The sequence below is a fragment of the Coptis chinensis genome, chromosome 2 (genome assembly GCF_015680905.1).
Source record: "Coptis chinensis isolate HL-2020 chromosome 2, ASM1568090v1, whole genome shotgun sequence".
NCBI lineage: Eukaryota > Viridiplantae > Streptophyta > Magnoliopsida > Ranunculales > Ranunculaceae > Coptis > Coptis chinensis.
Genome location: NC_141457.1, coordinates 14,044,062 through 14,116,150, shown reverse-complemented (window position 1 = coordinate 14,116,150; position 72,089 = coordinate 14,044,062). Strand labels below are relative to the sequence as shown.

The 72,089-nt window shown below is 37.4% G+C and overlaps 2 protein-coding genes, 1 long non-coding RNA gene and 1 pseudogene across 6 annotated transcripts; 1 reads left to right on the top strand and 3 right to left on the bottom strand.

Moving 5' to 3' along the window:
- Window positions 1-1,469: 1,469 nt before the first annotated feature.
- LOC147515007 (CASP-like protein 1E2 pseudogene) lies at window positions 1,470-2,163 on the bottom strand (annotated as a pseudogene).
- A 26,993-nt stretch (window positions 2,164-29,156) lies between these two features.
- LOC147515006 (uncharacterized) lies at window positions 29,157-46,795 on the top strand. 2 transcript variants are annotated; one of them, XR_015213341.1, is made up of 4 exons: window positions 29,157-29,308; window positions 32,504-32,619; window positions 41,129-41,388; window positions 44,273-46,795. It is a non-coding gene; the product is annotated as an uncharacterized LOC147515006 (long non-coding RNA). The 2 variants fall into 2 exon arrangements; XR_015213340.1 differs by having other exon boundaries at window positions 41,129-46,795.
- A 371-nt stretch (window positions 46,796-47,166) lies between these two features.
- LOC147515005 (uncharacterized) lies at window positions 47,167-55,735 on the bottom strand. 2 transcript variants are annotated; one of them, XM_086585791.1, is made up of 6 exons: window positions 55,500-55,735; window positions 54,832-54,924; window positions 54,442-54,740; window positions 48,712-48,743; window positions 47,616-48,589; window positions 47,167-47,525 (listed from the first exon to the last, which is right to left on the bottom strand). In XM_086585791.1, exons 2-5 carry the CDS (start codon window positions 54,888-54,890, stop codon window positions 47,633-47,635), a joined length of 1,347 nt encoding a protein of 448 aa, XP_086441917.1. In that variant the 5' UTR covers window positions 54,891-54,924; window positions 55,500-55,735; the 3' UTR covers window positions 47,167-47,525; window positions 47,616-47,632. The 2 variants fall into 2 exon arrangements, with proteins under 2 accessions (XP_086441917.1, XP_086441922.1); XM_086585796.1 differs by having other exon boundaries at window positions 47,167-47,521; window positions 55,500-55,732.
- A 3,629-nt stretch (window positions 55,736-59,364) lies between these two features.
- Window positions 59,365-61,076, bottom strand: LOC147515004 (uncharacterized). Of its 2 annotated transcripts, XM_086585787.1 has the most exons (4): window positions 60,792-61,076; window positions 60,179-60,239; window positions 59,977-60,035; window positions 59,365-59,753 (listed from the first exon to the last, which is right to left on the bottom strand). In XM_086585787.1, the coding sequence occupies exons 1-4, from the start codon at window positions 60,795-60,797 to the stop codon at window positions 59,610-59,612; spliced, it is 270 nt and encodes an 89-aa protein (XP_086441913.1). In that variant the 5' UTR covers window positions 60,798-61,076; the 3' UTR covers window positions 59,365-59,609. The 2 variants fall into 2 exon arrangements, with proteins under 2 accessions (XP_086441913.1, XP_086441907.1); XM_086585781.1 differs by lacking the exon at window positions 60,179-60,239 and having other exon boundaries at window positions 60,792-61,026.
- Window positions 61,077-72,089: the final 11,013 nt, after the last annotated feature.

Genomic DNA, 72,089 nt, shown 5'->3' with positions numbered 1-72,089 from the left:
GTGGACCATTTATGAAGGTCCATACAAATAGTGCATAGAGTTAGCAGGTTGGCGTTTGGAGGCCCAATGGTTTTTATTGCACCCACCAGTGCTATAGGCGTATAGAAAAGGGGGAAAAAAAAATCACAACTCTTAGCCACCATTGACATAGGTGTGTGGGAAAAAGTCAAAAAATAGAAATCAAAATTCTAGCCACCACTCCCAAAGGCGTATGCCAAATTAGTTTTTCTTTCTCTCCCCATTTTGGTCTTTCTCACATCTTTCTCTTTATTCCTCACCCAAAATAGTATGATATAATGGTAATTATACAAACTAATTCCTTCAAAATAGCTTAAAATAACTTTGGTGGGGGAACATTGTTCTAGCCGCTATTGTGAATGGCGGGCAGAAATGTTGAACTAAAATTCTAGCCACCACTATGTGAGGCGTACATGGGGTGTAGGTATATTTTTTCTACCCGCCATTTGTACTGGCGTACACACCATACGCTATATCGCTAAAACTAGATGTATAGATAGATAAATTAGTATTTTGACGCACCATTGGATCACAATATCCGTTATATTTGGTGGGACGGCACTATTGGACTTAGCCTTAGGAGAATGCCAAACATGCTTTTTTGCTTTTGTCATAAAGCCAGCTTTTGGAGGTGTTGCAAAGCTGTCTAATATATTTATCAGCTCTTATTAAAATGGCTACTACATACAAAGACTCAATCCCGCGGTGCAAGAATCCTCTTGTAAATTGAACGATTTCAAGCTTCACTTAAATAGGGATGGAGATGTAAATTGGCCAACGAAGACCTAGAGGGCTAGACCTCGATCTGGTAAAGAGGTGATCGTCCAACTGTCCAAGTCCAACAAGAAAAAAGTTGTAGTACGGAGACCCATTATCTAGCCAAATGAGCTGTTTAAACAGCAGGCTTATTCCTGGTTTTATTCTCAAATTTCTGAGCCGTTTAGTTTCTCTTGTGAAACTTTAATATGAGCCGAAAAGGCTAATCACAGATGTTTTTATTTAGGTTGAAGGTGCTCAGAACACTTTTTTCTTCAACATTGTTTTCAAAAGATATTGTCTCGGGCTATTGGTTGGAGATTTATTCTTTTTTGGAGGAGACCATAATTTTCCCATCTAGTAGGGAAAATTCTAATTGACTCATCTAGTGGGGGTAATACTAATTAACTCCTTTTTTTTTCTTAAGAAAATTCATACCATTTCACTCAGTAAAGGAAAATAAAGAAATCATATGATATATAACAGAAATAAAGAAAATTCAAATATAGAATGTCACATTCCAATGGAAGAACCAATACACAACATACGCAATCGACCAGTACATAATATATACAGGGACTTCATCAGTACAAAACAAAAACATAAATGTGTGAAAGAATGTTTAAAAAAAAAAAAAAAAAAAAAAAAAGAGAGAGAGAAAAGAGAGAAAAGGTAAAGCAAAAAGAATTAATCTCTTAAAGGCATCTCCTGTAGAGATTAACCAAAGTGAGAACAATCACCAAGAAGAAGATTACAGAGCCAACCATAGATACAACTATAGAATCTTTCATGAGGCGACAAGTGTAACCAAACATATCACAGAACTTATACCACTGCAGCCTCGAAATGCCATTGTTACCTGTGATATAAAAGTCAGTGGCTGCACCATTTGCAGAGCACAGCAATGCCACTATCACCAGCTCAAGGACGAAAAGAAGCAATGTTAAACCCTTCGATCCTGCACTGTTTGCAAGTGTTACAACCAGAGAAATTGTTGCATAGACGCATGCAATGATGTTGGACACCATGAAAAACCTGAAAATATTGGGGAAAAAATGTGTTTATCATGGTATACTCGTATAGATATTGCAAATTGACGCAATAAAAGTAAAAGTGAAGGAAAATGGTATGTGCTACTTACACTAGTGGGGAAAAGTATTGCCATTTCGCAATTCCTTGGATGAATATGTCTGGCATATAGGGGAGGTCTGTTTCGTGGTCTGGGATCTCGGCCCTCTTGCTATTTGCCATTAAAATTATGGCCACCAAAGTGGTAATAATCGCTGAAAGACGCAAGAATAACAGAGCCGCCGATGGGGATCTTTTTACCGCCTTAATAATCATTTCTATTGCATCTGTATTGTCAGGCTTAGACGATGGGGCTTCCATTGAATTTGAAAAGCAACTTCTCGTAGTAATACTAAAGAAAAATGGTGAGAGAATGAGAGATGCTGGTTAAGATTGAGAAGTTAAAAAAGATCCCATCATATAGAGATTGAGAAGTCAAAGTTTGTTATGTAAGTATATTCAAATTCAAGTGGGAAGACAGGAAGTTGCTGGATGCTTTTCGTAGAGATTGATTAAAATGGAGACCACCTCTGAGTATGTACCTCAAATTTTTTGTTATTAAATATACAGAACTAAATTTCGCTTAAAACGTACTGACACACACTTCCTCTGTTCCTCTTACTTGCAGCTTCACCCAGACACCAACTACATACATATTGCATCAACACCAAACAGAGACTACTATCCCAACAATATACTAATTAGTCCTATATTAATACTCTTACATACGCCTATGTGATGTGCCACTCCATATGTCGATCTGTTTCAACTTTTCTTTTTGTATTTCGCTGAATTTGTATTGAACTCAAAACCGAGTGGTCCAAGAAAATTAATAATTAATTAGCTAAGGATGCTTTGTATGGGACTATTAATCTCAACAATTCTAGTTCCAATATCAATCCTTGAACCATCTAAACAAATAAGAATGTGAGCCTATTATATTCTTGGATTTATTTTATGTTTCCTAAATCAAATACATCTCATTAAAAAGCCAATATATTCGTGTCTGATTGTTTGGAGGCTGGAATTTTACCAAGATAACTTTTCCCAATCTACAAGAGTTTTTTCCAAAAAAATTATTTATCTCAAGGGTGGTAAAGATTTATTTTTTTGCTCCAATCTCAGGAATATTATACCGAGTAGAAATGTGTTTTCCATGAAAAAGTTTTCGTGTATCAGAATCAGATATATGGTAGGGATGATGAAGTTCTTAGGAGGAGCTTCTTAGGTTGAGTCCAATGGCTCCCTATCCCTTTAAAAGTAGTGTTAAAGTCAATAAAGTAGAGTTAAAGTCGATAAAGTAGAATAAAAAAGAAATTTAAAAGTCGATAAAGTAGTGAAAATTTAAAAGTCAACATATTTTACTCTTCTATCTCTATTTTACTCTCTATATATATATAGAGAAAGTAAAATATGTTGACTTTAAATTTCTACTTCATCGACTTTTAAATTTATTTTAAATTTTACTACTTTATTGACTTTAACTCTACTTTATTGACTTTAACACTACTTTTAAAGGGATAGGGAGCCATTGGACTTTAACACTTCTTTTAAAGGGATAGGGAGCCATTGGACTCAGCCTAAGAGCTAGAACAAGGATTTGAAATGGATAAAAGTTGCAAAGCTGAAAAAGTTACCGTGAAGACGTAAAGGCTAGGATGGCCGAGAATATGCGACCAAAAGGAAAATGAGAATGTCAGTATTCAGTGCGAAAATGTTGCGAAAGTAAGATTACAACTGAGCGCAATGATATGTATTTTAGTGTATATACTAATATCTTAAGGCATCATTCATTATTAAAAATTTCAAATACAATATTGTTGGCATCAAAATTCTAAATTAAGTACTAAACTCTTCACTCTTGGCAAAAATCCTCTCCTAATTTTTTATTATGGTCTAATCCCTCCAAAAATGATTATCATCGATTCACCGATTCACTGATGAGGACAATGGTCTCAACTAATACTGGTTTAGTTAAAAGTCTTTAAACAAAAAATTGCTTATAAACAAGCACAATGGCTTGATCTCGGTGGATTGGACCCAATGGCCTAATCTTGGAGTTGGACAGAAGTGGCCCAAACCAAGTTGTCATGTTCACCACACATACCCTTGGCCATTAAAATTAGATGGAGTGATGCTGGAGTGCTCTGCTGCTCGGAGACCACCCCATCAATTTTCAGGTACCTGCGCGTTCAAAACATGCCTCCAATACAGATGCAGGACGGCTACTCCGGCATCAAACGTTACGACTCAAAACCAAGCAATTAGGTATTATAGCAATGTTGTGGGGCGTTTCTTTCAATATAACAACTTGACAACAATGATCAGTGCGAGCATGCTATTGCCTATTGAAATGTTTTGAGGAAGGGTTGATCCAACCTCAACTCCCCAAGTTTCATATCCTAAATTCCCGATCTTTCTTCTAGTTAGTCCACTTATTATGTCCAATTTATTGTTTCTGGGCCTGTTGTTGAGGCTGGAAAAATGTTATTGTTTTGGGTACTAAATTTGAGTGCTTTTTACATATACGTTACCGTAGAAAATTTATTGTAAAATAGAGTACCGTATGTCACTGTATATGTAAAAAATGCTAAAGTTATCCAAAACGATAATTTTTTCGTTGATGTTGTATGAAACTTCATCCTATGATGAACTTCACAAAATAGAGCGCATCCCTATCAAAACTTAAAAGTTAAAACCATACCGACTCAAAAGTACAAGTAAAAATTGTATTCAAGGAAAAACGAAGAGCATATTGGTGTTTGACATATTGAGTGTCTCTATGCCTCATCTAATATATTAATAAAATTAACCATTCACATAAGTTCGAACTTATGGAGAAATTGACAATTTAACATGGTATCGGAGCCATTGGGTTCTGAGTGGTCTCGGGTTCTACTCTTTCAAGGTGAAGATATCCAGTCCTTCTACATGTATATTTCCACTCCTGCTGGACAAGGTAAAGATGTCCAGTATTTCTACCTGTGTATTTCCAACATGTCCTGCTGAAAGAGCCTCATCTAATATATTAATAAAATTGACCCTTCAAATAAATTCGAATTTATAGAGATTGACATATTGCACAAGTACAGTAAGCAAAAACATACAAATATGTACTTTTCTACGCTATTATACTACATAGTAACATACACTCTACTTGGTGAGTGGCTGAGTGCCAGCCGACAGCTTATTCATAATCGTATCTGTAGAGAAAAAGGAGTTTTTTTTTTTTCTCTCTCTCTTTGGTGTTTTTCTTACTTAGCCAAAAATTGGGTTGAGAGAAAGAAAAACAGTATAAGAATAGTATGTCAAGCGTGCGTGCTTGACTTTGCTTGGCCAAGGGCGCGCCCGCACTCCACCGTATTTTATTTGGACTTCCACTGTTTTCGGAAACAGTATAAACGTAAGTTTTTTCTCTAAAAACTTAACCTAACCAATAATATAACAGAGAGAAAGATTGAGAGTGAGTGTTTATTCTTTGTGAGTGAATTGAGAGCTCTTGTAGCCTGATACTTTGTGCATCTAGTAAAGCTTGGAATTCGTCAGGAGACGTAGGCACATTGTCTAACCATGTTATATCCGTGTCTTATGGTTTGTTTTCTTTTGCATTAGTCTCTTTACTTTATATGCTAGTTAATTGATATTGAGAAGTGTTGGGATAGTACTTAGAGGGTGTTGATGAAGTTTTGTCTAGTGAGAAAGTTCAATCCTTGATATTTGTAGTGAATAACATTGTTTCTGATGTTAGTTATTTACAACAATTGGTATCAGAGCTTAGGTATACGACCTAGTATTTTAAGTTTTGGTGAAAAACCACAGTGCTCGAAATTTGTGTAGATAAGGTGTTTGATAAAATTTTCAAGTGAAATTTTTTTTGTGTTATTGAGTGTGACTTGAAAAATGGCTCCCAAGATGTCAAATGCTAGATTTGAAGTAGAGAAATTTAATGGGAAAAATAACTTTGGGATTTGGCAAGTTCAAGTAAAGGACATCCTCATCCAACAAGGTTTGCACAAGGCTTTAAAGGGGATTAAATCAAAGGCAGCGAATATGAGTGATGATGATTTGGAAGAGTTCAATCTACAGGCTTGTTCATCAATCCGGTTGTGTCTTGCTAATGAGGTCATGTATAATGTGATGGGAGAAATACCACTGTCGGTATTGGCTCAAGCTAGAATCTATGTATATAACCAACGAGCATGACGAACAAGATGTATCTTGAGAAGCGTCTTTATCGATACATGATGGTGGATGGTTTAACGATGCAAGAGCACGTTAGTGAGTTCCGTTAACGCCTAGTGGATTATTTGAATGTTGGTATGAAGATGGATGATGAGGATCAAGCGGCATGTTTAATATTCTCTTTGCCCGAAAGCTATGAGCATCTAATGACTACTTTTATAAATAGAGAAGATGTTAATCTTGACGAAGTTCAAAGTGTGCTTCTTTCTTATGAGTTGATGAAGAAGACACGAGTTGAAAATAACATTGATGCAGGACAAGGGCTAGTGGCAAAAGGAAGGTTGTATGAACATGCCTCTACAAGTAATGAGAGGTCTAGGTCCAAGTTAAAGAAGCCGCTGAAACATGTGAAGTGCTACAATTGCGAAGAAAAGGGATATTACGCAAGTAACTGTCCTCACCCAAAGGAAGATAACAAGAACAATGGTAAGAAGAAAGGTAAGCTAAAGTTGAGGCAAATTTTGCTTCAGGCTCTGAAGGGGACGGTGTGAGTCTCTGTGTGTCCATACAAGACTATATGGCCGAAAGGTGGATTCTTGATACTGGGTGTTCCTACCATATGTGCCCGAATAGAAAGTGGTTTACTTCTTATGAGAGCATTGATGGTGGTTCCGTTTTGATAGGTAATGACGTTGCTTGTAAGACGGTAGGAATTGGAACTATACGGGTCAAGATGCATGATGGTGTAGTGAGGACTTTAACCGATGTGAGGCATGTTCCTGAGCTAAAGAAGAATCTTATTTCTCTTGGTACCTTGGATTCCAAAGGCCACAAGTTTGTGGGAGAAGGTAGAGTCCTAAAGATTGTTAGTGGCTCTTTAGTTGTTATGAAGGGTTAAAGACATGGAACCTTGTATACTTTGATGGGTAGTACGGTGACTGGTAATGTAGCAGTGGGTGCATGTAGTGATGATTCTGAGTGCACTAAGATGTGGCATATACGTCTAGGGCATATGAGTGAAAAGGGTTTGTCTGAGTTGTGCAAGCGAGGGTTCTTGAAGGACTTGAAGAAGCCAAGTATGGGGTTCTATGAGCATTGTGTCTATGGAAAGCAGTGCAGAGTCAAGTTCAGTTCAAGCAAGCACACGACAACAGGCATCCTTGATTATGTGCATACAGATGTTTGGGGACCCTCCAGAATGGCTTCAAAAGGAGGTAACTGATATTATGTCTCATTCATTGATGATCATACTCGCTATGTGTGGGTGTATATGATGAAAATGAAAGATGAAGTGTTTGAGATATTTAAGAAGTGGAAGGCAAAGGTTGAGAATCACATAGATAGGAAGGTAAAGACACTAAGGTCTAACAATGGTACTAAGTATACCTATGGGCCTTTCCAAGAGTTTTGTGCGTAACAAGGAATTTTCAGACCCTAGACAGTTAGGGGCACGCCTTAGCAGAATGGAATGGCAGAGAGGATGAATAGAACCTTGTTTGAAAGAGCGAGATGTTTGTTGTCTAATGCCAGTCTAGGCAAAGAGTATTGGGCAAATTTAATGTCCATGGCATGTTACATGTACAATAGGTCATCAGTTCCAGCTATATATTGCAAGACGCCTTATAAGGTGTGGTCAGGTAACCCAACTGATTATAGTATTTTGCGAATGTTTGGATCGACTGCTTACTACCATGTGAGGGAAAGCAAGCTAGATCCTAGAGCTAAGAAGACAATATTCTTGGGCTTCGCAAATAGGGTAAAGGGATACAGATTGTGGTGTCTAGAAGACCACAAGTTCTTGGTCAGCAGAGATGTTACCTTTGATGAGACTTCCGTGTTATCTTTCAGTAAACCAAAAAAAGCTGGGCAGAATGGTGAGTCTATAAAAGTTCAAGCTATTGAACTTGAGTTGTCTGATGTATCAGATGACTGGTTGGTTCATGATGACGTACCAGATCATGGAACCTCACAACAACAGGAAGAATAGCATGAGCATCCGCAACTTGTAATGGCTGACCCAAGGCCAAAGAGACAAGTTAAGGAAGTGCATAAGTATGGGCATGATAAGCTAGTGAAACATTATGGTCAAGTGGATTTAGTGGCATATACACTGAATATTGAAGATGATGAGCCATATAGCTTCAAGGAAGCTATTAGAGATGCTCATTATAGAGATTGGTTGGTTGCTATGCAGGAAGAGATGGAATCTCTTGATAAAAATCACATTTGGGACCTTGTTTTATTACCAAAGGGCAAAAGGACTATCGGTAGTAAATGGGTGTTCAGAAAGAAAGAGGTCCTTCCTGAGTCTGATAGTATTGGGTACAAGGCAAGAGTGGTAGAAAAGGGTTTCTCACAGAAGGAAGGAGTCGACTACAATGAGGTATTTTCCCTGGTGGTCAAACATACTTCCATTCGTGTGTTATTGAGTTTAGTTCCTCACTTCGACTTGGAGTTAGAGCAACTTGATGTGAAAAATACTTTCTTACTTGAAGACTTGGAGGAAGAGATCTATATGAGACAACCTGAAGGTTTTGTTGTTGCTAAGAAAGAAGATCATGTGTGCAAGTTGAATCGGTCATTATATGGTTTAAAGTAATCGCTAAGGCAATGGTACAAGCGCTTTGACACGTTCATGATGCAACATGAATATACCCAAAATAAGTATGACTGTTGTGTTTACTTTCGTAGGCTTCATGGTAATGACTTCATCTATCTCCTGCTTTATATGGATGACATGCTTATTGCTTCCAAAAGCATAGTGGAGATAGACAAGTTGAAATCTTAACTTAGCTTTGAGTTTGAGATGAAAGACTTAGGTGGAACCAAGAAAATATTGGGCATGGAGATTGACAGAGATAGGAAGAAGCGACGGATAGTTGTATCTCAGAAGAAATACCTTCAGAAACTAATTTCTCGATTTGGTATGGAGAATGCAAAGTCGGTTTCTACTCCTTTGGCTGGGCATTTTAGGCTTTCAGCTAAGTTCTCTCCTAGTTCGGTGGAGCAACAAAAGCATATGGCTCATGTTCCCTATGCTAGTGTAGTGGGCAGTTTGATGTATGCTATGGTGTGCACACGCCCAGACATTTCACAGGCAATTAGTGTTATAAGCAGGTATATGGCAAATCCTGGGAAGCAGCATTAGAAGGCAATGAAATGGGTATTGAGGTTCTTGAAGGGTACCTTGGATATGGGATTAGTTTATGGTGGCGGTACTTGTTATGCCAGTGGCTATGTGGATTCAGATTATGCAGGTGATCTAGATAGACGACGATCGACTACTGGTTATATATTTATGATGCATGGTGCACCGGTTAGTTGTAGGTCTATGCTACAGGCTACAGTTGCTCTATCTACTACAGAGGTAGAGTATATGGCAGTGGCAGAGGCAGTGAAAGAGGCACTATGGCTTCGAGGTTTTCTAGATGATATGGGTATTGAGTAGAACAGTGTTGCTTTGTATTGTGATAATCAGAGTGCTATTCATTTGGTGAAGAACCAGGTGTAAGGGGGATTTTCCGTCATTGAACAGATGACACATGTATGGGAAATAACCTAAGACTATAGATGTCCAGAATGAGACGGGACCATCGAATTAGTTCTGTGAATAAGTGATCTCGTGCTTAGCATGAGTGTTTAGTGGACATATGTTAAGCACGTGGCTGACCGCCTCTAAATATGACAGTTCTCCAAGTCGTTAGGAACTGATATAGACTGTTCCTGAACAAAAGGAAACTGAAGAGGGCAATCTCTAATGATAAGGAAGGAATCGTGACGACATATCTTAAGAGTTACCTTTTAGATATAATCTTCCCATATACGATGGGACATTATGATCAATAAGGAAACTTACCTCTCATAAGATATGGTCTAGATTCATACTTCCATAAGAGGAGAGGAATCCTAATAGGAAGGTACAGTCCGAGGATGGAAGAGAACTCACAAGTGGTGAGGACAGCCCTAAACCTAGGACTCTCGTAACTCTTCCTATAAGAACCAAAGGGATTTGCTCTTAGGAACTACGCAGAATAGGGTTTGATTCTCCTAAATCAAGAAGGAAATACGTAGGCAGCCGCCAGGCGGTTCAACCCTGAACTCACAATCATCTCATCCCTTCGCTACTCAGTCAAAGCTTTTGGATCACAAGGCACAGAGGAAGATCAGGGGATACTCAAAAACTCTCCTACATCTTGTGGGGACGAAAGCAGGTAAACATTCATTCAAACGACTAATTTAGTTTAAAAACTCTTACCATTATGATGGAAGGAGCAAAGAAACAAAGGGTGGCGCTACCACACGCAGCGTCGCTGTGAGAGAAGAAGAGCACAAGATACCTGAAGGGGGGGAGAACGTTGGTCACCATGACGCGAAAAACCCTCCAAAGACCTATGACCAGCACTGACGGACTAGTTGCTCCCAGTGCAGGCCCTAGGAATAACGCTCAAGAGGAGCGTCAAGATGGTGAGAATGTTGTCCTCACCAACCCTGAGTCTGTTCAGGCAAGCCAAGCAGTACAAGACTGTACAGGCTCTGGAACAGCAAAGAAGCAATCTTGAACGAGAAGTACAGCTGCTGAGGCATTTAATCTGACACAGGGAATTGAAAGAGCCACTCATCGATCTTGATGATGACGACCTTCCAAAAGGTGGTCATGCAAAGAACTCAAGGCGTGGGGGCCCAACTCGATGCGAGACATCTGAGTCGGAATACAGCAACTCAGATGAGAAATCGGATACGGCATCCGAACAAGTGTCCACTGACCAGGATCGTGATGTCGACCCTAGACACACGAAAATAGCTCAGACCAAGAAGCATTCTACTAAAGAAGCTGCATGGGAAGCTGAGAAGAATAACCTGATACATCAGATGCATCGAATGACAGGCAAGGGGAGAAAAATGCAAGACTCCCTTGTTCAATCTGCCATAATGGGGGCAGGCAGATCTCCTTTCGCATCTCGAATAATGAGAAAGCCTTACCCCCACGACTACCAACAACTGAAGTTTAGTGTCTTCAATGGCAAGTCAGATTCAGTGGATCACGTATTTAGATATCGAGCAACTATGGGACAATACGAAAGGTATGACCACGTCATGTGTTAAGAGTTCAAAGCTTCCCTGTCTGGATCTACACTCCAGTGGTACCATAGGTTACCTGAGCGACTGATCGGGTCCTCAGAAGAAATGTTTAAGACCTTCATAAATAGGTACTCATGTAACAAGCACCAACCAAAGCGGATTGACGCATTGTTCAACATCAAGAAAAAGGACGGAGAAGCATTGAGGTCCTACATGCAACAATTCATGGAAATTTCAATCCATAATAGCTTTCAAACAAAGATTGGATGAAAACAACGCCTTATTCGGATCCCTCTCCAGGAAACCACCCCTTGATTTAGAGGAACTCCTAGATAGGGTTGAGACTCATGCGGGGTGGGAGGAGGATGTCCTGAACAGACGTTAGGAAGCAAAAAAGGCTAGTCAAACAGCTCCTGTGGCCCATCAAGAAGGGAACTCTTCCCCTCAAAAGTCAAAAAGAGACCATAATCGTGGCTGCCAAAGGGCTGAATCCCCATCAAAGGGATGGATGCCCAGAGGTCAGTACCAGAATGTAACCAGTGGCGCAGATGGAAAACCACAGAAGAAGCCACAAGTAGAAGGAGCTGAAGAAGCTCTTCCCTCAATGGACAGAAACTTCGCCCCTTAAACAAAATGCCAGATGAGGTTCTAGACTCCATCAAAAATCAGAGTTACCTCACATGGCCAGCTCCGCTTAAGCCAGGCTCCTTGGGTACCAGAGACCAAAGGACCTACTGCAAGTTCCATAAGAGTAAGGGTCACAACACCAGAGCCTGCAGGACCTTGAAAAATGAACTGCAGGATCTGATTAAAAGGGGTATTTAAAGCAGCTTGTAGCACACGAACAGGCTAACGCAATACAGCCTGAGGAGATCAGTACGTCTGTTCAAGATCCCTCAGGAACTGGACCACTCAATGGCCGCCTCCAGCTAAATATGATTTTCAGAAAGGCAAGCAAACGAAGTGAGTAGGTCACTAAAAACGGGGCGCGTCATCAAATGCACATCGCCAAGCAAATGAGGATCGTGTACAGCAAACTGACTACAGTTGCATAGGTCAATGCGGTACCCCACAAAGATCATCTTATCCTCTTCACTGAGGCCGACTGTTGTAGCATCCAAAGCCCACATGAAGATGCACTTGTTCTGACACTCCCTTTTGGAGATTATGATTTGCATCGCATATTGGTTGATCTAGGCTCAACAGATGTGATATACTACGACGTATTCAAGAAGTTGCAGATTCCTGATTCTAAGATGGTCTCCACCAACTCCAACCTATATGGATTTAGTGGGGATAAAGCTCTGACGGTTGGGGAAATCCAACTACCCGTAGCTACTGGTCCGGTAACTCTGATCATAAACTTTGTTGTGGTAAAAGCTAATACACCATATCACATGATCTTGGGAAGGACCTGGCTACATAGACTCTGAGCTGTCTATCACCAATGTCTGAAGTTCCCACACAATGGGAAAATTGAGACAAACAGAGGGGATCAAGTGGCTATCAAGGTATGCTACGCTATGGCAACAAAGCAGTCCTCACTCCTTTTTGAACCAATGAAGGTGGGGCAACTTGCCAAATAGCAATTACAATTGGATCCCCCTCTCCTAGATCTGGTCCCAAGAGAGAGGGGGGTCCCCCCTCACTGGAACCGTTAGAGGAAATGGAAATTGTGGGAGGCAGCTCGCCAAAAACCACTTTCATCGGCACCTTGTTGAGTTCTAAAGAGCGTCAGGCTCTAATACAGTTCCTCTGAGAACACACAAATGTGTTTGCTTGGTCACTAGAAGAAATGCTAAGAATTGACCCCCACGTGGCATGCCACCAGCTCAATGTCCGCAATGATACAGTAGTAGTCAAGCAGAAACCGAGAAGGATAGGTGCTGATAGGTCCAAAGCGGTAAAAGCCGAGGTTGAAAAACTAAAGGCAGCTAATATTGTCAGGGAGATCAATTTCCCCACCTGGATCTCTAATATTGTCCTAGTACGTAAGAAAAATGGGTCATGGAGAATATGTATTGGCTTCACGGATCTAAACCGCGCATGTCCAAAAGACAGTTACCCTCTACCACGGATTGACAAATTGGTAGATGGGACAGCTGGACATGAACTGTTATCTTTCACAGATGGGTTATCTAGCTACAAACATATCCCATTGCATGAGGAAGACCACAAGCATGCAAGTTTCACAATCGAGGATGGACTGTACTGTTAGCAGGTCATGCCATTCGGACTGAAAAATGCGGGTGCCACGTACCAATGCTTGATGAACAAAATGTTTGAAAAATTAATGGGAGACATTGTGGAAGTGTATGTAGACGATCTCCTAATCAAGAGTCTGAAATGGGGAGATCATCTCTCCCACTTGAAGCGTGCATTTGACGTTCTCCGAGAGTATCGCATGAAACTCAACCCTGCGAAATATGCTTTCTCTATACCATCAGGGAAGTTTTTAGGATATCTGGTTATGAAGCGAGGAATAGAGGCAAACCCAGATCAGATCTGGGCGCTCATAGAAATGCCTTCACCCAAGAATATGAAAGAGGTTCAAAAGTTTACAAGCAAGTTAGCAGCTCTGAATAGGTTCATCTCCAAAAGTTCAGATAAGTGTAAACCTCTATTTCAGTTACTCAGAAAAAATACCTCCTTTGCATGGACAGAAGAATGCCAAAAAACATTCAATCAACACAAAACATATCTGGGGGCACCACCAATCCTCTCCAAGCCAATTGAGGGAAAAGTTTTGGGTCTTTATCTTTGTTCATTTCACTATGGTATCAGTTCTGTACTGATACGCGTAGATGAAAAGAATGTTGAAAAATCTATCTATTTCTTGAGCCGAACAATCCTACCAACAGAAACAAGATATCCTAAACTCGAAAGAGTTGCTTTAGCCCTTGTTTTTGCAGTAGAGAAGTTATGACCCTACTTCCAGTCCCACACTGTCAGGGTAATCACCGAATACCAGTTACGATCAGTTCGATCTGGAAAGGTCGAACAGATCAGGGAGGTTAGCTAAGTGGTCCGTGCAACTATCAGAATATGATATTATATATGTTCCACGAATCTCAGAGAAAGGTCAGGCACTAGCAGAATTCTTGGGAGATTTCCCAATGACCTACATTGGGTACGACTCAACAACCAGTTCAGATGAAGGCATCCTACCTGAACCTCCAAATGCCCATCCAGACCCATGGGAGTTGAGCTCCGGATGGTGACTGTTTGTGGATGGGTCATCAAATGACTGAGGTGTAGGAGTGGGAGCTGTATTAGTTACTCCTGACAACATGTGACTGGAGAAATCCATCCGGTTGGGTTGGAACGCCTCTAACAACGAGGTAGAATATGAGGCGACACTTGCTGGCCTCATAATGGCTCTCGACCTGGGCCTAATACACCTCACAGTGTTTAGTGACTCACAATTGGTTGTGTTCCAAGTTGATGGAGGATATGAGGCTAGAGACGAGCGAATGTCCAAATACCTGGAACTGGTAAGGGGTCTACAAGGCAAGTTTGAGAACATTCAATTCTATCAGCTGCCTCAATCAGAAAATCAACATGCAGATGCTTTGGCATATGTTGCCTTAATATTGGGCAACAACGAGTCTCGTTCTATCCCGATAGAGTTCCAAGAGAAATCCAACATCCAAGCACTCACAGTTACAATAGTTTGTGTTATTCCAGCCATCACTCCAAATTGGATGGATCCATACAAATCCTACCTCAAAGATGGGACACTCCCTGAGGATAAGAATGTAACAAGGCATCTGCTTGCAAAGATACAAAGATTCACCCTCATTAAAGATGATTTGTACAAGAAGTCATTTCTGGGACCTCATCTCATATGTCTCTCCCCAGACCTCACTAAACAGGTTATGCGAGAGGTTCATGAAGGAATTTGTTGCAACCTCGCTGGGGGCAGAATACTAGCTCTCAAGATCCTAAGGCAAGGATACTTTTGGCCTTACATGCAAAAGGATGCATAGGTTTTTTCCCGCAAATGTGAAAAGTGTCAACGATATGCTCCGCTTATCCATGCTCCAGCAACGGAACTGCACCCATTGGCCAGACCATGGCCATTTGCACAGTGGGGAACTGACATTGTAGGACCTCTACCACCAGCTCCCGACAATGTCAGATTTTTACTGGTTATAACAGATTACTTCACAAAGTGGATAGAAGCAGTTTCCCTGGTCTTCATTCGAGAACAGGATGTCAGAAAGTTCAATTGGAACAATATTGTCTGCAGATTTGGCATACCCAAAGTTATCATCTCAAATAATGGGCAACAATTTGTTGGGGGATTGGTGGCTGAACTCTATGAGGAGTTTCACATTACCCATCTGTTTTTAACTCCAAGGTATCCGTAAGGCAATGGCTAGGCTGAAGCCTCTAATAGGGTTATTTTGGATAACATGAAACGTAAACTAGATGACGCTAAAGGTTTAGGAACTTCCTAAGGTCTTATGGGCATACCGAACTACACCCAGACGGTCAACTAGTGAGTCCCCATTTTCACTAACCTACGGAACTGAGGCTGTCATACCTCCTGAACTGGTAGCTACCACTCAGAAATCTAGCATTGTGCACACCCTAGACAATGAGGAATTATTATACAGAGAAATGGATCTCTTAGATGAAAAGAAGGAAAGTATCACACTGCACTTATCTGCCAATCAGCAGATTCTGAAAAGATCATACAATAAGAGAGTCTAGATTCGGTCTTTCAAATCTAGAGATCTGGTTTTACGCAAGATCCCAGAGCCCAACGACAAACTTGGGCCTAACTGGGAAGGATCATACATCATTGACAAGGTTGGTCGAACTGGTTTTTACTTCATACACATTATTGAAGGAGACGTTCTTGTCAAACTATGGAACACACAGGACCTTCGCAAGTACTATCAGTAAATTGTTTTTAATGCTTCTTTATGCATTGTTTACTCCTCTCCATGTCATCAATAAAGTTCTCCAAAGTGCCATCAAATTTCTTCCTTGCATCAGTTCTTTATTTATGATCCACACTGGACTAAGCCTTTAGGGAATTATCTTATCACTATCTGTTCAAGAATATTGTATGCCAATTTGCTTTCAAACCAGTGATACTGAGTATGGGAAAGTTGAATTGTACACCAGTTCCTTTCATATCCCCCCGCAGTTGGAACTATACGCCAGGTCTTTCAAACTGCGATTATCCTTGATGGGTTAAGCCTTTAGGGAATCGGACCACACTAATTGTTCAGTAAACTGTATGCTAGTTTGACTTGGAACAAGAGATAGTGTTCTTGAGAGCCTGAACTGTATACCAATTCCTGGAGCTCTCAATATATCAAACATAGGGGTTTCTGGGAAGATCTGGGTTGGATCCAGATCCTAGCACGTAATCATTGGCCTGGAACTATATCGGCATGATGGCACTGAGAAGGACTCCCCCACTGCTATTCGGGCGATAACCTATTCATTTTTTAAATAAATAAGACATGCCGTTATGAAACACAGTGTCGTACTCATGGCAACAAGTTACTTTCGCAAAGACATATGTCTCTATTGTGATCGAACTCTTACTTACAATTAACTTGAATGGCTTCCATGACATCCTGATCAGATTCTGGTTATAAATGTATGCATAAACTAGAAGAGCTACAGAGTTCAGTAAGTAAATAGTATGCATGCATAAACTAGAAGAGCTGCAGAGCTCAGTAAGTAAAATAGTATGTGAGTTATACAGCTCAATATTACAGACCCATAAAATAATTGTTTATGTGAATCATCAATCATCAATTGAGAGGCTTATAAAGCAGGGATAGAATCAAATTTTGGTTCACCATCAGTGCTTGTTTCTGCACCATCGTTACGAACTTTTGTTTCACTTTCAAGAACAAACTGTGTGGTTGGATAAGCTGGAATGGACAAAGGCTTAATAGAACACTGACCTGAAGCTGGAATGGACAAAAGCTGAATAGAACACTGACCTGAAACTAGAACTAGCAAAAAAGGAAGCTGAACGGGAGGCATGTCATCATCGGTGTCTTCTTCAGAAGATGAGGAGGCATCAGGCATAAGTTCTTCCTTGATAGCTGAGATACTGGTGTCTAGATCAGAAAACAAGATGAAAGGGTTGGTCACTCGCCCCTAATCATCCAACTGAAAGACATATCCAGTAGCCTCAATCGCTTCCCCAAACTTAACTTGTTTGGCTACGTCGAATGACTCTTCAGAAACATCAAGCACTTTTAGAGCAAAGCGAATGGCATTTTCAGCTGACCTCTTCTTCACCTCCTTCACCACTTGAGAATATAACTCAGAGGTCTCCACCAAGAGGTCACCAGCCTTCTTATTATAGCGAAGACGTTTCTCTTTTAGAACCCTTTCATAGCCTGACATGACCTCATTTGCATAGGTAATGGCTTGGCCAAGGGTCCTCATCTTAGTGTTCCTACTGTGAAGTTCCCCTTGGACCTGGTCATGTTTTGCTTGCAGGGTGGTGAAGTGGGAGCGTAGTTCCAAGAACTTCACTTTCCAAGTGGCAGCGTCAGAAGCTCATTTATGGGCTTTCCCTAAAGAGCTCCGAAGGTTGGAGATAGTGTCCTCATATTCTTGAAGCCAGTATCAGATTTCTTCTCTTTCGTCAAGAGCTGGTTAACCTAGATCTGCAGCTCCTCAGTTCTCTTCTCAGCAGCCTTTTTTGCCCAGATCAGCTCACCAGTAGCCATGGCATCAGTGGATGTATCGACAGAGGCCGCAAAGATGGGTTCTTTCATGGCCTAAAAATTATTCACTAACTGGAAAAGAATATCAGATGTGTAAGTAACACAATGATAGAAACCGAACATTGAACAGAGAAGAAAGTCTTACCTTGGCAAGGTGAACAGCAGATTGGTGATAGGACAGATCCAGGCTCCCAGCCATGTTGGCTTCAGCCTTGTCAATAGGAAGTCGCGCAGCTTCCAGAACTCCAAGCGTAATATCAACATCATTAACAGAGTGTTTGTTAGTAACAGGTAGTTCATCAGTTCATCCCTAATGCCTCATCTCCACAATCATCTCCCTTTCAGGGGAATCTGGAGATCTTGGCGAGAACGGAATGTCGTCACTCACCCCCCTCCTATCAATGAATTGAGGGGGAGGGAGAGCGACAATTACAGCAGTTGTTTCAGCAATGCCCTTCCCCTTGCGATTGTCAGGGAGGGAAAAGTCAACCGTTAGAGGGACATTGTCACCAGTTTGTTCAGAACCTGTGGGAGGATCTGGAACTGGTAGGGGTACATCTACTTTCTCAAAACCAGAATGGGGAATAGTCACAGGAACCTTAAAAATTGTTTCTTCACTAACAGAGAGAGGGAGAAACTTCATTTTCTTACCAGATGGGGGCAACATCAAAAGCAGAAGCAGGATTAGTTCTCTTCAGTTTATGACGGTTGGACGCACACACTTCCCTTTTAAAATTACTAGCCGCCAGCAGTTCATGAGACAGTTCAGGGCCTCTCCCGCCAGTGATCACACAATCATCACTGACAGCAGGCTCCTGAACTGGGCCCGATGTCGCAGCATCGCTAGAGGTGGCCACAAAACTCTTCTCCTTATGATTTCCTCTCCTTCTAGTAATCAAGGAGGATTCATCCTGAACTGGAGGAGGAAGAAGTCCCGCATCCTGATCCACAGGAGGGGGAAGTACGGTGCTCCCAAAATTCACAGTATTTATCCTGAAAGGGGAAAAGCCAGGGGACAGAGCCAGTAGTTCTTCAGCAGACATGTTGAAATATTCAAAAAGACGGGTGGGATCAAGAACTATCACCCAAGGCATCCTCTGTTCCTTGGGGATCTTCTTGATGAAGTCCACCATTGCAGCATCAGTAGCAGATAGTTGATTCCAGGGGAAAGAGTCATCTAAGGAATAATAGCAAAAAAAAATCAGGCGAAAAACTCTTGTATTAAATTACAAAGTTCCTGAGTAAGTAGACTTACTAGTTGGAACATGGGTGTACGTGTTTTCTAGGAATAGGAATTCCCATTGGCTCACCATCAGCATCAGAAGGACGAACGTCCCACGTATCACCCAGCACACGAAGGTGGTGATCAGCCCAGCCTTCGTCACTATGCTTCCCCTAAAAAAGATGATCGGATAGTTCTTGTCTCTTGTCATGAGATAATAGTATGATTGGTCTCGAATACATCGGACCTCATAAAAGTAACCAAACATCCAACTGTTCAGAGCGAATCCATGTCTCTTAGCAAGAAGGGCAGAATTCATGACAATTCTGTAGAACAGGGGTGCTGCCTGACCAAGAGCAAGATTGAAGTGAATCAGACACTCTCTTAGCAATGGGTGGAGGGGAAGAGTGAGTCCGGCCCTAAGCTGACCAACGGTGATGAGCGCCACTTCCTTATAGGCTAACTCATCAGATAACCTCCCCCATTCTAGGCCGATATCATCAGGAATGTGAAATTTCTCTCAGATCAGCTCTAGGGAGGAAAGATCTTTGAAGTTTACAAGTGACCAGTTGGGATTCATGATCGGAAAAGAATGAAAGTTTCAAGTTTTTGTTAAACCTTAACAGGAGATCAAAAGGTTCAGTATGCAGAGAAAAAAAAAGTATAAGAGGTAATGAGAGTTCTCTCACCAGATCTTTTATATACGGGAAAGATGGACGGTTACGATTAGCCCAAGCATTGCGTCATTTTGGGATGGAACTGTCATCATTACCTTTTTCGGGAAATGGCGTGCCTATTCGAGCTGTCTTTTCAGAGTCTTAATTAGTTTGATACATTAGCAGTTCCAGTAACAGTTTAGGAAAAAGATTCTCGCACCAAAAGCAGTATCGCTTCAAGCGCCCACGTGCTAGATGGCACGAGATGGGGCATCTGTAAGGGGGATTTCTCGTCATTGAAAAGACACTACTACAGAATGACACTTGTACCACTGTTTTTAAGTGTGGTATAAATATATTTACCACTGTTATACAACCGTGACAATAGGTGGTGTGGTATATAATAATAGCAAAACTGTGGTATATATGTTTAACGGATACCACGGTTTTTCAAAGAACCGTGGCTTGTATGCCCATTATATACCACGACTGTCAACAGAACCGTGGCATATAAGCTATTGAAACCGTGGTTTATATTAGTGTATGTGTTATAATACCGTGGTATATAGTTATACTAAACACTACGGTTTATGCCAAACTGTGGTATATATATATATATATATATATATATATATATATATTAATAATAATGCTAGTAACAGTCTTCCACTTAAAAACCGAACCTGCATAACAAAATTTACACATCCTGCCTACATACAACATTTCCATCTTCCCAACAAATTCTAAAATGTACAATAAACTATCAAACATTGCAAAAAAAGATAATAAAAATAAAATAAAAAACTTCCATTAATTTTTTGAGTGCACTAAGAAAACAAACTTCAAATTCCTTTTCATAAATTAAAAAGGTAAGACTCATAAATTAAACTGGAGGGGTCCGACCATAGCTAAAACTCATCCTCATTCACTTTCGACTGAAACACCCCATTTTCTTGGATGAACTGAATAATATCGAGTCGAACACCGTCAAGTTCATCTTGCGTGTATGTCTCCTTCAGTTCTAGTTAAGTTACATGGCTGACATATCCCTTATCTTGAATCACCTGCAAGAGAGAAACCGATAAGAACTTCCGCATTCTTGAGTGATGAATATCAACTATCAACCTTAATAGAACATAAAATAAAGAACATGTACTCGCACAACATAGACCAAAAAGCTAGTTTAGGAATATAAGTGATTGAATGCCGCCTTCTTTTAAAATCTTCAGTAGATTACCAACAACATTTAAGATTATTGGCTTGAGACCTAATGTGATGTATACATGTTTAAAGATAACACATGTCAAATGGTAGTGTAAAGTGCTACAAGCTTACAATGAGGTAGAGCAATCGAACTTGAGTAATTCTCAATGAATGACAGCAAAACTTAACTACAACTACACCACCTATTGGAAAAAAATTTTAAAAAAATAAAAATAAAAAATAACTACACCAGCCATGAGTCAATACTTGACGAAGTGAAAGAAAAAAAATATGAAAACACTTACTTTGGCCATGACTTAATGCCGAAATTCAGCAAACCTACAATACTATTGGCCGGTTTCATTCAGATAGATCCCTTACCACCACAAAGATATTAGGAGCATGCATGCATGCACCATTTAGTTTATTGCACCCACTTCAACCGTTTATCAGAAGTAAAGAGAAAGACATTCATTCAAGTACTAACCTGCAATTGTGCTCATTGCACCCACTTCAACTTGACCTCCTAAAGCTGCACAAAGAGCACTTCTTTGCACTAAAGCAGCTTTCTCATTACCACTACCTCGACGACTGCCAGGGTTGTGAAGAGCATTGAGCTCTAGCTCATCTTCAAGCCACTTCACAAAACTAACAACCTGCAAGGGACATTTCAAATTGCAAACTCAGATCAGGAACCAATCGAACATGACGAACTGCAAGATCATATAAAGTGGGGGAAAAGGGCTAGATTCTAGAGCTAAATGATCATATAAGAAGATAAAGTCTAAATTAGTTTAAGTAAAACCATAGGTTGTTTCAAGACCAACGCAAAGGTTAGTTTGATTATAAGGGAGTTTGATCACCTAAGTTTCTTTTATTCGTTTTTCTACTTCTTTGGCATGTCATCATTCTTGGATTGTGTTACATATTTAGTTGTATAATGCCTCCCCACCCTTGGTCATGAGTATGCAAACTCCAACGTGGAGCATGGAAATTTTCTGGATATAAAAAGCCAAGAAAAGGTAATCAAATTACATAAGGCTTCAATTCCCACTCACACACATACAATCTCAGTTCAAGAGTGTGTATCGAAAAAACATCTAAACATTTGAACACCGAAACCCAAGAAGAATTTATGTTGGTTAAAACATTTGAGGTAGACCACATGCACAACCAAAATATTTCAATGTCGGTCTAGCCATAAATAATAAGCACTCCAGGAAACTTTTCTAAACGCTATGCTACTCCAAGAAATCTTTTTCATATTCAATATATAAGTTTCATGACTCTTTTTGCTCTACTCATCCCTTATTTGTAGTAGAACTTATCTAGCTAAGATATTATATATCTTACCTAGCTAAGTTAAACACAAAGTAACACTTGATTGCCTTACTATTTAGACCTTATACATTCATTAATAATCACCCTATTAATAATCAACACATGCTTGTAAAAATAATCTACAAAAGTACCTTTGGTTTATCCTAATAATGGTACATTGCTAACCCTAACACTAACATCCACGGATCAATGATAGAAAGTTAAGTTGTCCATCATGCATATTAGCGGATTTGATGTTTAAACTCCCTTCCATGGTAAAAAAGTTAAAGTTATTCAACGAAAAACCACTGGAGGGGACTATAGCTATTGGTGGATAATATGGTGTCTTTGCTTCATTCATGAAATTTACATGTCCATGTAATGAAATGGAAATATCATGTAGGTTATGCATAAACTCACACCTGTTGTTATATAACTACCAATATTACCTTATTGACACAAACAATTAGTAGTGGAGGTTCTAAAGTCAAATTGAGAAAATGAGTTTGGAAAAACCTGTTGTCTACTTGTACCTTGGAGTCTATATGCAGTTCTACCCATCAATCATCTAGTTAAACCCCAATGAGTTGTCAAGAATAATAAGACCAAGGAGATATTAGCACCTAACAACTTTTGATAAGCAAAAAATGATACCTAGGTTTATGTAGTCATAACCAAGGACTGAGAAGCTAGTAGACACCATTGCATCAGCTGTGAATCAAGTATATAAGAACAAACCTAGAGAAAAAATGACATTGCTATCAAACTGTTAAGCGTCTGATGCTCAGCAATTATAGGCTGTAGCAAATAATACCTAGCCGAAGCAGCAATCAAAGAGCTAATAGTCCAAACCAGTCGCAATTTCAAACCCCCATTTGTATAAAACGATTCAGGAACACTCCCATTATCATCTGAACTATTACCAATAGCCCCAGTAACATTATTCTCCTTAGGAATAACTGACGATGTGCCTAAAATGAAACAGTTATCAAGCGATGAACCAAAATCCGCTCGCCATTTCAATAAAACAACATCCCCTATCCCCAATTCCCCACTGGGCAGCTCAATTCGAAGACTATGAATCTCGTTAAAATTCTTCAACACCTGTGTGAGTGAATGATGAATCACACCACTTGATGATGATCCAATCTCATCATCCGACGTGGAAGCAATAGTCGAATTTATAGACCCACCACTCGATCTTTTCGACGAACTAAGAAACTGTCCAATAGATTGTAGTGGCTTAACAATCCCACCGTAAAAGAATCTAACAAAACTCGAGAACACCACCCCTCGAACTGAAATTGAGGTTGAAGAAAGAGAAGCTATGAAAGTTTTTGAGTTTCTCTCCTGATTTCTCGTGAGTATTTTTTTTTCGGCAGCTTCTTTTTTCTCTCCTTAGCAAAGTCACCTAAAAGAAGACCCAAAAAACTTCAAGTGTGTTTGAAATGTATAATAGTTGTGCAGAACCATGCTCATCAACACCAATTACATTTCATGACGTCACCTCAATCTATCTTTTCATGCTTCTCATGAAGAACAGGATATGGCTGCAAAAGGTCATGGTTGACACATTCCACCAATTCCAAGCGAGCTCAGTTCTCTTCCAAAGCCCTTATTGGAAATTGCAAACCCTTGGTCAAGGCAAAGAATACAAAACTCAAAACACATCAAGAATGACTCAACCACAGAATTAATAAGAAGTTTGCTAACCTTGCAGTAAATGGCATGATGGGGAATTTTTGACTTATTTCACTGAAGATAAATCTTGAAGCTTTCATCTTTAAGTGATAGTTCTTGTCAACCGCTCTCTTATATATAGTAGTTTGTTTCTCATCTAAAAGTTTAGGATGAAATATTTTACATCTTAGTATAAAAAGGACACACAACAAAAGGAGTTGTCCTATAAAATTGTGAGCTAATAACATATGACACTTACCTTGCCGTCCCCTGTGCTTGTTACTATATCAACCGCATAGGCTTCATTCTCCTCAAATTCTGCATCGTCAACTTTGGTCTCAGGGTTGGATGCAATTAGAATGACTTTGTTCCCACCAATTACGAACTGCTTAAGCTAATGACTGAGAAAGCCTTCAACAATTTTGCAGTCATAAGCAGCTGCAACCTTCTGAATAGCTTTTGTTACGTCTTTGTTCTGCCATATTAACAAAGTTTCAGTAAACATATAATCAACCAAAATCTTCTTCCTTAAACATAGATTATGCCTATGAACACTATAAAAGAAAAGAGTACTGATACGTGATAAGCAAACCGACATACTATCAAATTAATTAGGGATTTTTTTTCTCGGTTTTCTTTTCTCTCTCCTTATTTCCCGTGAGTAATTTTTTCTCTCCTTATTTCCCGTGAGTACAAATTGGTTACTATCAAGCCAAATTGCAAAAAGAGATAAGAAGAAAGAAGGTTTTGGGGGACTCGTGGGGTTTAGAATCTTATTTGCGGGGGGACTCAATGTATAATTCCTTTTTTCTCTCCTTATTTCCCGTGTGTCTCCCGATATCCTGTGAGTAAAGTGTAGGCTGTTGACGCCTTGATGGTAACCTTTCGAAAATGATTGGCTTGGACACCCGATCTCAATGCTACCTATTAGTCCATCATGTAGACTTAGGCACTGGACATTCTAACATCTTGTTATTGGGCATTGCCAAACATTCAACTGAATTTGTATACTAAAGGCGGAACCCAACATATTAATCTGATTCACTTATGGATAAAAACCCATGTCACTTGATTACATCAATTTGCATAAAGGTAATCTCCCATCTTTGGCTTAACTCCCGTGAGTAAAAACTGGTTACTATCAAGCCAAATTGCAAAAAGAGATAAGGAGAAAGAAGGTTTTGGGGGACTCGTGGGGTTTTGAATCTTATTTGTGGGGGGACTCAATGTATAATTCCTTTTTTCTCTCCTTATTACCCATGTGTCTCCCGATTTCCTGTGAGTAAAGTGTAGGTTGTTGACGCCTTGATGGTAACCTGTCGGAAATTATTTGCTTGGACACCCGATCTCAATGCTACCTATTAGTCCATCATGTAGACTTAGGCACTAGACATTCTAACATCTTGTTATTGGGCATTGCCAAACATTCAACTGAATTCGTATACTAAAGGCGGAACCCAACATATTAATCTGATTCACTTATGGATAAAAATCCATATCTCTTGATTACATCAATTTGCATAAAGGTAATCTCCCATCTTTGGCTTAACAGAAAGGCTTTTCTTCCCACATTCAAACAATTTGTTCCACCAAGGAACAAAACTGAATTCCCTTTGGTAGAAGGAAACACCTCTCTCCTCCTCCAACATCTGAGCTGATTCAATAGGACTTACTAAGGATGCATTTCTGTACATCACAAAATTTGAAACTCTAAAAACAACACGCACCAAATTAAACACATGCAATTTGCATAGTAATGCTGAATAATTCTAATTACATGCTATTTTAGAGACATTAGTTTTGTGAATGTGAATTTATAGTCTTTAATTTATCGTTGAATAAATTGGTCCTCTATTGGAATTATTGGAATGTCGAACGAACCCAGCTTTATATTAAAGCATATAAAACCTTTTAAACTCCTTTTGGCCAGTAATATTTTAGACAAAACATAGTATATATATCACTAACATGTTATAGAATTTTAAGATCTAAATTATTAAAATTTGTATTCAAAGCAGGTAAAAAATCGATAAAATACCGAAAAAAATAGCTTGATTATATTAATTAAAAGAATATCAATTTATACAATTAAGAAAAACATTATCAAATCATGAGATGGGTATCTAAAATTTTAAATTGACTGGAGAAATTTATACAACACATTCAACAAATAGAAAGAGAGAGAATAGTAACCTGAACAAATCCACGCTGACACTATCATATTCCATGTAGGTTGTTGACGCCTTGATGGTAACCTGTCGAATGTATCCAATGTTCTTCTAACATAATTATCCTAGACAAAACCACTTTAAACAAATATCAACTCTTTTATACCTGTAACATCACATGTCGATCCAAGCAAAACAATCCCAACATTAGGACGAACATAGTCGTTTTAACCTTGAAATTTAACAACAAATAACTCAAAATTCACACAAACACAACAAAAACCAAACATAAAAGCATCCAAGTCTCAATTGCCAATTACCTTATACGCAACTCTGTTTCTTCAATTCAACTACAACACCCAAAAACCATAAATCAAACAACCACAACAGAATAATTAAAATATTTAGAACAAAAATTGGTGGAAAAATCTTACATGGGAATTTAAGTTCTGAAGGGAAAATAAACACTTTGGTGATGAGATCGAAGAAAGAATTAAAAGTTTGGTTTTTGGTTGGTCACCATTGAGAATAGAGAAACCCATGATTTGTGAAGATAGATGATTTCAGAGTTTTGATAGCAGTGAAGTTCGAGAGTTTGATATTATCTTCGTAGAAAACAGATTCGCGTTATTTACACCCAAATCGATTTATTGAGAATACAGATCAACGACCTTCTTCGTCTATTGCCACAATCGTTTTTTTTTTAATTGTGAGAGAGTGACCAAACTGACAAAGAGATTGAGAGGTACCTAAAGAGTTTTTTTTGGCAGAGTTGGGGTGTTTTGAAAAGAGAGTACGGAAAGAGAAAGTTTGTTTTTTAACTATTTTGGGTTACGAAAACAATTGAAATTGGCAAAAACGGGCGTATATTTACTTATTTTATGTCAAATTATTGTAAAATCTGATGTGTCAGTCTCAGAGAATAAAGAGGGGCTGACGTGGGCCACTGGAAGCATTCTCAACTACTCAGTATTAATGGTCTTTGATATAAAGTACATGCTAACGCTTTATAAACGTTAATAATTGTGTCACGGTTAAAAAAACATTACAAGTGAAAAATGAGAGCGTTACAAAATTACCCTTTTGGTGTAGTGGGGAATCCAATTTGAATGAGTTTCGTACTGTGTATTTTTTTTTCGCGTATTTAACTATTTGAAATAAAGTCATAAACCACGGTAGAAAGTGGAAAATTTATATACCACTGTTTAATTATGTTTAAGGTAGTGGGGATGTGAAGTACTCTCATGCTAAAAAAAAAACTAACCATGGTATATGGCCCAACTTATCCCACGGTTTTCATGTAACTGTGGTATATACTAGTAAACCAATGACCAAAGAAATTTCCGCCGTAGTATATAAGTATTTTCCACAGTTTTTGGAAGAACCGTGGTATAAACGTTCTTATTGACCGTGGTATATGTGTCATTCTGTAGTAGTGAGATGACACGCGTATGAGAAATAACCTAAAATTATAGATGTCCAAAATGAGACGAGGACCATCAAATAAGTTATGTGAATAAGTGATCTCGTGCTTAGCACAAGTGTTTAGTGGACATGTGCTAGGCACGTGGCTGACCGCCTCTAAGTATGACAGTTCTCCAAGTCGTTAGGAACTAATATAGACAGTTCCTGAATAGAAGGAAACTGAAGAGGGTGATCTCTTATGATAAGGAAGGAATCGTGATGACATATCTTAGGAGTTACCTTTTAGATATAATCTTCCCATATACGATGGGACATTATGATCAACAAGGAAACTTACCTCTCATAAGATATGGTCTAGATTCAAATTTCCAGAAGAGAATAGGAATCCTAATAGGAAGGTAGAGTCTGAGGATTGAAAGGAACTCACAAGCGGTAAGGACATCCTTAAACCTAGGACTCTCATAACTCTTCCTATAAGAACCAGAGGGATTCGCTCTTAGGAATTACGCAAAATAGGGTTTGATTCTCCTAAATCAAGAAAGAGATACGTAGCCAGCTGCCAGGTGGTTCAACTCTGAACTCACAATCATCTCATCCCTTCGCTACTCAATTAAAGCTTCTGGATCACAAGGCACAGAGGAAGATCAGGGGATACTCGAAAACTCCCCTACACTAGTTTCATCATGCTCAGACTAAGCATATTGATGTCCGTTATCACTTTGTACGGGATGTCGTTGGGATGGTGATGTAGCACTTGAGAAAGTGAACACCCATGACAACTCTGCTGATATGCTGATGAAAGTTGTCACCGAAATTAAGTTCCAACACTGTTTGAACTTGCTCCAAATTCTACATGTTTGAAAGAGCCCTTTGTAGGCATGGCCCTTCGGGGCAGTTGATGGCGAGTTCGGGGACTAGTGTTTTCTACTGAATGTGTTAAAACCTCACCGAAGTGCAGAATGTAGAGAAAAAGAAATTTTTTTTTAAATTTTTTATCAGCCCCTCTCTTCTCATGTCCTTGTCCAGCTGCATATCCATACACGGTATCAACCCTGCTGCTACCACCAGTCGGACCAGTTGCAGGCGCCTTCTCTAGCTTCCCCCATTTCCCATCTCCTTCTTCATGGTGTACGTGCTCATGTATACCAGCTGTAATTCAGATCAACTGGGCGGCCTTGTCCGTCAAGAGGCCAACCAAGTTCGTCACACCTGAGCTTGGGTATGCATATTCATCTCGTCGACCTGCCATTTTTCTCCTTAGAACAGCTATTGCGATAGATCAATAAAAATACAGAAAGTGAGAATGGTATAGAAAATTTTGAAATGCAGAAGAATCATGCAGAAATGTACAAGCGATGCATTTGCATGTGAACAGCGGAGAAGCCATGTCGAGCATTGAGTCTGGTTGTTAATTAGGCACCAATGTTACACGTGTTCCCGATGCTGACAAGTGGAATTATATTTGGGGTCAGGTATACGTTATGGATTTTACGGCTAGCATCTCTGCTTTGGGCCTTATTGGACCATGGACTGGATCCGAGGGTCACATTATAAAAATGCAAAAAGTACGGCCCTCGAACTTGAGTCTGGCGCCTTGGTCCACTCGGCCATCCTGACCTTGTTACACGAGTATCGGATTTATTAATTTATAAAAAAAAACCAGAGCATCAGCAATGGAAGCAATTTTCAACTTGAACAACCTCCCCAACTTGTTATAAAAAAACCGCTGGCTCTGTCATTATGAATATTGCCGAATTAGCTACATTCATGCAGCCTCGAGTTAGACTTTGATGCGACATTTATGCAAGAGTGACATTGGTAATTCTATTGTTGATTTTTATAGTTCTTTATTTACTACTACTACTAGTTCCCCTACTATACCTGCTGCTATTCTTTACATATCCCCTGTTGTTAGTGATATTGATAATGACACCCTTACTAGATCTGTCACCCTTGATGAGATTCATGATGCTTTTTTTGCTATGGAACCTTGTAAGACTCCTGGCCCTAATGGGTTTACCCCCTTATTCTACCAAAATAACTGACCTTTTTCTCAAAGGTGATTTATTTAAGGTTATATCTGATTTTTTTGAAAACAACCCTCTTTTCCAACCTCATACTAATATTACTTTAATCCCTAAATCAGGTTAAGAACTTTCGACCTATTAGTTTATGTAATATTATTTATAAGCTTATATCTAAAATCTTAGCTAATAGACTTAAACCTTTAATGCCCATTCTTTCTCCCCTTTTCAATCAGCTTTTGTTAAGAATTGACAAATTTCTGATAACACTATTATTCTTCAAGATATTCTTCACAAACTCAAGAAGAAATTTGGTGTGCAAGGTTGCATGGCTATTAAATTAGACATACATAAAGCATTTGATCAAATCGAATGGCCTTTCCTTTCCAAGATGTTACAGCAGTTTAGCTTTTGTCAAAAATAGATTGATTGGATTACTACTTGTATTACTACTACTTCCTTCTCTATTAATCTAAGTGACTCTCCTTATGGTAAAGTTTAATGCATATCTCCTTTTCTTTTTATATTATGTTCTGAATTCTTTTCTCCGCACATTACTGAGCTACAGTCTAATAATCTAGTTCATGGTATACGCATTGCTAGGAATTCTACTCCTATTACTCATCTTATGTTTGCAGATGATTGTTTTATTTTTACTAGAGCTAATATCTCTGAAGCTCATAATATTCTTACTTGCATGAGTAAGTATTGTATGCTATCTGATTAACAAATTAATTTTAACAAATTTCTCTTCTATTCAGTCAAAATGTTCATCACAGACACAAAAAACTCCTTTCTCGAATTCTTAAAATCCCTTTGTCTAACTCCAATAATATATACCTTGGTATTGAGTTCAACCCTAATAAACCTAACTATGTTAGCACTAACAAGATTCTTAAGAGTGCCTAGTCTAAGATTATCTCTCGGAAAAATAAGATCATCTCTTTTATGGGAAGAGGTACTTTAATTAAAAGTGTTACAACTTTTATTCCTTGTTGGTCTATCTCTAGTAGCCTGATAAGCACCCAAACGTGTATTTTAAACCCCTTAATAGTATTCTACTTAGGCCAATTATGTTTATAATAAATGAGAGTTAGTACTGTTTACGTGTTTTTGTACATTTTAGGACTTGAAGTTGATTAGGTGACTAAAAACACCACTTTTGCATAGAAAATGAGTCAAGATAATTGCTAAAGAAGTTCTACGTTTAAAGCCTAAGAATCACGAAGAAAAGACTTTTTCAAGTCCAGTCAAAGTCAATCTAAGTAGGAAAAGAGCTAAAAAGTCAATAGAACTTCAATAGGCTGTATCTTTAGACTCGGGCCTCGGAATTGGACCTACTTTATGTCAAAACGGCCGTCTTGGAATCAGGTTTCCAATGGACCTAGTCTTGCCCCAATCAGAGCTGTAAAGGTAGACAAAAAGGGCATCGAAGAAATTTCCAACAACTGTGACCACTTCAGACTTAACCTAATGGACTTTGGGCTCACTTTAGAGGCCCAAAGTCCGCCTTTTTGGCCCATGCACGAAAATGTAAACCTAACCCTCTTCTATATAAAGAGGGCTAAGGCAAAACTTAAGCTCTGCTCCTTACCTTTAGTTATAATACTCTCCATTATTAGTTTAGTTTTAATTAGGTTTACTTTCTTTAGTTTATAATAATTTAGTTTGTAGCCACCATTATTTCCCATCAATAAAAAGCTTTAGTTAAATTCAATTCAATTGTCTTTTCAATATGTCTTCTTATTATTGCTTTAGTGTAATGATTCCAATGATACAAGACTAAACCTCCATTAAAGGTATGAAGCCATGTGATGTGAGGATGATAGTTAGTAGTTTGGTTGTTGTTTAGAATAGAATTTAAAGTTCATTGTTGTGAGTGTTTAGAGATAAACATCATAATTATGAACTAGAGATTAGAAATCCCATCAAAGAGATTTGTGGGGGTGCTAATCTCTCATACTAGTTTAACAATGACTATAGAGATGTAGGTTGTTAACTAGGGATCAAAACAATCGCTTCGATGACTACACTAATAGCCAATCAAATCATATGGTGGATTAACCTTCTCTATATCTTTTATCATCTTATAAATCACTGTTTTAGTATATTTATTTACTGTTTTCATATCAAGAATTACTCTCTCATATTTGTTAATAGTTGTTTAGTCTAGATCGTTTTAAGTACGTGCAAGCAAGAGTAGATAACACGACTGCTCTTTTATATCAACATGTTTAGAGAGTATTATAATAACTTGATGAGAATGATTTTAGCATTATAAAACTACTGTTTTCACATCTACTTTTCTTCTCTTATCAAATGGCACCACTTGCCATCTAGTTCGTTTACATTACGCGTATTTAGATTAGAAACACTGTCTTTTACTATTCACAAAACACACACTGAAAACACTGTTCGTAATTTCTTTGAATTTTTCTGCTACTGTTCGAGAGCATACGAGCTGTTCAACCAACTCCCTGCCCTCTCGTGACCTAACCCTAAAAATTTAAAACCCTAGTTTTATATCACGAGCACGCGCACCTCAGTTTTGCGTTTACAGACCGCGACCCGCACCTTACTTAAACTCGCGCACCGCTCAATTTCCACTATTTCTAAGCGTGCACGCGCCCCAGGTTAATTACCGCATATTAATTTTTAATATTAATTGCAATATTATCTCACGAGTACAGTATAGTACTCGTATGCTATCAACTCCAAAATTTTAAAAATTATTTTTCTCATTCTGAACAGTGTCTAGAAAACTTAAAGAACTGGGGTTCTCTAATTAACGAGCATGCACGCATGGACAACCTTCCTCAATTCTTAGGTGGCCTGGCCGTTGGTTTTTTTCAAAAATACAAAAAAAATAATTAATATTAGTTAGTAAGCCCACCCACTACCCATTTCATAGGCCCAACACGAACCCATGGTAAAAAGCCTTAACCTAATTCTTAAAACTCTTGAACTAATAAGGTTAATCTTTTTACAGGACTTCACTATCCACACCGTGTATCCGGACCAGTACTCGTATAATTGTTCAAGTAACATAGACGTGCTTCAAGGCTGTTAAAGATGTTATTTATACGCATAGCAAGGATGATCCAGGTAACACCTCTAAACATCTTCGAATTTACTGTCAGAGGATTCTATTTCTAGTAATAATCAGACTATTTTTGCATGCTCGTTAGGACTTGTCTATTAGACTTAAAATTTGCATAAGATTAAGATCTGATACGCATAAACCTGCTATATTGGTTTATCGTAGACACAAAAATAATCGCCTATCTAGAAATTCATCAATCACCACACACACACATCACCTACACCCACCACAACTATATTTGTAACAATGGATGAAGAAATAGCAGAGAGGCCCCTCTCTGATTTCTATAAAGCTTTAAACAATGGACTTGAGTCCTGCATAATTCTTGCAAATACTATAGGAGATTTTTGAATCCCCCCCAATATATTTAATCTGCTATCTGTTTTCCATGGGTTAGACCATGAGAAGCCTTATCAACACTTATGTAGGATACAATAATTTCTTACTACATTTCATCATCCTAACGTAAGACCTGAACAAATAAAGCTCAGGGTGTTTCCTTTCACCTTAGATGACAAAGTGGCTGCTTGGCTAACAGCACAAAAGCCGAACTCTGTTGACACATGGGAAAAACTAGTAGAATTATTTATGGAACAATTTTACCCACCACAGAAGACTGATGAAATGCTATCACATATTCATTTCTTTCGCCAAAAGCCTCAAGAATCCTTTTCTGAGGCTTGGAATCAGTTTACTAATCTTCTAGTAAAATGTCCACATTATAATCTTGGTAAAGACACACTAGTTTGTGCCTTCTTCAAAAGCCTATCCCAACATCATAAAGAGACTTTAGATATCATGAACGGAGGTAATTTTCTAGGTAAAGGAACCACAGATGCTTATAACTTTCTAGATAATCAATCCAAGAAAAGTAACAACTGGGGAGTTAACAATTACTCCCGCTCCATCCCTTCTTCTTCTACAGCTAAGGCAGCCAGTATGTTTGAGGTTAAACCTGATCCTAAACTTAGAACTTTAATAGAATCCCTCACTCATAAAGTAGATGCCCTTTCTGTAATAAACAAGAAGTGAAACCCATTTTTGTCATGAATATAAACTCTCTTCACTATAATTTTTGTTTTAGTCTTGAGAATTCCGATCATTATTATCCTCTTGCCTATGAACTACCACCACCACAGCCAGAAGATGTCTGCGCTTTAATATACCTAACGCACCCTGGAGACAAAATCCTAATTTTAGTTGGCGTAATAATCACCATCAAGGAGCACCTCCAGGTTTTAATAATCAAAATGTTAGGCCCACCAATAACTATAATCAATATCAACCAAGGCAAGGACAAGGGCAAGGTAATTATAATAATAATAGAAGTTTAGTCCCGGTAAATAACAACTATCAAAATCCACCCATTAATAATCAACGTGAGATAGTTCCTGTTACACAACCCGCGGCAACTCAACCTTCCCAGCCTGATAGATTCGATGCATACATGCAAACTCATCAACAACAGATATTACTGGCAATCTAACACCCATCCAACATCTATCCCAAGATAAACCCAACAAAAAGGCGTGTTTCCAGGTCAACCTGTACCTAATCCAAAATCAACAAACACAGTTTTTGAATTAACCGGTAATCCTAGTAATAAAAATTTAATACAAGGAGAATTAAAGGTCGTAACTACTCTTCGTTCAGGGAAAGTGGTTGACAACAAAGTTATAATGCCTGAGGATTCCAAACAAACTAATAAAGATAAAGGAACCTTACTAGGTACCGTAGTTGAAACTGAAGATCCTACCACTGTAGAAGTACTAGTTAAACCTCAACCTAAAGGGAAACCGACAACAGTTAAAGAAAAGGGCAATACTCCTATTGACCCTTATGCTAACTATAGAGAAAAATCACAGTTTCCCCAGAGACTAGCTATGCTAAAGAAGGACGATAATTTTGACAAGATTAGGGAAGTTTTCAAAAATTTAACTATACTATCTTTCCTCGAAGCTATAAAACGTCTTCCAAAACACGCTAAGTGATTTGTGCACCACTAAGAGGAAAACGAACATACCTAAAGAAGCCTTCTTAACAAAATAGTTTCCCTCTTTAACTGAGCACAACAGAATCGTTAAGTACAAGTACTCTAGTCGTCCCACTGTATAATGCACCTTAGGCGATACTTTCACCACAACTGCTCTTCTAGATCTAGGGGCAAGTGTTAATTTACTCCCGTTTTACCTTTATAAACAACTAGGTATACATTATCTAAAACCAACTAAAATGACTTTGCAGTTAGTTGATCGTTCGATTAAGTATCCTAAGGGTGTATTTGAAAATATTCTTGTTAAAGTACAAGACTTATATTACCCAGCCGATTTTGTCATTCTAGACACAGAAGTCGCCCATGACTCTGTTCCTATCATCTTAGGGCATCCTTTCTTGGCAACTGTCAATGCCCTCATTAATTGCCGCGATAGTTCGATGTTCATTTCCTTTGAAAACCTTCCTATTGAGGTAAATGTTTTTAAGATGATGCAATAAACACCAGACACGACTTAGCATGATAGAGAGCCTCGCTCAAGATTACTTTAACAAAACTTTTCCAGATAATCAGATGCACCCATTTCTTTCCTTTGGCAGTACTGAGGATTCTTACATCCAAGAAGTACATGCCCCCTTAGAATCTACTCCTATCCATGATCAAGCTCCAGAGTTTGAAGAACTCATTCCTAAACAAATCTGCATTATAGAGGAAGAAGACCCTCTTAAATTCCTCATTCCCATTCCTCCTACCCCTGAGCTTAAACCTCTTCCCACTGAGTTAAAGTACATTAATCTTGATCCGGATGGCACTCATCTGATTATTATATCATTTTAGTTATCTGCTACCGAAGAGGCAAATTTTATTAGGGTTATTCGTGAACATCGTTCTGCGATTGGTTGGTCTTTATACGACATTAAGGGTATTGACCATAGCATATGCAAACATCCCATACATTTGGAGAATAATGTGAAAATCTCTCGTGAGCCATAACCTCGTTTGAACCCTGCCATGAATGAGGTAGTTAGAGAGAAAGTTTTGAGATTACTCGATGCTGGCATTATATACCCCATCTCAGATAGTGAATAGGTGAGCCCAGTGCATGCAGTCCCTAAGAAATTAGGTATTACAGTAATTCATAATGCCGATGGAGAGTTAGTTTACACCAAAATTCCTATAATGTGGCAGATTTGTATTGATTATAGGAAGCTTAATGCTATGACACGTAAGGATCACTTTCTTTTACCTTTTGTTGACCAAATGCTTGAACGTCTAGCTGGCCATGTTTACTATTGTTTTTTAGATGGCTACTCTGGCTATTTCCAGATAATTATTGACCCTGATGACCAAGAGAAGACTACATTCATATGTCCCTTTGGTATGTATGCTTATGAAAGAATACCTTTTGGCCTTTGTAATGCACCTAGTACTTTCCAGCGTTGTATGCTATATATTTTTAGTGACATGGTGGAGAAATTCATGGAAGTGTTTATGGATGATTTTTCCATTCATGGTCATTCTTTTGAAGATTGTCTTTCAAATCTTTCTAAAATTTTGAAATGGTGTCAAGAAAAGAACTTAGTCTTAAACTGGCCTGGGAAATTAAAATGTCATTTTATGGTCACTAAAGGCATAGTTTTAGGTCATATTGTTTCTAAAAATGGAATAGAAGTAGATAAAGCTAAAATAGATAAAATAGCATCTCTGCCTATACCACGAACTGTCCATGTGATATTTGGGCCTTCCTAGGCCATACAGGTTTCTACAGACGTTTCATAAAAGATTTTTCAAAAATAGCTAAGCTTTAACACAATTGCTTTTAAAGGATGTCATATTTTATTTTAATCATGACTGCAAACAGGCTTTTGAGACTTTAAAAGCCGCTTTAACCTCTACACCTATCATACAACCACCAGACTGGTCTAAACCTTTTGAACTTATGTGTGATGCTAGTGATTATGTCATTGGTGCTGTGCTAGGACAGAAGTTAGATAATAAATCCACAGTTATATTTTATGCTAGTAAAACCTTAAATGATGCTCAACGTAATTACACTACTACTGAAAAGGAATTTCTAGTCGTTGTTTATGCCTTAGAAAAGTTTCGTCCCTACTTGGTTGGGTCTACGACCATCATCTATACAGACCATGCTGCGCTTAGGTACCTTCTCGCGAAGAAGGATGCTAAGCAGAGATGGATCCATTGGATTTTTCTCCTAACTGAATTTACCTTAGAAATTAAGGATAAAAAAGGAGCTAAAAATATAGTTGCAGATGACTTATCTAGGTTAACTAATGAGGATGACAGGGATTCCGAATAGATATCTGACTCTTTTCTGGATGAGCATCTTTATTCAATTTTTTCTGCACCTTGGTATGTAGACATTGTTAATTTCTTAGTGTCTGAGATCATTCCTGAGATATGGACTAGGAATTAACACAAGAGATTTTTTGCCAAAGTTAATTTTTACTATTGGGATGAACCCTACCTTTTTAAGTATTGTGCAAATCAGATAATTTGTCGTTGCATTCCCCAGTGGGAGCACAATAAAGTCTTATCCTTCTACCATGAACAATCATACGGGGGTCATTTTAGTGGAAAGAAAACTGCTGCCAAAGTTCTTTAATACGGTTTTTATTGGCCGACCTTGTTTCAAGATGCCCATGCACACTGCAAAGCGTGTATTAGATGTCAACAACTTGGTCATATTACTCAACGTAATATGATGCCCTTAAATCTCATTCTTATAGTGGAGATTTTTGGTGTTTGGGGTATTGATTTTATAAGTCCGTTTTTTGTTTCGCATAGTTTCATTTATATTCTTGTAGTTGTAGACTATATTTCTAAATGGATTGAAGTCATGGCTTGTCGTAGTAATGACCATAAAACTATAGTATTGTTTATGAAGGAGTATATATTCTCACGTTTCAGCATACCTAAGGCCATCATTATTGATGGAGGAAAACATTTTTGTAATAGAGTTATTGAAGCTTTAGTCAAGAAATATAGAGTTACCCATAAGGTGGCGACTCCGTATCATCCTCAAACTAGTGATCAAGTAGAGGTGTCCAATAGAGAAATAATTTTTTTTTAGAAATGACAGTTAATCCTGATAGAAAAGACTGGTCTAGAAGCCTAACAGATGTTTTATGAGCATATAGAACAACTTTTAAAACACCTATAGGTATGTCACCCTATCACTTAGTTTTTGGTAAACCTTGTCACTTGCCTGTTGAGTTGGAATATCGTGCCATGTGGGCTATTAAAAGTCTTAATTTCAACATTAATGCCGCTGGTGTCAAGCGCAAATTACAATTAAATGAGCTTGAAGAAATCTATAGCGATTCTTACGATTTAGCGAAGGATTATAAAGCTAACATGAAACGTATTCATGATAAACATATTTTGCTTAAAGAGTTTGATCTTGGTCAAAAAGTTTTATTATATAACTCACGTTTACATATTTTTCCTGGTAAATTAGAAACACGTTGGTCTTGACGTTTTATAGTTATTAATGTCATCCCTCACGGGGCAATCACTTTGGTAAATCCCAAGGACAATAGTACCTTTCAAGTAAATAACCAACACTTAAAACATTTCCACGAATTATGTTCGCCTGCTGTAGAAGAAACCCTTCTAAAAGACCCTGTTTATGAGGACTGACCCTCTATGCTTTGTGTACTTCCTATATTTATTCTATATTTTGGGAGTACTCTATTAAAGTAACTGGACCCTCCTTTCGAAGTGTGTGGTTGTAAGTTCCGGATCCTTAGTCCACGATCATATAATTCACGCATTCCTTTCTTGCACTTTTTCTCGTTTCTTTTGAGTAGTGTTTCTCTATTGAGTGATTTATATTTTTATTTGCTTTGTTTGTTTTCTGCTTTTCAAAAATCCTTTTCATAAAATTTAGAAAATATAAAACCCATAAATATTAGATATATTAAAAAGTCTAGGGTATCTGACTTTAAAAGACCTTCTTTTTCACCACAACAAAAAATTTCATTCTATTTCAAAATTTTGTTTGGGGGTGGGTAATCACCTCACCTTGTTCTCTCAATTTCTTATCTTTGTTTATGCTGCCCTTTAGTCATGTAGATTCGTGTGACGCAATCTAGTCTTCTATATTTTTCTTCGCCCTCATAACTTATGCCATTTACGCATATCGAGACATTTTTCCACCATTTTATATGTCACCCATGGTTAGATTGGAGTTTTTCCTAGATCATTAGATAAAATTCTTCATGCTGATTATTTTCATAGCTCATTCGCAAAAATCGAACCGCTTACGAATCATAAATCTTAATTTTAAGTTTTACGAAGCAGCAGGACATGATGGATATTTTAGAAAAGATTTGGACTTGGGCCAAAATTCATTTATCCACCCAACCCACGATATTTACACCCCACCGACCATACCATTTAAACTTGCACACCAGCCCATTCACTTCATCTTCTCAAACAAAATTCAATCTGACCTAAATCGATCCCAGCGTGCACCGCGCCTATCAGAAACTAAATCCAAGCGCGCCACACACCCTTATCGAAATAGACCTTCTCCAACTTTTTACAACACCTTTCCCCCCATCATCCCCTACTTATACCCCTACCCGTATTCAAATTTTAACCATACAATGGCCAGACCAACAAAAATCATGCCGGAATTCGCATTTAACGCGGAGATATTCCAACCATTTTACGGTACTGAGATGCGTGCTAGAGGGTAGGATAGAATGTGGTACTCTACTGAGGAGTACTACCATGAGGATTTGGTGTTGCGTTTTTATCAGAATAAGAGGATACTTCTTTCAAGGAGGATGTTTGTGGATTTAGACGGAGTTCAGTGGGATGTGACGCACGATTTGCTTGCATCCATCACTGCGATACCCACTAAACAAGCCACCCTGACCTTACAAAGATGCCAGTTTGACGGTATGCATCAGTTGATGCTAGAGACGATGCTTGAAGGTCGTTACAACGATCGTTTTCACTGTGCCAAGCAGTAGTCGTTGAGGATTAACCACCTGGCTGTGATGCAGTGGCTTGGCAAGAACACCTGTAGCACCTCGAAGCTAAGTGACATCAGCTTGTCATTTCTACACGTCCTTTGGGTTTTGTAGAACAAGAGGTATGGTTTTTTCCTCATTGATTTTCTGCGTGAAGAGCTTATGGATGTAGGCCTGACCATTGCACCCCTACTTGTTTTAGTTACTAAGATTATGTCTTGGGGTTGCGTGCCTGAGTCACCTAGGACTCATATTAAGCTTCACTCAAACACAAAGGCATATAGTGACTGTGTTCAAAGGGATTGGACATTGCCTGAAGAGAGAGCTGATGGTATAGATCAGGATGAGGATGAGGATGATATCATGTTTGTTTTGCTGAGAATGTTATAGATCGTGCTATTTCTGATTTTGCACGTTTTTCACTACTCCATAGCGGGATGCGTATGCTTCATGATCATCAGCGAACCTTATCTACGCTCTGTGAATCGATACAGAAGCGCCATGGTTTCATTCAACATGTTCACTGCAGCATAGAGTAGAACATTTAAACTATAGCTGATAACCACGCTGACATGCTTAATTCTATAGAGAATAGGGAAGAGGCACAGGCAGCTTTTCAGGCCGAGGTCTTAAGACATTTGTCCCATTCAAGAGGTTCGCCTTCTTCTTCTGACTCTAGACGTGAGCGTCGTCGTCGTCGCCATTCTGATGGTTTTGGACCATCTTCTTCCCAAGGATAGCTTATTTCTTTTTGATTTGTTGTGATGCATTTGATTTAGATTTATTTCTGTTTTGTAATAACTATTTAATTTTGTACTTGTTTCAATTTGAGTACCTTCGTTAATTATTTGTTTATTACATTCTGTAGTTAAGTAGTTACTATATTTTGTTTATGTGATTATTTATCTATGCACATATTGCTAAATTTAATGCCTGATTAATCACATATTCTTTACCATATAGTTTTTCTGTTGATATTCAGCATGTTTAGGTAATTTAATTGATCAATGTCATGAACCCCCTCTCAAATTGTTTGGGGGTGATACCCTATATTTTAATATATGTGCACGTATGAAATTGAATGCCTTAAATCACATTTATATAAGTTTTGGGCCAAAATATAAGAACCCTTGGGCCTTGTTTAATTTAATTGGAATCCACAATGTAATTAGGTACCTAATATTTCGAGGAATTTCAAAGTTTCGTAGAATTTCAGAAGCTAATTTAATAGAGAAACCCATTTTATGCAACCCATGGGCTTTGTTTTATTCAATTGGCCCTAAATTTCATAGAATATCAAACTTTCAAAGAATTTCGGAATATAATCATATATATAAACTCCAAAAACTGAAATAGAATTCATGTGCAGGAAACTATTCTAAAAATATGTTTTTTCACATTTTTTTATTTAGCAACCATCCGGCCTTAGACTTAGCAACCAAACACTATAAAAACAATCTCTAAGCATATAGTTTCATAACTGAAAACCTTAAACACATTGCTGCATCTCAGAGCGAGCACACGCCTTACACAAGAGCAAACTTAGCGCGCCCCGCGCTCGTATAAAGTTGGTATCAGCATTCTTATTCATGCCTCGCGCCTTCAGAAGGTATATCTCAGGGGCGCACACACGCCATACACAAGAGCAAACTTAGCGCGCCCCACGCTCATATAAAGTTGGTATCAACATTCTTATTCATGCCCCGCTCCTTCAGAAGGTATATCTCAAGCGCGCGCGCCCCCACCGCAAGCTTCCAGGCTCGGATTTCCAGGTTTTTCTTCTAACACTTCGAGTACTTCAATTCATTACTTGTTTACTATGTCTACTCCAAAAATTATACAGGAATAGTCTTTTGAAGACCTATTTCTCAATGATAAGTACGGTGCATACTTTGATAATATGGTAATGGAGCACCATTGGGAGACTGTACTGGTAAGACCTGATCAAAATTATTCTCTTACCCTTACTAAATATTTTTATGAGCATGTTGAATTCTACACACGCTCCCAAGGAGAAGACGGACTCATAGTGACGTTAGATGACAAACCTTGTTTACTGACTAAGTACTTAATTGTATGTGCCTTAGAAATTCCAACCCCTGCCCCCACATACCTAGATTAATTATATAGATGATAATGATAACCATTATGATTGGGTAAACTTCCACGAGACCTATGGTGTCGGTATATTCCAAGTAGAACACCAAGGCCAACTTAATGTATCCTTAGGAAGTATGGCCCTCAATACGGGCCTTGCTATGCTTTTCCTTAAGCTTAATGTCCTAGGAGATTGGCACTTTAAATCTATGGATTCCCACGCATGCAATGCCGTCTTTGCTTTAGCAGAAGGGTGTTGGTATTATGATATATCCATAACCATAGTGGCTAGTCTTGCAAAAGCACAGACTGTAAGGCATCAGTACCTTCTTATGCCAGTCACAGTCACACGCATAATGACCTTCTTTTTCTCGAAATTCTGTACACATTTCACCGATTAGGTCAAGGTTGATACAATGCACACGACCAATGCGATAGTCCATTATTTACGAGTTATGGTTTGGCCTGGCTGGCGCCTACAACCTCACTTAGTAGCCCCATATACCCCGTCTGACCAAATTGCAGTAAATAAGTTGGCTAGGGTAGATGAAAATAGGATGAAGGCTTGGAAAGTAGTCATAGATATGCAAGACTTAAAGGAGCTTCATTTCACAAGTGTGGAGCAAGGTGAGGCTAATGCCTGATTACCTCAACTATATATGGTAATATTTATAATTTCCTGTTAGTGCCCGCTTATGTCCCAAGCGATTTTTAATTCATGTTATCTCCATAATGGATGGAATTCATATAGGAGTTGCGTCTGCATTTTATTCTCTATATTGGTATCGTTTAACTTTCTTTTACAGGTGCTCCCATTTCCAAGCACGTTTCTATAGTACTCTCTATCATTTATTTTCATTCCATACTTTGGGGACAAAACATGATTCTGTTTGGGGGTGGTATAGAAACACGCTGTAAATATTTAAGCATATATTAGGTTATATATTACTTATTATTTGTCGTATAAAAAGTAAAAAAACATAAAAATAGTTTATATTTCCTTTTCCATGATGATATTAGTCTAGAAATCTCAAGTAGCAATAGAATTAAGCGTAGTCCTTAAAAACTTAGGTTAATACGTAAGTTATAGTCATTGCATCTTTTCATTAACATCTTGCATGAGCATGTATGAGTGTACTTGGCAGTATTTTTCTGAGACCTAGGTTAGACTACTTAATTTTACATATCATGTGAGATTCTAGCCTAAAAGCCTCATATGAGTGAGTATCTGAGTGATGACACAAAGGAGACATATAATATGAGTAGAGAAATCACACATCCACTTGCTTGATCACCATACCATATCCTAAGCGAGAATTTAGGTCATCTTTGGATCGATATAGCTAAAAATTTATACCTATAAATAATTATCCGACCGCTAGTCGCCCCACTGAGCTTTTCATTAGCCTTTTCGCAACCACAAATCATTTACCCATCTTTTAAACTAATAAAAATAAAAATAAGCCTACCCATCTTTGAATGAATCTGAGAATACGGTGAGTAAAGAGAATAAAGAGAAAGACCCATGGAAAACCAAAATTAGTTAGTTGCTTCAGGAAAGAAAAAGAAAAGAAGTTTACATCCAAAGAAAAGAAAATAAAATAAAACAAAAACAAAAATAAAAATAAAGCAAAAACAAAAACTCAAAAAATAGAATAAAAAGAGTCAAAAAGCCTAAATAAAAAATCTAATGATGGAAACTAAGTATAGAAACAAAGTAAGAACAAGGTTTTCTCTAGTTACATGTAATTGAAGACCCCTGTTATCTCATACTTGTTTATTTGAATATTCATTCCGTTTCTTCTTAAACCATCACCTCAGCCCCATATCACCTAATAAAGACCTCTAGCTCAATTAGGATTAATTTGGTGTGATAGTAAGTGTAGATGTGATTGATTGACCTCGGCTCCTTTGGACGTCATTAAGATTGTGAGGAAATGTGTGCCCACTACATACTAGAGTGAGCTAACTTGAGTGGAAAAATTGGAGTATTTTTGTCTTGACAAATTGTGGATACCTACTTAAGGACGCTATTCCAAAAGTTTTAGAAACAGACCTGCCATTGCATTTCATAACATAGTTCATAGCATGTGTGTGTATCTTTAGATGATTTGATTATTATGTGTATATTATCTTAGGTTTCAAAAGCATTGTCCTTATCATATTGTTATTGAGATGTATAGATATCTGAGATTAATTAGAATTTTTTTTTTAATCTCTTAGTTGTTGTAGTATAAATGAAGTTTGTGAGTATCTTCTCTGGAAAACTCTCATGAGGCTATAACTCGTCTACTAGGGAATTCTTAGTGGTTTAAGGCCTTATTACATATGGTTAATGCAATCGCACTCTGCGAAACGAGATTAGTTAGGACCATATTTTTTGCTACTTATCTGTTTTTATTTCTCATATTTGCTTGAGGACAAGCAAAATGCTGTTTGGGGGTGGTGTGATAAGCACCCAAAAGTGTATTTTAAACCCCTTAATAGTATTCTACTTAGACCAATTATATTTATAATAAATAAGAGTTAGTATTATTTACGTGTTTTTGTGCATTTCAGGATTTGAAGTTGATTAGATAACTAAAAGCACCACTTTTGCATGGAAAACGAATCAAGATGATTGCTGAGGAAGTTCTACGTTTAAAGCCTAAGAATCATGAAGAAAAGCCTTTTTCAAGCCCAGTCAAAGCTGAAAAGTCAAAGTCAATCCGGGTAGAAAAAAAAACATAAAAGTCAACATAACTTCAACAGGTTGTATCTTTGGACTCGGGCCTCGGAATTGGGTGAACTTTATGTCAAAACGACCGGCTCGGAATCAAATTTTCAATGGACCTAGCCTTGCCCCCCATTCAAAGCTGTAAAAGTGCATGGAAGTAATTTCCAGCAACTGTAACCTGTTTAGATCTAGACTTAACCTAATGGCCTTTAGGCTCACTTTAGAGGCCCAAAATCCCCCTTTTTGGCCCATGCACGAAAATATAAACGTAACCCTCCCCTATATAAAGAGGGCTAAGGCAAAACTTAAGCTCTCCTCCTTACCTTTAGTTATAATATTTTCCATTATTAGTTTAGTTTTAATTAGGTTTACTTTCTTTAGTTTAGAATAATTTAGTTTGTAGCCACCATTATTTCCCATCAATAAAAAGTTTTAGTTAAATTCAATTCAATTGTCTTTTCAATTATGTCTTCTTATTATTGCTTTAGTGTAATGATTCCAATGATACAAGGTTAAACTTCCATTAGAGGAGGTTTATGAAGCCATGTGAAGATGATTAACCATTAGTTTAGTAATGTTTTGCATAAGAACGTCAAGTTTTTCGTTGTGAGTGTCTAGAGATAGAGCTTATAACGGAGAACTAGAGTTTAGAGCCACCACCAAAGAGATTTATGGTAGAGCTAAATTCTCATGCTAGTGAAACCTCGATCCGAGAAGACTTGGTCTTCACTAGGGATTAAAACAAGCGATTCGATACTAACTAATAGTCAATCGAATCGCATGGTGGATTAAACCCCTTCTGATATCTTCATTCATCATTTAAATTCACTGTTTTCATCCTTAAATCTACTGTTTTGACTCTTACTAGTAAAGCATATCTCTAATCTAGACTTGCATTCAAGTAGTGTATGACTAGGGTGGTACGAACACGACTACTCCTCCCTCTATTACATGATTTAGAGAGTTTCATATCTTTATAATCTACTGTTTTCCACTCTTCTCATTACTATTTCTAGTATTTACCAAAAGACCATTAATTATCATGGCCTCAATGTTAATATATGTGAAGACAATTGGGTTCCTACTCTTCATTATAAAAAACCTGTTGGGCCTCGACCTGCCCATGATAACCTCTCCTATGTGTCTGAGCTTATTGACCATGACTGTCTTTCTTGGAATGTTGCTAAACTTGATTTGCTTTTTCTACCTGATGTTAAAGCTGAGATCTTAAAGATTAAGATCCATGGTAACTCTGCTCAACAACTTTTTTGGTCTCTTGAAAAGAATGGTATTTTTAGTGTAAAGTCTGCATATAAATGGTTTCTTTCAAATGCTATCTCATTTGTCAATCCTATTGATAATCCTCTTGGTTATTTGAAACGTGCTTGGACCTTAATTTGGCATATTCATTCACCTCTACGTATTAAAACTTTTTTGTGGAAAACTATGCCACAGATTTTACCTACTAGGAAAATACTTTTTGATAGACATAGTTGTCCGTCTAATGCATACCCTAGGTGTAATCTTTGTGTGGAAACTATTGAGCATGTTTTATTTACTTGTCCTCATATTATTAAAGTTTGGTTTGGTTCCCCTTTATCCATATGTTTTAATTCTTTGAATGCTCATATGTGTGTGAAAGATATTATTCATCTAATTATTAGTAATTGTGTGACTAAGGATGATACTCTTGCTTCCCTCACCATGTTTGCCAATGTTGCATATTTCATTTGGCTTGATCGGAACAATCTCACTTTTGATCCCACTTATTCCCTTTTAGACTTTTCACATATTCTACAGCAAGCTCTGAAATCCATAATCCCTGCTAAGCCTCCTCCTCCCATCAAATACTTAATACCTCAATCACTTGTGAAGGATCTCTTCTTGTTATGCTCTGATGGTGGCTACGACCATACTAGTGCTACTGCTGGTCTTGGCTTTACTATTAATCCTTGGTACAACAAAATCATTTTTTGCATGAAGCAGACCCTTCAATGCCAGTTCAGCCGAAGAAGCCGAACTGCTCACCCTAAAGCAAGGGCTTGATCAGGTTCTGCTCATGGGTGTTTCAAAGTTGATCGTTTGTTCAGACCGTAACTTGGTGAATGCTGTCAATGGTGTCAACTTTGATCTTCCCTGGTGTCTTCAGAGTCTTTTGCAAGAGACTATATCTCTTAAACAGTCCTTAGAGTTTGTAAAGGTTGTTTTTGGTCCTAGGCAGCTTCTCCAACCGGCACATCTTCTGACTGAAGAAGCAAAAATTAATCTGTAATCGGGTTGTAATAACTTAGTGCCTTCTTTTGTCCAAGTTTGTTTTAATCGAGTACAGACTGAGTTGTATTCTCTGTTTGCTTTATATTAATGAAAGTCCCTATGTTTCTTTTTAAAAAAAACATTTGAGGACACAAATTATGGGCACTATTAACCTTGTCTAAGTCCAGTTCTAACCATTTGAACCTACGTGATGTGAAAATGCCAGTAACCACAAATTTGAAGACATCGTATGACTAATTTTTACAAGCATCATATCCATATGTAGCATAAAGCATCTAAATCATCTAAAGTCTAACATCAATAAAACAAAAGATATACTGAGATTGACTCGTGATAATTACATGAATAAGTAGCTATAGATATCTCTTGGAATTGAGGTTTTAGTACAGATTTATTGAGATGCTTCTGAATGAGTTCATAAGATTAGATGGCAATTTCGAAATATAATAATACAGAAATCATAGGTTCATAACGTTTGTACCTTTGCTAAAATACTGTTAATCCTGTTTCTATTCAATATGGTTATCTTTTACAGAACGATAAAATCTTTCACGTGGATAAAATATGGTTATGAAGCGGTCCCTCGAAGGATAAAATTTTACAGAAAGTGTCAAGGCTTGGATTGGTTTTCTAACACATTCAAATGTTTCATTTTCCGTAAGGGAACAAGATGAAGAAACTGATACGGATCTTCATTGAGACTCTTAAAGCTCAAGGATCCAGAACAACCGGAGAAGATAAGGTCAGTTGTGCTTGTTGCTCCACAGAGGTTCCATTTCTTCAGAAGAATCCAAAACGACAGTATTGGAGGATGTATACTGACTTAATAGCACCAAAAAAAGAAAAAAAATGCAAGTAAGTGAATTTTTTTGGTAGTACGTACCAAAATATAGATAATATACTGCAGCTCACCTCCTACAGCCTGACTCCTAATGATATCTTGCCCAGAATCCTTTCCTTCTTGCAGACAAATCATTCACCGACAAGGCCCTGGTTGACTTTGATCCAAGTGAAAAGTGTCGCCTCAAAAAAGGCTTCACAAAAGAGTTCTTCACACTAGAACTGGAGCCCATCTTGGGTCCTTTCCCCTCCGTTCCAGCACGTTTTCGTTGATTTGACAGAACTGATTTGCCATCAATATCACCATCGATTACCCGATTCCTGGATATCCAATTATGTCTCACCTTCAACTCTGCTTCTTTCAGTTGTTTACCAGACATCTTTAGACCCTGCCTCTCCCCAACCATGCAAGCAGGACAAGATGGGTCGTATCTCTCAGTTTCAGGTGTCATGTTCTCCAAGCATTCAGCATGGTAGACATGCCCGCAGACCAAAACTCCAACCACCGAAAGCTCATTATTCGCTATAATTTTCTGGCTGCTCCATGAAGATCGTTCTGTCAAGAGCTTTGAGCAAACGCCACATGTCTTGAGGTCGTTGGAGGGAGAAGCAAAGAGCTGACTGTTGGATCTAGTTATCTTTCCACGGCCAGAGTCCATCGCTTCACTGTCAAAAGACCACCTGTCTCTCTGAGAAGATGCCACAAGCTCAGAGAAAGTGCGCATCGACCATCCATCAGAAGATCCACACTGGGAGCCCAATGTCATGTCATTGCTGCAGGTTGAAAGTACAAACGACTGTCTTCCTTCTGACACTGAGTTGTCGTTTGGTGACTTTAATCCTAGGATTCTACTATCAGAGATCCCTCTAAAGAGCTGGTGGCCTGGTGAACGCCGAGCCCACCTTGACGGTGTTGAAGGGTCTACATCTCTATGCATCGACATATTAGAAGTTGAAGGTACTGAAAATGGAAATTTCGGTACCGATGGTTCTGCTGCTACTGCTGACGGCTCTGCAATTGGTGACAACTCTATTGAATCCTTCACCTACAACACAATTAAGGAAAATGCCTACATGTCAAAACAGAAGAAGGAGAAACTGGCTTCATAATCATATGAATACAGATGAATCAGTCGCTGAGGGACTACGCAAACTCTCTCGAACTTGCCTCAGTAGAGAAACTGCTGTCCATGGATAGATCTGTTACAAGGAAATGTAAAACTGTCAGATGCAACATTCTTTTAATCGGTGTTAGATGCAACATATGATATGGTTCAAGTTCACAGGGGCAGAACAAGAATTTAAGTATAGGATTTTTCAGTTTAAATATGGTTCAACATATTTGACTTCATCACTTCGTTTGGGTCTATCGTATATCTATTTGAGCTCATAATACTAAATGTAGTTTCCATATTCTTTTTTTAAAATGTTGGGGAGGCGGGGGTGCTGTTAGCCATCCTTCGGGCCCGCCCCTGCATTTTTGTATTAAAACTTAATCTTACAAACATTTAGATAAATGATAAAAATAAGCTGACCAACTAAAATATGCATTAGTAGAAACATTCTACTTGAATAAAAAAAAGTTATATTCGCAGGTTTCCTGGCAAATATCGAGAATAATAGTTTTCAACCGAAGTTAAGCAATAACAGAGTGTCCAAGCTACATAAATAGGTTCTCAAGATCCATGAATGAACACCATGTGAAAAACTAATCAAACTATAAATGCTTTTATTATCTTCCAATATATACAAGTTTGTGATAGCACACTAATAATATTTGTCAGATTTCTGTAAGATCAAGTGTACGTAGAAGGAAGATTACTAGGATCTCTTATTCCTCCATTAATCAAAGACCTTACAAAACTAACTTCTTTTAACCAACTGTCCATTGCCCTTGACCGAAGGAAAAGAGTATATGAGCTATCATCAAAAGATCCCTTCTCAAGCCATTTCTCCCTAACTGCACAAAAACAAGTACAGAATTATTGCTACTATTGCAGCAAGAGGCACCCTAAGTTAGTGCCCAAGGTGCAACCATGCAACGCTAGGAAGTTGCGTAGCAACAGATTACCTTAAACCCTTCATAGCTTATACAAAGTTAACGACACCATGAAACGTGGACATCGTGATCACTCTCATACAGAAAGTGAACTTTAGGAACTAAGGATTCATGAAATCCCCCGAAACATGGTCGTACCATAACCCTCTGGACAGACCAAGGAAACGACATCATAATACTTCCTCACCGACCACAAAGCCAACACCAAAACTGCCACGACAAAGGGCAATGGATGAGAGTATGGTTAACACACTCCCATAACGTGCAAAAGAAGAAGAATTTAACACATATCTCCCGACTCCCTTTAAGCCCATTAACAGTAAAAAAAATTCTCTTGCTTTACAGGATCAGTGCCTTTCAAGAGGAACACTGGATTTTCCCATATGACCTTGTACATAGGAACATAAGACTAGAACTGGCTTACCAATTCCAGGAGAACGCCACAATTTGCAGTCCTCATTCAGCAGTCACACACCACTTTTTATCTACAACATTTTCCCCCAATCTAATAAGGATACCGTGTGTTTCATGAAAAGAAAGCAATAAACAGTAGTTATTTTCAATGGGGGAAAAAACAGCAGTAGTGACTAATGGGTCCTGCAGAGAAGGCAGGGGATGGTTTCAGATTCAGACCTGGCATTGGCAATTTCCAATAGACCAGATCCACTTCGAGTGTTTAACGAAACGCACTGACACTTGAGGCATGCCTCACAGCCTCGAGATGAGAAAACAACGAGGCATACCTCAATGGCAGAGTAACCCAAGACCCTAACAATTTCGTTCTTTTTAAAATGACTTTTTTTCCCTCTCAAGTCAAAACAACCCCCCTCAATCTGTGTTCAAAGAATAAAATAGGAATATTCACATGGAAAATTGTTCAGTTTCACCTATCAATTTCATAAATAAAAATAAAAAAAAAAAATCCATGGGCTCGTAGCCTCTAGAAGGCTTAGCGCCTAAGAGGCTTTTGTGTTTTTTAAAGCTTGCTTCCTGCTACATTCTCTTTCTTCTTCGTTCATATCTTATCTTTTCTTCTCCATTTTTATTTGATAGGCAAATTGATGGCCTGATGCATTAGATGAAACACTTCGTCATTCATTTATTTCTTTTCTTCTCTCTTTTTCAATAGCTACACTGATGATCCTGTGCAGTATAAGTAAAAGTCCATTAAGGACACAGTCCATTGACACACTTCAGTCAACCATGACATTATTCCAAAACAAACATTCAACTCCTCCTAAATGATTGAGCCCAGTTGCAGTGGATCCCTTGATTCCTTAAAAATGGATAGTAAAGCTCGCTACTCATTGATGAACACATTGGTAATAAAGCTTACTAGGTTTCATATCTTCTACAAGCAATTGACTGGTCCTCAGCAGTCAACTCCACCAGCCCGGTAGGAATTGATCTTGTGACTTCTTCAAAAAAAGACTACCAGACTTGCCACACTCTAGGATCAATTCCTGCTTTCACCAACACCGGGTCCAAACTGTGCAATTAAGCTGACCAAGTTTTTCTTTTAATTTTTTTTATCGGTAAAATTCAATTTCATTCATTCAATTTTGAACCAATGTACATATACATATTACAAAATACATAAATGATTGTAGGTAGCTAGAAGCTACTAGATCCTACATATATACCCATACAACCTCAAACAAGAGAGTCCCAATTACAAATAAAATCATAGTAATCCACTCCTCGAAAGCTTGGAGATGCACTTGCCCAATCAAACAACACCTCTTTGACATCTTCCACTATCTTGTGAAGTTCCTTCTCCTTATGCTCGAAGATCCTCAAGTTTCTTTCCTTCCATAAACACTACATAATCGCGTTTGGAATATGATCCACTAGCCATTTAGCTTTACTCGATAATGGACCCGCAACCAACTCCTTCACCAAGGCTTCTCTCACGCGTAATGGTGGATTCCACAGTCTATTGAATGAGAAGAAGAATAGATTCCAAACATCAACAGCTAGAGGGGCCAATTCACAAGAAGGTGATCAATGCTTTCCTCCATCCCTTTGCAAAGTTGGCAAAGATTTTGTAGAATCATACCCTTTTTATTAAGATTATCAATCGTTTTGATCCTTCCCAAATAAGCAAGCCAACAAAAGAAAACTATTTGGACCTTCTATGTGGAAAGTTTACAATTCTCTCCATAGCCTCAAGATTTAACAAGGTAAATTCCTTGGCTAAGACCAAATATAATGATTTCACGGTGAACTCATCTTTTGCTTCCCAAATCCACTTTCTAGCATCCACTTCCCCAAATCTACTCCCCATTTCATAGATGTATTCTAAGAAAGTGTTAAATCGCTCTATTTCCCAATCATTGAAACCTCTTCTAAGTGTTACACTCCACACAACCGCTTCATTCCTCCTTTCTAAATAATCCGATATCAAAGCTTTCTTATTGAACGCCAAGTTGTAAATGTCCCCAAATTGCTCCTTAAGTGAGGTTTCCCCCGCCCAAACATCCTCCCAAACGGAAATGGTCACACCTTTTTTAAATTCCTCCCACCCACTTGCCATTCCCTCCAAAGAGTCCTCCCAAATATATTCGACGGTAACATCAAGGTCCACTTACTTTCCCCCTCACCATACTTGTCCACTACCACTTTCCTCCGTAGATGTTTGTCCTCCTCACCATATCTCCAAAGCTATTTTGATAACAAGGCTTTGTTCATAAGTAAAATGTGCTTACAACCCAAACATTCTTCTTCCTTTGGTAAACAAAGTCTATCCCATTTCACCATGTGTATCTTTGTCTTCCCTTGCTCCCCACTCCACAAGAACCATCGAGAAAGCTTCACCAAATGTCTAGCAACACCCACCGGAATAGGAAACAAGGAGAGATAATAATTGGAATAGTGGAAAGAGTAGAGTTGACCAAGGTGCACCTTCCCCTTATAGAAAGACAATTTGTTTTCCATCCCACCAACTTACTCTCCACCCAAGCTGACCAAGTTCTAAGAGTATGTTTAACCCTAGAAAAAGGAAAAATCATCGAACTCATTAGTAAAGAGGCTTTATATATTACGCATCTTGTACAAACTCCAATGCTTAGTAATTCCCTCCCAGTATCACTAGGAGAGCCACATTATGAGCACCTGGGGCAAGGGCAATTGCCCCATGTGAAATTTCTAAGATCTACTACTGTATCTTAGTCCTACTTTCACTATATCACCATCTTGACTTAACTTTACTAAATGATTTAGCCCAAAGAATTTTTTTAAGTCGGATCAGCATGTGCCCACACTCTAGCATAAGTTGTTTTTGAGTGCCACACCTCGAATAACTTTCTGGCGCCGCCTCCCACAGATGCAAAACTCAAACCATCTAACCGCTTAACCAAATTGTGATACCACCCTTGTAAATCAAAGCTCTATTTTATGTGGATTTGTACAGGTGAGGAAAAAAGAAATAGAGAAGCATGCAATACGGAGGGTAACCAAGCATGGACTTTGAGGCCAACATAAAATATGAGACCGGGGAGGTGCTGCAGATGCAAGATAAACTAAGTAAAATAGTCAAACCACTAACAAGAAATTCCAATCAGGTCGAAACTTGAGTAGGTGAGAACTAATTGAAATAATGCATACTGTATAAACTTATTTCCAACTACATGGTGTCAAGAGTACCATGGATGTTCACCAAATACAGTGAGGGAAAAATGCCTTCCTATTTCTCAACAAGTTATTAGTATGATGCTCAATTGAACGCATAATTTTCTGTACTGTATTCACCTGATAATGATGGCAATAACTGTATAGATAACGCTTGATCTAAATCTTAAACTGATTTCATACTACGTGCTAAGCTGAACCCTTTCAACCCAAATTCTCGTGTCCTAAAATTCTCTAAACCTAACACAACTGAAAAGGCTTACACTTTTGCAGAATCACAATGTGAATCCATTTCACTCTTTCCTAACCAACATTTCTCAAGATTCTTCAACTACTAGTTAGCACAATGAAGATGATAAAGATTGCTTCTACGTTACAAACCAGGCAACTGCAAACAATAGAACCTACTCTCGGGAGTCATAGCCAGTCCAATATCCACTTTCCTTCTCGCTAACTATTATTTTTAACAAACACCTCTTCTTCCATCAACAGAAGGCCCTACGGGCTACTTAAGTAATCCTTCCACTACGGTATTGGTTCTAAGAACTGCCAGCCCACCGTAGATTCTTCAAAAACCCATATGTATCTGCAATATATTAGCTCTTCCAACAAATTGCATCCCTTGCAACTAAAGTAATTCAGATGAATTTGTTTAGTTAAAAGTTTTCATACGAAAAACAAACATTATCAGGAATACATGTTTTATTTGTGCACTTCGAATGATGAAGGCATGTGAGTACATTTAAGCTAAGTCACTCTGAGTGGAATGCCCTTATATCCATGGGCTCGGACAATAGTTCAAAAGTTTATTTCAGTGATAGAGTGAAGCAGCATGTTAAATGATGATCTATTTGAACAGCATTACATTCAGAGGACTAAAACTAAGCTCAAACACATTATATATCTTTACTTTTTATTTCTTTATTTTTTCAGGTAACATGTTTTCATCCATAAGCATCCTAGAAGTTGCAGGATGCATCCAACCAATGCACGCAAATGGCAACATCTTATTTGGAAGGAAAACAGGTGGCAAGCTTTGTACTTCAGGAAGACATGGAAAAAGATTAAAATACACATAAAGATCTAAAACGGCGAGAGTAAATAGTCAGATATATACCAACTTACCAAGTGTTCACAAAAAAAAACAAAAATTTACTACTCCAAAATGTTTTTCAAAGAAAGAAAATCATTTCACTCCTACAGTCATACCTGAAGCAGGAGTGGTAGAATTTCCAATAGCTCCGTCGTGAATGGTAGACTTTTGCCACGTAGGTGTTCGGAAATTCTCCAACGAACTTCCTCCATCAGAAATATCTCTTTCAACATCTATCTGGTCTTTAACATCCGAGCCAGTATTACCACTGTTTCCATGAGAATATCGACTCGGGGAATTTCCTACTTCACCTGCAACACGCCGTCTGTTGTCCCATCTAAAACTCCATGAAGGCGAATACCTAATATTCCTGTGCAGAGCTTCAGTGCTGGTTCTAGTAGGTAGTGTTCCGTCCCTTGCAGCAACACAACACGCAGCTCCCATGATAACTCAAAATGTATATAGATTACAAAGATAGCCAAATAACAGAGATCACAGTCACCTACTTGCAACTATAATCCACATTCTCAAAACTACCAGGTTTCAAAGAAATCCTCACAACCATGGTCTAGAAAGAGAGAGTACTTCCCACAACAGCCCTGTAAATAAGCAAAAGTAAATAAACGGCCAATTAAGAAAAAAATATCCACTACAAAAACAGATGATAACCAAAAATTAGGGCAACCTAACTCCATCTCTTGAATTACACTTGATGAACGTATAACCCCACTCAACAAAATGCAATCAATTAAACTGATGAACCAAACAGAAACCGAAACGTAGAAGTACAAAGATCAAAACAATGAACCAATGAAGCTATAAACAAAATTAAGAGCACCTCTACTCCAACTCCCTAACTGGACATATCTCGATACAAACCACTGGGGTAAGTTGGGAGATTAAAGGAAACCCAATGAACTGAATATTACAACAAAAAAAAAAAAAAAACTGGACCTCTCTCTCTAGCTCATATTTGTAGCCCAAGCCATCAGAATCTTAAGCCAACCAATTCACCCAATTGATTAAAAAAAACACACTAAACTTGTACCTTTCCTATTTCTAGAAATGAAACACAAGTAAGCTGACAACAGAAAACATCTGAGTAAACCCCAATTAACTACTTATTAGTTAAAAAAATGTATTGCAAAATCAAGAACAAGTAAAAATTAATTACCTAGTAAAAAAAACCATATCTCATCTCAAAGCCACCCACTTTAGACCAGCTCTTTTTTGTTATTACAACAACAACAAGAACAATTTCCAAATCAAGATCCGTAACATAAGTTATTGACAAATTTTAGGTCAGACATCAAACCGAAATACATGCAACCACTTTATGAGAGTCAGTGTGTTCGATTTCAGTAATTTCAGTTACACAAACCAACAAATGAACCTCATAAATAAATTTCCTCTTTTTTCTAGGGTTTGTGTGTATATATAGTTTGTTACTTTTGAGGTTAAAATGGGGATTTTAGTAAAATTTTCAGTTTGTCGTTAGTTTTGACGGAGTTAAAGGTGGCGTATGGTATGGGGAATTGTAGTGCCACGTGGAATATTCTGTGTCTTTATTATATCACTTTTTTCAAACCAATTGACGAAAATTTTGGTAAAAGAAAGAGGACGTGAATGAGAAGACTGGTGTTTCTTTTGTAGCACGCGGAGTGCGTGTTACGAATTCGTTATTACTGTGGGGGTAGTTTAACTGGTTAAGAAAGAATCAAGATGATGGTGACAGGTGAATTTCATGGGCTTTGGCTTGCAAAGCCCACAAGAGTGAATGAAGCCCAATACCAAAGTTTGAGGAATGAGATTTCTCCAGTCAGGCGGAAAGAGTGTTCTAAAAAACGCTAGGCGGTAGTCCAGTGGGGGGAGAGCGCCTAGGCCTTCTAGGCAGTGCCTAGACGGGCTAGGCGCTAGACGTTTTTTTTTTCCTAATATATCTTATAATATACACTTAACGGATATAATGTACAACGTACTATACATGTTTTTGCAATTTAGATAATTTACTTTTTTTTTTTGCACTGCAATACTCTGTACAATTTTTTTTGCACTTTTAGACTATGACTCTATTATAGTTGGTCAATGCTAATGTGGCCATCGAAATACACAATATGTCCGTTTATTTCATTAGGTTGCATTAATAAAGCACGTGAGAAACACGTTTTTTTTCCTTAAAAACTAAAAAAAGAAATTAAATACCAAATTCACAACTTCTTCTTCTTTGCGAAACCAGTTCACATAAACCCTATTGCATAAACGAAACAAACATGACACACAAAAACTACACATGACGTGAGAAACACGTTTTTTTTCCTTAAAAACTAAAAAAAGAAATTAAATACCAAATTCACAACTTCTTCTTCTTTGCGAAACCAGTTCACATAAACCCTATTGCATAAACGAAACAAACATGACACACAAAAACTACACATGACACTTGCACAAACGAAAACAATCATAATAAGTCTTGACTGTTAAATTAAAACATGACACACTTGACTGTGAAATTAAAACAAATTTAACACACAAAAACTAAACCTATAACATCAGCAAACACCATAACAACACTTCAATCAGCACAACCTCTTCTTCGTCATGCTTGTCATGCATACACCAGCAGCATTTAAAGCCAACACAACCTCTTTAACTTACTACCTAAATGGCCCTGCTACTGTTGGTGTTGGTGTTGCTGATTGTGTTGTTGGTGATACTACTATTGCTTCTACTAGCCTGGGTGATTTTCTAAGGCGTCTCTCAAATCCTAGTGGAATTTATGGACTTGGTTCTCGTTCTCGTCAAGCTTCACTTTCCTCTCCATTCTCTTCTATCATTTCAATACAACAAATTCTGTCATATTCAGTACAAACTCTCAAACATATCTCATCATCTTCCATCGCAATCTCTATAAATATCCTCCTACTATTATTTGTTTGCATCATTTTTCGAATTGATTCAACTGATTTATCAAATTGTTTACTATCTCCTTGAATTTCAAATACCTTTCCCTTAACCATTTTTTGTTTTCACTAAATAAACCTAACTATAGTCTGTTTGAGTTCTTACCCAGCAAAAAACAAAGTCTGTTTGAGTTTTTATAGCAATTTAAGCCAATAAATACATCCAATTGATTAATCTGTTTTTCAATCCTCACACATATTCAAATTTCAAATAATTTCAATTTACAAGACGACATTTATGCATGGTTTATTAAGTGTTGACACTTGTTAGTTGATGTCTTTTTAGCTATACCCATTTTTTATTTTCAAACAAGGTTAAATGGGCGGGAAAAAAAATGGGGAAAGAGAGTAAAATGGGTCACGTGCCTTTTATGTGCTGTTGTGGCATACCAAACAGTGATATGATGCCACAGTAGCAAAAAAAAATAGCATGTCAACATTTTCTGACCAAAATTTGGCCCATAGTCAAGAAAAACCATTATGCAAAGTACTGTAGTGCAAAAAAAAAAAGTAAAGTATATAAATTGCAAAAATATGTAAAATACGTTGTACATTATGCTCATTGTATGTATAATATATATAGTAATACAAACCTATACTACAAAAAATGAAGAAAATCATTTACTATAACTCAAAAAATAAACACAAACAAATATACTTATTACAAAAATGCGTAATAGTTGAAGAATATTGACTTTATATAAAAACATACTCTTTCTTATAGTGGCATATAATTTCTTATTACAAATCTTAAGCTTATACGGGTTTTTAATTTTCGATATTTAATTAAAAAAAAAAAAAAAAAACTTGACTGAACCGCCTAGATCCGTCTAATCGGTCAATCGATTTTTTAAACGATTTGAGCCTAGGCGAGTCAGTTGGGCACCGCCTAGCCTAGAGATTCGTTTATGTCACAGCCCCTTGGGGCTTCTTTTAAGTTCAGCCCATCGGAATATAAATCATCATTAAGTTCAGCCCATCGGAATATAAATCATCATGCAGTTAGTTAAGCCGAAAACCAGGTCTGTCCACACTCCAGAGTGAGGATTTGTTGCCTTTTTCTATTAATAGTGCTAAGGATCTTTTTGTCTTTTGAGGTTTTTGTACTCACAATCTAATCTAGTGAAGTTGTTGTATGCTGATGAACATGTTTATAATTTTCTTCATATTGGAGGACATAAGGTGTACAATTTTGGAAAATGAAGAGATTTTGGAGATCGGTGGTGGATAAATGGATAATTGTTTTGTGAGCTACTGTGTTCATGTTCTGTTCTTTCAAGAACCACGTTCATAGAACTGAGACAGCAAAATTTTAAACAATTTGGACCGAAGCCGCTCTAGAATGTGATTCGTTGGTCCAAACCGACCTGCCCGGTTACTGTCTGGACTCAGCCCAATCCAATTTGTGATTCTTTCTGATCGGTAAAGTCCAACCGAATATATATTGCAGGCATTGTCAAATGCCATTGCAGTTTGCTAAAATTGATAAGGAAAGGGGTTAAAAAAACGGACTCACTGAAAGCTATGGTAGAAAAATTCATATGTGAGTCTTTACCAAAAAATAATAATAATAATAATTTGTGAGTTGATGCTTGTGGCGGATAAGTTTGAAAGTTTCTCTCTATCAATATTCCAAGTCTACGAGTCTTTTTTTATTAGTTGCTTGGGCTGTAAGCAAAACAACCACTATGGGCTATGGCTCTATATATAAAAGGACTTGATCCATTTCCAGTCCAATCGATCAGCTCTTGGATTTTGGTGGAGCCACTGGAGCCTCAGCCTTTTTGTCTAATTAACCCGACCCAGCCTCTTTTCCAGCCCAAAACAATGTGATTTCATTGTTTCCGCTCGGCCCAGTCCAACCCAGATCTAAGTAGCCCAAAGCCCCAAACTAATTTGATTTATAGCTCGCATGGCAACATCTGAACATTGCGATTAGCTGAAGTACTAGTCAATTTCATGCTTCTTGTTTATTGACGTAATGGTGATTGTGATTACCTATGCTTAAGCTTTAAGATCGGAGAGATGACAAGACCGGATTTCAGCGCCGCAATCTTAAATTAAAATTAAAATGGAGCCTTTCCGATAATTAAATTGTCATAAACAATATGATTAATTTGTTACTGAAACACATAAAATGTATGCATATATATAACATCTTGAAAACAAAATCTAGCAGCAGCTCAGCTTGTCCCAAATCTAGTATATGTACAGGGAAGATATCCACTTAGATGCACTATATATCTGATATGGATGGCTATATATCTCCTCCCATTTATTCGTTGTATATATATGTAGAACTTCTGCTCCTGATGATTGTACCATCAGTTGGGTATGAGCTTGAATGGAGGCTTGTTAAGAGTTGGGGTAGGATCATAGGTTCCATAGTCTTTTGTGTTAACTCTAAGAACCCTCTCATGAACATTATCGCTTGCTTTATCATGGCGCAAATACTTGCTTGCTGCTTCCTATATATATGGATCACCAGAAAAACAAAAAAGTTAATATAAACCAGGCCAGGAAGCTATATATAGAATTAAATTGGCCTTAAATTGTTGCATATACTATAGAAGAATCAAGACCGAATGGTAGGGAAAGAAATATGGATTTTCGGCCAGATGACAATGAGAAAAAAAAAAAAAAAAATAGAGGAATACGCAAGTAAAATATAGTCTCATAATAAATTCGAACCTGTTGGGCTGCACTCATTTCCACTGAAGCCATTTCAATATAGCCACTCCATTGCCGACCTACAAATTTGATGCAATGTAACACTCAATCAATAAAATGAAGAAGTTATTTACTACGCAAATGAAAATGCTGTTCGATCATTCCGAAAGAAAACTAATCAACAAATTAAAGGAATATGCATGCTTATTGATAATAGTCTCACTGGCCAATGAAGACCTGATCCACAGCATAGTCATCATGATAACAATATTGATAAGCTTTTCCTAAGCAAATTAAAACAGGATTAGGTTTAGGAAATTTTAGTAGCTCGTACAAAATATAAACTTAAGCTGATCTGCAAACACTAGATTAATCAATTTATAGTTATTATATAATCTACGCAAGAGTTACTTGAGCTGTAGTTATATTAATCTAACACAAAAAATTTAATAAACGTACTTTTGTTTCGTTCTAAACTGTGTAATTCACAAGATGACTATATATATATATATATATATCTCCTTCTTGTTCCTCCGTTAGATTATAGGTTTTCATCTTTTGTAGACGAGGACAGGAATGACACCTTGAATTTAAGAGCTTAGCTAATGCAGGTTGAGGTCGGCCTAAACCTCTAAATATTTTTTAAAAAAAAATCAAGTTTTTCAATTGCATGTGAAGGAACAAGGAAGTGTAACTGAATAACCCAAGGTGGCCAAAGAAAAACATTTTGCATTTTGACTAATACAAAATTAGTTTCTTCTTGAAATAGCCACCCTAATCTAATCCTATCTGCATGCAGTTCTTGATCACAAGAAGAAATTACACAACATACCTACCTGCATATGAAAGTGAAAACAGTGAAACTGAGATGAGCAGCAGTGCAGTGATCTTCATTACAAGCATATGGGTGCCCATTCTATGCAATTTTGATATATCTCACTCTCTTTCCTTCAAGGAATTGAAGAAGCAAGGAATTGAAGCTCCCTTCCAGTATTGCAAAGTGCATTAGGATTTACTTAAGTGCTAGTCTTAGAGATATAGATATAATTGATTAATAACTATCCACATCACAAACTATGCAATCCATATACTTTTCCTTAAATTTGAAAATATAAAGGTATGAAGAGACCACTTTGCTGTTGTTGGGGCACTAAGTCTAGGAAGTTAGTGGAGTGATATAATTAATTAACCTAAGGACACTGGTTGTGGGGTATGGCTGAAATTATTTACCTTACGATTAGTTTGAGGTAGTTCATATGTACAACCTTGCTATACGTACTGTTCCAAACTAATTTAATTTATATGCTTCCAATAATGTAATTCTGGGCAGTATGCTGAATTTGCTACGTTTAACGGTAGAAGCTTGATATTGGTAATTACCATATCTCGTGTCCTTGTCATTATATTGGTCACACAAAATGTATAGTAGCAATGCAATTTCTATTTTTTATTTATTTTTTGTTTTTTGAACAAATTATGGGGTTAGGCAGACCCAAACCTGTATTGATCAATTAGTTCTTACATATGTTGTTCCATCAGCATCTTCTTCTATAATATCATTGAGTACATTTTCAAGAGGGGGATGAAAGTAAAACATATGATCCATAACAACTAATTTTGCAAGGTGATCAGCCGTCCTGTTTGTCTGTCGATAGCAGTGGCTGAAGTTGCTCCATTGAAGCTGATATATTCTTCAATAATGTGATAGCTGAAACTATATTGAGACAGTACCAAGGAGGGGATAATGCACCATTAACTATTTGAATAGCCAATATAGAATGAGAATTGACTTGCACGCTGCTGAAGTTGTGAAGTAGACAGCCCTTGTGCCCCGCTTCTATAGCCAAAAGCTCCTGATACAAAATTGATAACTAATCCATTTAGCTAAAATACCTTGCTGAGACAGGACTGATCATAACGAAATTAGGTCAAACAGTCAGTTTTCATGCCTATGCATCGAACTACAAAGGATGCTTCGGTAATATATTATTTTAGATTATTTTAGTACACAGAAGTTCAAAAGTGCTACAATAAAATGAGACATTAGCGGCGAAAACTTTAAAGAGACTGATTGGGTGAATAGAATTTGGTTTGTCTTCGATTGTGAGAGATTATTAGGTAGGCATAAAATAGATTCATAGATTACTAGTGCTTTCAATTATCCATAACGACAAAGACAACGCACCAAATACCACCACTGAAAAGACAGTGGTGGAGAATAAAGAGAAGCACTATTCTGTTTATACAATGTATATGTTTGTTCTGTTTGACAAAAAGTGGACTTGAGACAGCTCCCCATTCCAAGTCTCAACTAGAGGTCTACAGGCTACACACAGCATGGATTCAGGCATAAAATGGTGTATTTATTTTTATTTAGTTTTTGGAAAAGCCTCTAGTGAGGATGGAGTAAGGGTGTCAAAGAATCAAGAACAATTTAGGTTCTGGTTCGGTTCTTGTTAGAACAGTGGAATACTATAACCATCGGTTTGTAGCGGGTACCCACCCTTATTCATTTGGGTTATTAAAAGATTCACTTTTACACACATTTTTTTTTATTAATTTTACTAAGAAAACATGTACAAAAAACACAAAAATACTGCACCAAGGCACTTTTCAAAGACAGATATAAGAAATTATATCATTTTCAATAATATGTGAAATAAAACCATATCTTTATAGTTGTTAGCTGTACTTTTGAATTATTTTTAACGTTAAATAGTATGAAAAAAAACTACATATTACACTAATTACAAATGGAATTTTATAAAATATAAATGAGTGTCTTAGGTTTTTATATATTTTATTTTAAATTTTTAATGCCAAAAGTATGATAACATCCGGTTTTTGGTCCGGCTCTTTTGTTTAAACTAACCATATATATATATATATATATATTGCGGTTCGGATAAATGGGTACCCTTGACACCCCCTTCTGGAGGGGCAGGGTTCTGCAGACCCCTAACCAGTTTATTAAACTTCAAACTGGCCGGAAAATTTTGGACAACATTATGTATCCCACAAGACTATAAGCCTTAAAATGGCATGCAAATATATATATTATAACTTTCCTTTTGGAAGTTAAGTGTTACAAGTTCTCCTGAAGGGATGAAAGCAGCAAAGATGGAAGGAATCTAGCACCTAGTTATTAACTCGGATTCCTTAAGCGCAGTGCACATTATCAATGAGGTACGGTGGAATTGAATGAAGCACCTCATGGTTATGTCTGAACATTTTAAGTGATATCAGTGTAGTGTACAAGCTGATTCTCTAAGATTCAGTACTAATTGAATGTAGATTAAGCTTTTGAAATGAATTGAAATAAGATTTTTATTGATCTCTAATGGTGGAAATACAATCGCTCATTCTCTCTCTCTATCTGTTACATTTTTAGTCGGGGGAAGATCGAATGAATCTCTCTTTCCTCATCTTCTCTTTATATACTCCTCCGGTTTAACTGTTTTCCAATCAAATCCCGACATGTGTTCATTCTTATTATTCTTCTTCTTTCTCCTTTTTTCCCGCATTAGTTTCTTTGTAACAAATGAACTTCAAAACAAGATACTGACAATTATGTTGATATCTCAAGTTAGTCACGAATTTACGAGCTGAAATACCGGGTTGACGATATTTGCCCACGACAATCAGAGCACACAGATAAGCAATCAGCATTGTTGCTAGCTGTTCACCACGTCTTTAGAGAACAAAACAAATTAAGCTGCAGATTACATATATGAAAAAAAAACTTGTAATATGAGTGGTACGATTGTATATTATAGTCTAGAGAATTAGGCCTTTGGAGGAAAGGTTAAGGTGTAATAGCACAACAAAATGCTGAAGGGTATGTATTAGATATTTAGATGTGATTATTAGTTGTGTTGTGTTTAATTGCGTATTAGATATGATTATTAGTTGTGTATTAGATAGTACAACTAATGCAGGTTTGTGTTTGCCTAACCCATAAATTTTTCTAACAAAAAAAAGAAAAAAAAAAGAAGAAGAAAGATCTACCTACTATAAATATACGAATGTGTACAGTACAATAGTACAAGCAATCCGCCTTTTCGAAGATACACGTACTTATTTGTATGCTTGGGAGAATATGCTCTCCATTTGATTATTAGATATTTATATGTGATTATTAGTTGTGTTGTGTTTAAAGACCTGAGCTTTTGTGCTCTGAAGTTGAACTCTGAATTAAAGCAACAGCTGAAGATGGGTAGGATTTGTAAAAGTTTTGGCCCAAGCAGTGGCGGAGCCACATAGTGGCTACATGTGGCCCGTGCCCTAGGTAAATTCTATAAGAACATCATATTACCTATGAAAGTTTGCTAGTAATTCCAGAAATCAGTAGTGCACTCTATGTACTTGTTGTTGAGCTGGAGGCGAAGCAGCTAGCAAGCAAAAGCCAACGGTTCACATTTTTAAGTCCACACACCTAACTGATATTAGGTCAATATGGTCTTAAAGCCGGCCATGATTTCCAATTTCTGCCCCACAGTCCAGCTACTCAAGCCCATTGAATACTACATGAAATAAACATCCCATTGGCATAAAGCCACAATCACCCTCAAAGATATCTTTTTTTTCTTTCAAAATCACTCACAAATTAAACTAATTTTCGGGTGAAAATAACCTTAAAGACAAATAGCCTGAATTTGAAATTAATATATTTCGATTTTACTCTTTTTGTCGTTTTGGTATGAACAAATTATTCATACCTCCTCATGTATGAACAATGTTTGTTCATACTCCAAATAAGTGAACATACCTCATATATTATGTTGAGGTATGAACAAAAATTGTTCATAGCTTATGTTGAGCTATGAACAGTAATTGTCCATACCCCAAATATGTATGAACAGTAATTGTCCATACCCCAAATATGTATGAACATACTCCAATAATAGGTGTTCTTATTGATCATACATTATATTGAGGTATAAATAATGATTGTTTATATCCCAAATAGATAAGAACAATGATTGTTTATACTCCAATAGGTGTTCTTACTGATCATATATTATGTTGATATATCAACAATGACCCAAAATATATATGAAATGATTGTTTATACTTCAATAGGTGTTTTTTTTACTGATCATACATTATGTTGAGGTATGAATAATGATTCTTCATATAGCTCATGTTAAGGTATGAATAGTGATCATTCATACCCCAAATGAGTATGAACAATGATTGTTCATATACTCCAATAGGTGTTCCCATTAATCATACATTATGTTGTGGTATGAACAAGGATTGTTTACATATAGCTGATGTTGAGGTATATGAACAATGATTTCATACTACATACGTCGGGTTGTTTTGGTTGGGTCGGTCTATTTTTTATTTCATGTCAGGGGTAAACTTGACTTTTTGCCACCCAGGCTCTTTTTAATTTCGCATTAGGGCTATAGTTATCCTAAAATCTACTCGGTCCTTGTGAGTGATTATAAAAAAAATGTGGATTTGAGAGTGATTTTTTCTTCATTTTTGTCCTTAAGAGTTACTCTGTGATATAATAAAATCTTAATAACTTTTAATTGGCAACTCAAATTGTCCTAACGTCGTCAGACTCAAAAGTTAAGTATCATTTTCATTTTTATGTCCAGTAAAGACACACACACACACACACACACATAGGTCTTCGCACTGGAATTGTAATTCTTTAAGCGTTACCATATAATTGACTATTTCAATTCGATGATTACAATTTTTTGTTAGTTTTTTTTTAATAAGTTTTTTTAGGGTTAGACATACCCCTAGACCCCAAGACGACCTGTACGTATTAGAATCTGATATAGATGTTTCCATTCTTGTCCTCCTCAACATAGGTAGTAAGCATAAAGATTAGAGCTGAGGAGGTACAAAGTACATATAAGTGTGTTCAGTTTCAAGGGAAGGCAAATGGTCTACAGCGCAGCCCGATTTGTTTCCCTGAAAACACGATTAAAGATAATACTAGTACATCTCCTAGTAAGAATGCTAATAGCATTGACAACATTTTGATTGTACCATGGAGATGGTTCCCTACCCAATAAGATGTTTATCACCACCAAAAAAAAAAAAAAAAAAGAATCTGAGGCAACTAAGATCCTTAGTGAGGTTTATTTTTAAATGATATCCCGTAAAAACTCAACTAGATTACTCTAACTTAATTCTTACGGTATCAATTATTTATTTTCTACTTTCACATGTATATTCATGCAATATATAGAGTACGGAATCGTTCCACTCCTAAACTACCAAGACATAATAGAATTCAATTAATCAAACACAAGAAACAATGGTGAGAGCAATATTTATGGAGGTGAATTTACACTATGAAACTAAATATATGAATTTAACTTATAATAATTTAACTAAGCAATTGAATATGACTTGAATAAAATATGGAGAAGAAATTAGGGGATTTGATTCCACTTTGATTTATTCCTAATATGCTAGTATAGATTATTGCAATCCTAACCAATTAAGATTAAGTATTTGATCCCTAATTATTCATAGCAATCTCTGCCAACTAATAATTAGCATGTAAGGAAGTTCAACCCATTCTCATGGCGAATCAACTAACCTACTAGAGTGAAACTCTTAATAAGCAATAATTCAAACTAACATATCTCAAGCTTTATCAAACCCCTCTAATGGAGGTTTAGCTAGAAGTCATTAGACTATCATTAATAGAAGAATAAGAAGAAGACATAATGAAGAATAATAATTTAACTTTTATTAATTTAATGGAGGCTACAAACTAAACTAATTAACTAAAATTAAACTAAACTAAAAAGGGAGAGAGAGAGAACCATAATTTACAACTAAATTAAAGAGGGGAGTAGCTAAGTTTTGTTTAGCCTTAAACCTCTTTATATAGGAGAGGCTTAGGTTTACAATTTCGTGCATTGGCTTTGGAGCCATGTTTTGGGCCATGAAATCAAGCCCAAAACCTAATTACATATGTCCAAAAAGGGTTTCTCTGCATGAAATTACTTCAACACCCTTTTTGATCACTTTTACTACTTTGATTGGGTTAAGTCTTAGACCATTAGAAAGCTCTTTCTGAGCCGGTCGTTTTGATATATAATAAGCCCAATTCCGAAGTCTGAGTCCAAAGATACGGCCTACGGAAGTTCTATTGACTTTTCTACTCTTTTTCTACCCGCGTTGACTTTGACTTTTCATCTTTGACTAGGCTTTAAAAAGACTTTTTCTCCTTGAAACTTGGGCTTTAACCATAGAACTTCTTAACAACCAACCTTTTCTCCTTTCTCTTACAAAAGTGACATATTTCTTCACATATTTGACTCTAAGACCTGAAATACGCAAAAACACGTAAACATTACTAACTCTTATTTATTATACACATAATTGGTCTAAATGTAATATTATTAAGGGGTTAACTATAGTTTTGGGCTCTTATCACTAGACAACCTTGAATCCCTTGCAAAATGGCAGATAACTCTTGAAATAAAACTGATTTTCTTCCATTAGCACTTGCAAATGCAAATAGAACTTCTCTTCGAAAGTTCCTAGCAACTCCTCCCGAACCACAACTGGTGTCAGTGACAGATCCATCTGTGTTTAATTTGGTAACACCTTCATCTGGCTTCAGCCAAATACACTGTGTGTTGGTTTATTAGATTTGTAGTCCACAAGAATACTAAGTCAATCAATGAGTATTACGTTGATCTTGAATACAGGCATAAACTGAGGTGAGTTGACCTTGAAGTTATGTGATTGTCTCACTAATAAGCTTGGTCTTGACTGCCCTCCATGGCTAAGTAAGGTTGTTGAATCTCCTGTTATTTCTTTCTTGCCACACGTGACTGATAGTGGCACATGTGAATACTTTGATGATTTCATCACTCAAATTTTTCTTACTTACTACAAATCATATGAAGTTCAATCCATTCACTATTTGGGCTATGAGAATGAGTCCTAATTCTTGGGAGTTGTTTCACATTCCTCCAAATGTGTTTGGTAGCTGCACACAAAGAAGAGGTGGAAAGAGTTTTCTTTGGCATTGTTGCAAAAACAACATGTTGAAGTATAAAATACCTTCTTTTGTATAAGTCAATAATTGTAAGCGTTCTCTATAGCATTGTTCCCCACTCAATTTTTTTGGTTTTCCCCACTTAATTTTTTGTTAGTTAACAATGTGAAAACCCCATGTTCCGGGAAAAAAATGTTTATCCAAAATCCTAAGTGCCCAATGTACACGGAATCCCTAGCTCCGCCACTGGGCTCACATGCATGCCACTACAAATATCCTGGTATAGTAATCCCACTATAATTAATGTAGCTGGTCCAATTTGTTTGTTACACACTTAAAACAAATATAATTTGGGCTAGCATATAAGGCTGCGCGCATGGAATGGGTTCAATTTGTAATAGCTCATTAAGAACTAGTGCTTCAACCTAGCTTTTTCTTTGGGTCGTCATATTGACACCACGTATTTTACCAATGTGACCCAACTAACAAGTAATAACCACAATTTAACTTAACTCTAGTTAAAACTTACTAAGGGTGACCCAATTAAAAAAAAAAAAAAAACTCACAAACTCTATCCATTCTTCCCCAACTTGTTGTACTTCTTTAAAAAAAAAATGTCAAACAAGGAACATATATGATAGACGTGTTAGGATTTTTGATTCTCACGAGTCCATGATATGTAAAAGTAAAAAAACCTATGTATAAATCCCTTTAAAACACCTTTTTAGCTCATTCTCTGGTCATGGATTATTTTTAGTTGATGACTTTGGTGGTTCTTAGTTATTCATTTCCACCAAAGTTTTTTCATGAAAAAATTATTGATATGGGTACTGAACTATAGTGGATTTTACAATATACTTAATGTATTATTTTTTTTGCAAAATAGGGTACTGTAGATTTCAAATATTGTTAAAATGGGTACCGTCTATGTATACTGTGAAGTATGTATATGTATTTGATGATTTGGCAGACATAATGTGTACACATGGCAACTCGGTCTCCACCTAAGTAGCGCATGCATGAAGCACGTGAGTCTCCATCTAAAATTTGTAAATGAGAAATGAAGGACTCACGCTCTCACTCACGTGAGTCTTCAAGAACTTTGCTTTCTCAAAGTCCTGATGTTGATCTCCCTCTAAAATCCCTAACTTCACAAACCCTCGTCTGAAGAAATTCAGGTGTTCTTGTGGAAATTCTTGTTGAAAGAAAACCTAGTTTAACTATCTAAATAAGTAAGTTATATTATTATTACTTTTCTTTGTGTTTCATTTCGATATTTGTATAGAATATGGCCTATAATGATATAATATTATTGGTGGTTCTTTATTTGTATATGTTTGATATAATAATGTTTGTTCTTTATTTTATTTGAATCATTTTTATTTCATTTTTAGTGGAAACTAATCATGAGAGTATCATGATAGAATTCCACCATTCCGGGAGATTTAAAACCGCACTAGTGCTAAATTACAGTGGTATAATAGAGTATGTCATAGAGCTGGACTTTGATAGGATTTCTTATTTTGAACTTTTGAGGATAGCGAAGGATGATTTGAATATACACAATTTATCTAACATATATTGGGCACCTCAAGGTAGAGTTTTGCAGAATAATATCCACAAAGTTCTTAGTGACAAAGAGACAATTGAGATGGTTGAGTATGCCAGGAGAATAGGTGTAGTTGAGGTGTTTATTGAATACAATGAAGCTGTTGTAGGAACCGTTATTTCAGAATGACAATTTCTACAAATCGCGAACACCACGCGCAGCGGAATTAATGGGTGTCCACGATTTGTGATTTGAAAACATACCTTTGAGAATCGGTTTAGATAACTCTGAGAATCCAAGCTTTATGAATCCGAATCAACACCCCTTGATCTTCTGTTGTATTCCTTTAGAATAGATTGGACGTCGTGTGGACAACGATCTACCAATCCCCTTCTTTCTCACAAAGCTAGATCCAATTTTGGATCTATCTTTCCTTGCCTCTTTTTCTGTTCAGATGAATAGTGAATTTTGGCCAGAGAGAGATTATTCTATTTATAGGCTACAATAGGGACCATGAGGAGAAATTAAGGTTGGGCCTCTTGACGGGCTTGGGCTTCCCATGTTTGCCCATAACACACGGCCCATGTCCGTCAACAAATTGCTTATTCCACTAAAGGCCATTGTTACACTACCGCCCTAATCCCAAATTACGTGTCAGCGTTTATGGGCTCCATATTATATGCTCGTTGATCTCCCCGTGTTTAAGATATTGAATGTCCGTTGATTAAGTCAAGTTACTGACAACTACATTAATAAACTTCTTTTGTCCTTGAGTAGTACCACTCAACCTCATTGTCACGTCGGAATAAATCCACCTGTAGGGTTTACATGACAATCTTTTTGAGCTCCTCAAGGGGACATCACAACCCGACTTCTTGTGGGACACGGATTCCTTCTATAATCAACAACACACCTTACATACAATGTTATTATCCAATCCATCGAGTTTGTTGATTCACAAATGAATCTCACTCATTGATGATTTAAAGCAATGTACAATGTATGTAAGTGCCCGTTATTATATATGGATTATGAGGACAATCATCCATAATAACAGAGGCGTTTGTTCTCTTATATAGTCAGTATAAGGAGAAACAACCTCACTTGGTCCTGTTCAATACACACAAAGTGTACTAGTGTAATCCTATAGTTAAGATAGACTAATACTAGATTATACTACAATCGTCCTAATGGTTTGTCCAAATCCATCTAGGTTGTGAATGATTACTTATACTTTATAAGGTACTGATGATATGATCTTCTGTGTGTTCACACCATATCATCTACAACATAAAGTATTAGACACATCCATATAACTAATAACATATATAATATGCATAACATTTGCCCATATGATTCTCATTCAAAATATAAAAAATTAGAGTTAATACAAAAGTAATGCTTTTAGTATATAACCCTATCAGCTGTGTCCCAATGCCCTATTATGGAAGAGGATTTGAGTAGTGATGAATCTGAGACTGATAACTATAAAATGAATAGTTTACCTACGAAATGAACTACGAATCCAAAACGTAAGTAAACTAAACTTAAAACTTTTACGTGTCTATTATCAAAGCTTCTACTCTCAATGCGAATTGCACTAAATGGAGTACGAAGTTCGTTCCACTCCTAGTTCCCTAGCATGGATTGTTTTCTAAGTCTAACTAGTCACTCTTAAGTCAATGAGAGCTTTACGAAATATTATACTACGATGCTTAATTAAGATGATTACTAGAAATTAACTACAAATGCTATGGAAATACTATTGTTTGACTCTAGATAAAGGAATTAGAGGGGAATCGAATCCACCTCGAATCCAACTTAATGACCTAGTACAGATTGTGGTATCTCGATTCTTACGTTTTCACGGCAAGAATTCCGAGTCTAATCCCTAGTGTTCATGGCATTTCTACCAAGTACTAACTAGCATGTGAGGTCGCCCACCCATTCTCATGGCTTAAACGCGACCTTCTAGAGTGGAATAGATGCTACAACGTTTCTATACTAAACAACTAAGGTTTCATCAAGGCTTCATCAACCCCTCTAATGGAGGTTTAGCCTTGAGTCATCAATCTAACATTTACCATTGAATCTAAACTAAGCATAATGTGAGAATTTGAGACTTACTTAATTTAGCAATAATGAATCTAATTTAATGGTTTTGGAATAAAACAATGACAAGAATTGAATTTAGATCTAAAATGGAAATGACAAATTCGAACTTGATAAAAAAATACTACTTTATTTATCTAATCTATCAAGAACAATGATTCAAGGATTTAATCTAAAACAAGAATTTAAATGGAACTAAAACTTAATTTAATTAATAAAACTAGATCTATAATTCTATATCTTAATTTAGGTCTAACTAGCTACCATTAACAAAGAGCTAAGCTTTTGTTTTTATACATCCAGATCCAAATTTCGTGCATGGGCTTGGAGCCATGGGTTGGGCCAGAGAATCAGGCCCAAAACCCAATTCTTTCAGTCCAATAAGGCCTCTTCAGCTGCAGTTAGCTTCCATAGACTTTTCGTCCACTTCTGCTCCTCTGATTGGGTCAAGGCTTGGACCATTGCAAAGCTCTTTCCGAGCCG

Bases quoted from the DNA above. Each gene is read 5' to 3' on its own strand.
- LOC147515004 (XM_086585781.1), bottom strand. From the start codon at position 60,870: ATGGGCACCCATATGCTTGTAATGAAGATCACTGCACTGCTGCTCATC. The intron at 60,036-60,791 runs GTAGGTATGTTG...TCAAATTTGTAG, and splicing joins GTTTTCACTTTCATATGCAG to GTCGGCAATGGAGTGGCTAT. The intron at 59,754-59,976 runs GTTCGAATTTAT...CCATATATATAG, and splicing joins AAATGAGTGCAGCCCAACAG to GAAGCAGCAAGCAAGTATTT.
- LOC147515005 (XM_086585791.1), bottom strand. From the start codon at position 54,890: ATGGTTGTGAGGATTTCTTTGAAACCTGGTAGTTTTGAGAATGTGGAT. The intron at 54,741-54,831 runs GTAGGTGACTGT...TGTTGCTGCAAG, and splicing joins AATGTGGATTATAGTTGCAA to GGACGGAACACTACCTACTA. The intron at 48,590-48,711 runs GCAAGTTCGAGA...ATTGTGTTGTAG, and splicing joins ACAGCAGTTTCTCTACTGAG to GTGAAGGATTCAATAGAGTT.